Genomic DNA, 62,174 nt, shown 5'->3' with positions numbered 1-62,174 from the left:
TAGGGCTCAGGCTTTGGTGCCTACCGGCTGTTTCGCAAAATTTATTGCAGGCAGAAAGTGCTGCCCTTGAGCTACTTAATAATTTCATTGCCAATAATTGACAAGGGCAGACCGAGGGGGAGAAAGAAATTTTTTTAGGAGGAAGGCGGTTGCTTAATGGAGAATCTTGCTGTAGCGTGCAAGGCACTATTATGCCATTCCATATTAGTCAAATTCTTTTGTAGGGCGGCACATGTCAACCATGTGGCAGATGATCACGTTTACATGGACACATGTCTTAATCGATGATATATATATATATATATATATATATAACTCGACGGATTTCAGACTGCATCGAATAATGTGTTTGATACTTTGATCTTATACACAAGTCAACATAGATGAGATTTCAGCTTTAATATATATATATATATATTAATGCAATCAAAGCATAACCCTCTTTATCTCAGTAAGTATTCAATGGCACAGCTTACTTCTTTTCTCAATACTCTTTTATTTTATTGACCCGGAGTACATTCCGTCGTTGACAGTAAACCAGAGCCATGTAGAAGAGGTACACGTAAACGATATAGAAACATGTATACTTGTGCTAATATTCAACTACGAACGTGGTAAGTGCTGTTCATACAATTTGAATTGAGCCGGACAAGGACAAACATGAGAGGCCCGATTTCTTCTGCTGTGTTTTTAGTATAAGCTCTCCGTTTTGGCATTAATGAGAAGCGAAAAACGGCTGGTGCATGGCTTAGAGCCTTAGATGATGCACATCGTTTGGTTCGAAGAAAATATATAATTTCGTCAAATTGTCAATTCAACAGATGATGTTAATTATGTTTCTTTTAAATTAAAACATTTATACATTGCCAAAATATTCGTATGTGCTAAGGTCTTCCAAAGTTTTCACTGTGAAGATTTTAATTTTTTAAGGAAAAAAAACAAAAAATGTTTAGGTTAACATGAGATGTTCCCTCGAGGAGATGCTTTCCTTTCTGAAAATTAGCTATCGGCTATGTCCGAAAGGCGATTATCACCCTTTGAATCTGTCCATTGGCACATTGATTTTAACGCAAGAAACAGGAAACCATCAGCGTCAAGAGTTTCAAAGAATCCTAAAACTTGGAACAGAAGGTCTTAATCTCGTGGAGATGAGATCGACCTACCAACTCCGTGTTTATAAATCAAACGCTGCAATCAGCATTTGAAGCAGTAGAAAGGAACAAAATCTTATACATGTTTTGGTCTTTCTATTTGGGAGGATTGGGATCATACAAAATCCTAAGTATCCAAAATATCGTTCCCTGCCAACATGGTAGATCTGCATGAGACCGTCCATTCTGTGCACTTTTCGACGTGACGATCTTTGCCGGCCACTTTTCAGATGACTTGAGGAAATCCATCAATTTTTCGAATGAAAGCAATACAGTAGCTGTTCTTTGTAAGAGTACATAACTCGTGACTTTTCAGAAAACCCACTTCTACAAATTCAACGTCCACTCTTATTTGCAGCGGTAAAGAACCTCTCTTTCCCTTGCATCGCTTTCTGTTGGTCTTCTTCAGCCAAATGCTCAAGTATGCATGGAAGGTGGAAGTTGTTATCAACAGATTTGCTTAGTAGAGTTGATGTTGCATCGCATTTACTGATAAGGAATGAAAATCTACTTGCTCCTGGAAGATTCTATTTTAGATTAATGATTGATTTTTTTTATTCAACTTTTATAATTAAACAAGTTAAAAGCAAGGAGCATAAGATAGCTGGTCGAGTTGGGCATTATGTTTTTTAGCCAAAAATAAGTGGCAACACGGTGCTAGCTGAAACACATTGAACCTACATACACTTAATAATATTAACATTGCCCAAGAACTTTTGACACACATTGGACCTACATACACTTAATAATATTAACATTGCCCAAGAACTTTTTGTCATGCATATGATCATTGTTTATAAAACTTCATAGAGCATGATGCTTGGGCTCGACCACATAGGTCTGTGAGGACATTTTTGTATTTTTAAAAAAGGTTTTTTTTATCTTTTTCATTGTTTTCCTTATAAATATGTTTTTACTTTCTTTCTTTTTTTGGTATCTCTAATGCTCAGGGGCCAAATATTTAATCAGGTACCAAAACTTCATAGTGAAATTCACTTTGCCTCAAAATTCTTTTAAAGGAAACCATAATGAAGTTTGAATCTGTGACCAACCGCCAACTAAGGCCCTACCCACTTGTACAAACGCTTTGATTTTAACACTTGCACCACTATTTGCATTAATTTCTAATGAAAGGGCACGTTATTGTACTTTGCGATCTCAATAGTTAAATGCTTAGCAATTTGCAAATTAAGACAACTTTGAGTTGGATGATTTCAACTTAAAATAAATTAGATGCGCCCGACAATAAGTACATCTTGAAGAAAAAAAAATAAAAGCGATGCACTTAATTAAATATTTATTACCAACTAAGCATGTCCTTTACTGGATTTGATCACATTTGTTAGATAGGGTTGTTCGATAAGAACCGGCCAATTAAGTACGGTTTACAATTTGTTTCGTCTGTCATACTACAGCTTCTTTCCCACAAGAAGACTCCAATTTTCAATTTGAATGATCTGGATTTAGTGTGCTAAACATCACCATCTATGCCACTTTAAACTCTTGTGATATATACTATAACACGAGGTACACTGAGTTATCCAATTTTATATGGTTGCTAATTATTCCCAAATCTAGCTTATCATTTATATTTTTGGTTGTTTACAAATAAAATCTACCTATATGCATGCAGCTAAGGATAACAAGCCTGCATTGGCTGCTGAGTTGGAGGGTCCACATTGCCTGCAGCTCTACATGACTTAGTAATTAGTAGACTATCTCTTGGTTCATGATGAGTTGTTAGGTATTAAGAACAATGTGCTTGTTTCATGAATTTACTTCAAAATTGCGATAGATTTATGGGACAGTTGTTCAATCTACTTAACTGTCCATGAGTGTCCCACAAATCTGCCCTAATCTTGGAGCAGGTTCATGCAACACTAGGTCAAGTGTTTCATGAATTTATCTTAATCTGTAAGCATATTTACGAGACACACACATACTATTCTAGTTACCAAACGACCCCATAGCATAACACCTTCTCCAAGAAACTATTCTTGAGAACTAGACATGCTGGTTTAACCTTATGGTTACCTCAAGGGAGTAAAACTCTATTCAGCAGCAACTATAAGCCCTAAGACTACTCGAAATCCAGAGTCACATCATGCTCACCGTGCAATTCAAAGTTCAACATTCTCACTCTCAATTTGTCTCATTTAAGCTATTCGAGATAGAAATGGTGAATTCCACCTGGACTACCTTATTAAAGCTTATACTTGTGGGATCTGCAACCTCCCAAAAGACGACCGTGGTGACTGTAGGTATGTTCAGAAAACCTGCTCATTAATTTTGCAGATTAACTAAATATTCTGTTCGAAATCCAATAAAATTAGTCAGTACTAACTGGTTCTCCGATCTCTGCAACTTTATCGCATCTCCAGTCTGAATCTCAAATTGGGTAGTGGGGGGAAATGATAAACTATGGTTTATTCAATATCAACATCATGATGTAACCAACGACCACAATGAAGTCTACAAAGGTTCTAGGCCGCCTCCTCAGGCCACCTTTTTTTGGGGTTTCGTGATGTTTCCTTAAGCGGTAAAGCAAAAGCGAAGGCTGCATCATTGGCTCAAAATTGTTCTTGCCGATCTGAATTCCTCTCTTTCTCAGTTGGAATTGTGAAATGGTTCAATGGTTTGCCACTTCTTGCAATAGATGCTGGCGGCTTCTTTAATTGAAGACCAGAAAGCCAGATTCAAATCATGCTGTCTTTGAATGTCTCATGTGCCGTAAAATATAAACACAGACACTTTTGACGTTGGTTGGTTTTTTCTTTTCAGAAAAGAAATGGACATTACGTTGTAGTATTGTATGCAAACTTACAGACCAATTTGATAAAAATATTCATCTTTCTGTTGGCAATGATGCCAAGGATCCTTTCAATGACATCTTATCAGTCGATTCTCTAGAGGATGTCCAAACCATGTGGGAACAAGGGGTCGCTAACCTTTCATGTCTCCACACCAAGTACCAGAAGAGCAATTCATCTTCTAGATTGGACTTGATCTCATAAATCTCGTTCATGGGAAATATCCATAAGTCAGTCAATTTTTACAAGGTTTAGGAAAGGAACAGGGCTTTTTCTTAGGACGTCGGCATCAGCATATATATATAAGAGAAAAACAATCATCTTCTAGTATTACCTCTCACATTTTTTTCTTTGTTTTTCTTTCAACCAATTATATATGGCAGCTTGGTTAGATGATAACTAGAGTCATTCAGTCGTGTGTGTGATATCTCTGAAACTATGGAGATCTCACTTTTTTGTTCTGTATCGGCTTTTTCCGGTAACATGACAACAATGGCGATATTATTAGAACAGTCGTGACGTTATAAAGGGCCACGTTTAAATCAGTGCTGAAGAAATTTGTGACGTTCTAAAGTTTATAATATACGATAACCACTATTGGAATAATGTGCTGATGTGTCGAGCAGGGGTTGGTTGATGTTACCCCCAAAAAAAAAATTGGCACCCAACCATCTCTCCCATGGATTTTAGCTTCACATGTTGTATAGTAAATACTTTCTTTGCAAAAGGCGGTGGGAAAGATGAGAAATAGCCATATAGATCCGTCCGCTAGCGGTTTGTTTGGATCATTAGCTTTGATTTTAGCCATTAAGCACAAAGCTTAACAATAATGATGACAGCTACAACGGTTAAATGCATATTTATTGACCGCAACGGGCCTTGATTGTTTTTTGTTTTAAAGCATGAGCTGACAGTAAACGATGAAACCGCGGCATCTTCCAGCTTAGGGTTCTTATCAGTTGTCCGATACATGCACTATCTGTCGGGGGTAATATCAGTCTTTTTTTTAATATATAAACTATGTAATATAAAAAGCTATGTTGACTGATTTATTAGTTATCTGATCAAATTGATTGATATACATAGAATCATTTATGAGTTATTTGAACAACTTCATTGATTGTTTACAAGTTTGAGTTTTTCAAAACCAAAGTATAAATTATCATCATCTATCCTTTAAGAAAAATAAGAGCAATTTTACATGTATCACATTAAGAACTACCAAATAGTTTATATATTTACTCAGCACATAATTTATGAATTAAATAGCATATAACATTCATGGAACAGGTTTTTCAAAGAGGTTTATCATTTCATTTCCATGTAGATGAAAGCATAGTCAAGCTTTCTGGTCTCTCCCTTAAGTGGGCAGCCGGGCCTAGAGACTAGAGAGAGAGGTAGATTAATTTCTATATATATCATAATGGATTCTAGCGAAGTGCTTAGTCCTCACAATAAATCGCTGTTTACTTAGCAAGAAAAATGTTCCAGAGCAAAAGAACGTTCAAACTTGATCCTGTGCTGAAAAGCATTTGTCATGGATCTCAGATTAGGTAGTCAATGTGAAGTATATATGTAAGAAAATGATTTCACATGCGCCTAATTAATTAGTTCCAGACTTTGATGAGCACCAGCAGACCGATCATGGCCGGGGCCTAACCCGCGTCGTGGCAGAGAAACTTGACTTGGACCGAGAATGCATTGGCCCGGCCACTACATCACTTTTCTAGTGTTGACCACTTCACTAGTTTGACGGACAAAGCAAACGGAAGAAGAGACAGCAACCATGCACATATATATAATATATGGTCATCGAGAGGAATGTCCTAACCGTGACGCGATTCGTGCTCGGTTTTCTAGTTTTGTTCGGTAAAGTTTGAAACAGCATGTTCATCACCTTTACGGATATAATCAAAGATGCACGACAACTTCTGCTAACTGTCAAAGGAGAAGTAAAAATGATCCTTCTTTTGTAGTTGATCAAGGGGACTGCCTTCAACTCTCTCTCTCTCTCTCTCTCTCTCTCTCTCTCTCTTTGGAGGAGCACCTTAATAGATAAATAAATGTTTCCTTTTCTTTTAGTTTGAGCTTATTATAGATCCACTCACTATCTAGAAAAGAAATTTGGAGCAAGGTGCTTCATGGACTACCCTTGTCTATTTATGAAGACCAATGTTTACTATATGCATATGTAAAATTGTTTTTCAAGGGCCAGAGATACCCTTCAAAAAGAAGAGAGAGGAGAAAAAATGAGTCTTTTAAGTAAATCTTATGTTTTTTTTTAGGGCACATCTGACTCTTGGAAAAACAACTTAGCTTTTATGTTTGTAACTTAATTTTTACTATTTAATCTCATTAGAATAGATTACCTCAAAGTTTGGTATACCAGAGTATGATAGCTATCTGTTTTCCTATTGGAACTTGACCTTGCACTTCCATAAACAATTGGTATCACCCAATATATATATATATATATATATATATATATATATATATATATATATATATATATATATATATATATATATATATATATATATATATATATTATATATATATATATATATATATATATATATATATATATATATATATATATATATATATCATCATTATCAGCAGCATCAACATAATGTCAATAATGACAATATAATGATAATAGTGATGATGTTGTCCATGACCCTTTAATTCCTGTTACCCCGACCAACGTTTGCACAATAATCAATGTCCCATATCTTGCTACATTCCATTCCTATCATGTCTTATTGTCCCTTGGACCGGGTTTAGGAAACCCTGCCCTATAAATGCATGTCTCCCTTTATTTGCTCATGCACATGTATGGGTTACGTGTGCATGCATGTCTGTGTGCACCTCCACATCCGCCAATGGTTTCAAGGGGAGGTGCTCCCCCGCTACTATCCAGCCATGACCATGTATAATTTATGTAGCATATCCTGTGGTGGGATTAGGTTACTGATTTGATATACAAATAATTTTTATTCATCTCACAGCCATAGCTAGGTCCACTCATCACCCAGCTAGGCTGCTTTCTTTGACGCGATTTCTTTTGTTTTTCTGGTCTCCCATGGGGATGGATCCTGACTCTGGAAGATCTAAGCCGAGGATCTACATGACCTAGAAAAGCAACGCTATCCACTCATCATGTCAGTCTTTTCCTACCATGACTCACTACTGATCTCAACTTTGTTTGGGTTCTAACAAGTGTTATTAAAATCGAGCAGAATAAGAATTAGTTGATTGGAATGTTGATAAACAGATACTCAATCAGTCTGATTTGATAAAAAAGTATATGAACTCATGTTACTAGTCATGGTTGAATTAAATATGTCAACAATGAAGCTAGAGATTTGTAGTTGATGAGCAGAACCATTGAAAAATCAATGGCGGAGGTGCACCAACATGTAGATAAGTAAATGACTAAGCAAAATTTGTCATGGGACACTAATATATAAGTAAGTAATTTATATGGGTCTGTGTGGGCAGTCGCCCATACAAGGTCACATGTGCCTCTGTTGCTTCTATATGTTACTGCACTTTCATGACCGAATCATTCGTATCCCTACTTGGGATGACTACTCGGCTGTAATCTTGGACTGCTTCTCTAGCCTTTGAAGAGACGGTAGCTTGCCTAGAATGGTGGGCGTTTATGTGTGTAGGTGAGCATATATGCCTGTCTCCATTACTGCTGCCATGCCAGTGTTGGATCCACGTTCAAAAGTTATTGAGGGTGGGCAATCAACAACTATATATCTAAAATTTTTGCTGTTGAAGTTTCTTTGCTTGCTTCCTACTGCCTAGACATCAGTCACAAGTGTTTGCTGGTGCTGGTGTTGCGGCTGTTTAGTAGGGCTTTCACCAGCCTCCGTTTTGGGCATGGCTGCAGAAGGTGCCTTTATTTTTAGACCATTCTTTCTGTATGCGCACCTAATGTGTTGGACTTCGGGTCAACTCAAATTTGGTTATATATATGTGTGTGTGTGTGTGTGGAGAGAGAGGGAGAGGGAGACATGGTTTTCACACTTTTACGTTGTTGGTTACCCTCTGGATATGGTTATATCAGCCGATTATGTTGTGTAAGAAGTGCTGTTGAAGATCTTTAAAGAGTAATGTTTCAGAATGTGCCAAAACAACCAGATTTTTTGTTTTCCCTTTTCTCTGTTTAGATTCAACAGGTCGGCCCGAAATGACAGGCATCTTGTGTGTGTGTATATAGAAGGATCATTAGGTAATGCCTCTCCAAGTGTGCCTCTAAGTAACTTAAGTTGTTTTCATAATTTTAATCATATAAGTGAATCCAAATTATATTAATGAAAAGTCATGAAAACTTGACGTCAAAACTGAATTTAAGAGCCAAGCAAACTAAGATGGTTGAGTTTTAAGAATTTATAAAACCTTATCTATATATATGAAGTTCACTTGCTTCAATCTTATAAGTTTCAACATCTTGGATCCATCTACACAGTTAGATTTTTGAAATATATATACATATACAGGGATCTACACCCACTTGCAGAAACTTTATTTTTTCATAGATATTGGTCCCTTACAGATACGATCTCCCGATATATTTTTTTATAGAAAATAAGTTCTAAATCACGTAATCCTAGCCTTAAACTTGAAAAATCAATGATTAACAAACATGTAAAACTTGACTGCTTGACAAAAACGACATGATATAAAGCATCACTGCTTTCAAATAAATCATGCTAAATGTACTTATAAGGTTCTATTACAATAATATAACCTCTGGCTATGGTTTCACAGTCTCTCTCTTTGTCCTTCCCCGACAAAATCAACTGTAAGATGATCGATAGAGAAAAACCAGACGGTCTTTGCATTGAAAGGCTGCAAAATAATGAACTATGCCGTGATAATTAAAATTAGACTACATGGGCTTTGGCATTCTAGTTTAGTTTTTACTATGCCCTGCGGGTGATTAATTAAATCATGCCATAGTGATAAAAGCCACAAGGCTTTCACATTTTTCTTTAATTGTTCGTTAGGCCCTCCGGGTTTGATCTACAAGGTGCTTTTGTCAAGAAAAGAAAGAAAAACGTTTCGAGTTAGTAGATTGTATCGTGCAAGAATGGTACCAAGGTTCTTCAAATGAAGATTAATGTCTCACAAAGTACCAAAAATCTCAAGATTTGGTGTTCCTCCTTTTTCAGATTTAACAGACTGGACCAATGTGACATGCTGAACTCAAGACTATCTGCTAGATCCGTCTCACAAAGCATCATGAGTTTGGCATTTTCACAAATGGGGTACCTTGCATGAGACCGGTGTGTTGTGCGTGCACGCGCACACAAACACACACGCACACACATAAGTCCATTAGGCCCAAATGGGTCAGTTCACTTTTGGGCAGGCTATTTTTAAGTTGTAGGCAAAAGCTTCAGCCTGACCTGACCCACCAAAGGCCCTAATTATGAGTCCGCAAGGCGTAGAAGATGTAGACATGATGAGTTCTTAGTGTTGCCGACACTTTGAGCCTAATGTCCCAATAAAGGCTAATCTCATCTCACCCTCCTCTAGGCAAGGTCTTAATTTTTTTTAGTGTCATGTCAATGTGCCACTTCTAGTCCTTGCTTTGTCTACCTAAAGTCATCTTAGACTTGTGAGACACACAAAAAGCTCCTAAACTTGTTGCTTATTCAGAATTATTTGGTTCCATACAGCCTGTCAGCTCTTGTTTTTACTATTGTTTAAGAATTGTTCACTGTACTAATTTGTCTTACCACACCTAAATGATTGTAATCATTCAAAGCCTGGAAGAAACCAGATAACCAATCTGATCTGGTTGTCGCATGCTGTTGCTGTCCTTGTGAATGTTTCTCCTCTTGTATTTGGATTGACCTCAGCGATGCTAGAACAATTATCTCAGTTATAATGTTTTTGGGAATAAGAATTGGAATAGTGACCTTTGCAATGGATATTGGATCAGTAGGCCAATTTTTAAGATGATTGTAATTTTTTCAGCAAGATGGTGCAACACATTGAGAAATTGTTTCGCAGTAAAGAGACAGAGCTGAAACTGCATCTCTTCTGTGAAAACCACAGACATCATGAACTGGATGACATCTAAGTGCAAGGAAATTGTAATTTTTTCAGCAAGATGGTGCAACACATTGAGAAATTGTTTCGCAGTAAAGAGATAGAGCTGAAACTGCATCTCTTCTCTGAAAACCACAGACATCATGAACTGGATGACATCTAAGTGCAAGGAAAACACAGAGTAAAGAGTCAACAAACTAAAACATTCGTTAGCAACTGAGTGCGAGGAAATCAAAGAGAAAACAATCTGAAATCCAGAAAAGATCGTGTCATCAGTCTGTTACTGAAATTCTAAAATCAAATGCAGCACTTTCAAGTCTGTTACTGAAATTCTGAAACCACACGAAGGTGTTTTCTTGTCGTCAGATAAAGAAAATTACAGTCTTATTGGCATATGTCAAACCAACCATGGCTAGCCTTCTGGTAATTACACGGTACATTGGGCAGGATTAATCGCTTCTAGAAAAGTGAACCCATCAAATCACCGATAAAGCTAGCATTAATTTAAGGCAGCAGACGTTTTGTGGCTCGGGTGTTTAATCCTAGGCAAGTTAGTGATAGTGGATCTACATTCAAGGCCATGTTTTCTGTCTGCTCTTTTCCTCCCCATAGCATGTAGCTTGATTTTGTTGACCAGTTGTCAGGTCATGAGCTCTGGGACCAGGCTACCCCATGTAAGTATCATCCAGACCAGAGGCAGAGAGAGAAAGAAAGAGAGAAAGTGTGAATGCTACTTTGTATCTGTATCTAGGAGATGTTTCCTGACCAAGTAAATTCACTGCTGCACCCAATCTGGTGAGAATGACCTACACAGCCCTATGATGTCTTTCCCTGTCAGGACAATTTGTGAAGGATACCAAGTTGATTTTGAAAGCATAATCCTGAGAACAAACTATATGCCAAATGTACAATCACCGATATACGTAGGCCCACCCAATGGATTTCTTAGGGATGCATATTTGAATAGGACAATTTGTGACTGTTACCAAACTGATAAAGAACCATTTGGAATGCATGATGGGGATCTCCCTACATCGTTGAAGCTGGTTTTGCTTTCCAGTGGGCAGTTCTGGCCTCAGTATCTTGCCAAGATGCAGATCAGAATCTGAGTGGTTTAAAAAAAAAGAAAAATATTTCAGCCTTACAGCAGGACATGCTGCTTACACAGTCACACTAGACCTTCTTGCTCATGCTCAATTGCTGACGCCCTGGTTTTATATTCATTTAGCAGTCATATCACATCACAGCTGCAATACAATCTATGAGCAGACCCCTTGTGACTACCCAAAAGGATGAAAGAAGGAAACAGCGGTGTAGGGCGGTGCAAGTTGGCAATTGCAATGAATGGCTAACTTTGATAACCCATAAAGTCTAAGTAGAAGCTCACCATCCTACTGAATTAGCATTCTACAGACATCTTGTCTGCAATATCGTGGAGTAGGCTCGATGTTGTTTTGTTCTAGTGGGTAGGTGTGACAATGGCATCGTTGGGGCGATCTTTGTGTGGCTGATTCTAACCAGAGTCCCTGCACATCGAACGACTTCCACGTGACGACATTCTAGCCTGTAATTTTGATGAGGAGAATGCGCACTGTTTACTATTTCTCAGGATGAATCCTGAAATGCATAGGTCGTAACAATGTGAATTTAGCCCAGAACTTGGTTTCGTGTTTTCATTTTTTGTGCTTTTGAGCAGTTATTTCGTAATATATAGAATATATGAGTATATTTTATAATTCATATTTGGTAATGTGAAGTATTGTTTTTCACGCTAGATTTCAGTTGAAACAGAAGGCCATGCTATGTTGGTTTTACTGCTATACGTAAGGATTCCTATTAATGCCGGAAATTAAAACTTTGCTGAGTTTTATAATGTTAACCACAGAAGGTGAGTCCCAACAACCTCATTACCTCCATAATGTGCGGTCTTTCTGGTTATGTATAGCACTGTCAGATAATAAAAAGGATCGATCAACCGAACGGCATCCTCATTATGATTATTCTGTTAGTGATAGCTTCGACGTTCTCTGTTTCAGACCCAGTATTGTAATTTGACGGGGGAAGCTTTTGGGCTTAAATATCTCTTCCACAAATGGTTTACTGATATGATAGCCTTGAATATGCATCCCAATAATTTGTCGTTGATGAGTTCATAAAATGATACTTCAGAACTACATGAAAACTTAGACAATTTGTCTGCCATCTCTATAGCTCTTTCTTTGTAGTGCCATTAACTAAAGCGTTTCTACATTCACTTTCTTTTATCATGAGCTCACAATCTTTATAGAGAGTGTGTTGTGTTGGCGGAGCAAGATTTTTCCTTTTAAAGCCATTCATGTTTACAATTTGAGGAAAGGATAATGAGGTCCTTTCAAAATTCTCAGAGGGCCATGGGACTTTTTCGTATTTTTTTATGCATAAAAGCTCATCCACTTTATGGATTATTATTTATATTTATGATATTTGAAAATTTGGTCATAATCTAAAGTTCTATGGATTTTTTATATGTTAACATTTAACAATGACATATTATTTTCAGTGGCACTTTGGTTGTTACGTAAATAATTCATGTCCTTACATGCAATCTAACTCTTCCTTTTTCATCATCCACAAGCAAACGTTGAACATAAAATCTGAGACATCACATCCATTGCCCAAAAAACAAAAGGAAACGTAATGATCAGATGAATGGTTTGAGACCACATGTCTAATTGATTAACTCACTCAGACAGGTTGTCTGAGACAAGTCATCACAAGCTACCAAACACAACAACCTTCGGGTTGTATGCAGATAGTGTGTCTCGAAAATTGAGTTAGTCTGTTTGGCTAACTTTCTTGTTCGGTATGCGCCATGGCTATATAGATCCAATGGAATCGGGCATAATTCTGCATGGCTGCCAGAAGAGCAGTCACAGTTCAATGCCCATGACTGTCATGGTCAATCCTTGCCATTCCATGCCCTGAGGCGTGGAGTACCTGCAAGAATCAAGGAGCTGTAGATAAGAGACTACCGGCTACCGCTTCAGTCACCAGTTAAGTTTAAAGTTTTCCCCTAACTCGAAAAATCTGCTTAACCCCTGCTTGCTTGTAAGAGAGAGAAATGGAAAAAGGATTAAAACGTTGCATTCGGCTAGCAATTTCAGATGCACAATCAAGTCAAAAATTGATTGGTTTCTAAAATGCAACACGGAGAACCGGATCAAACTCAAAGTCGATGTGCACACGCAATACCAAGATAATTGAGAAGGTTTACCCGACCTTGGGCACCTTCATGCAGGTACCACAGCTCAGCCCAAAGCCACCAGCCAAACAGAGAGGAATTAAATAACACAACAATCTATCATCCTAAATGCTGCCTACCTGACTAAAAGGATTGGCTTCAAGGTTCTCAAGAACAAAAACTGACAAATCATTTTTTATGCCACTTGCCAACAATAGGTTATGGAGGACGACCAAACCACTTTGCTATGTTTCAAACAAGTGGGTGAACATATACAGGGATGCACCATCAACTTAAGGTGCCAGCACGAGCACAGCTAGAGAACAGATGATTAAAATGGGAAGTTTCGAAGAATGTTGAGGTCAAAACCCTGCATCAAGCCAAGACCTGCCCCATTGCACGGACTTCCCACAGCATTGTTCTCCTAGACATGTGGTCAGGGCTCATCCACGTTTAACCCCTGAAAGGCATGCCCATTAAAGGAAAAATGGCCAAGAGCCATAGCACCTCGTGCATGCCATAAACAGAGCATCACCAGTTTTAAGAACAAGTTATTCCTAGCTTTGACAGCAATGCATGCCTTGTGTGAGAACAATCAGAGTTTGACTTTTCTCTGACTCGGGAACTTGAAGTGTGCCACGGAAGTTTGACCATGCTCATCAATTACCAAAACGTATCCCGAAACATTTCCTCTACGCACCCTATACACCACAATAGTCAAAAGTTACACAAGATAATCGAGCCATTTGCAACATCACAAGTCCCCTCCATTTTTCAGATGGCAAGGTCAATAAGTGTCCGATGCATGACCATCCAACCATCCGAGGCCCGGCCTTGACACTTCCCCTTGAGGTTCCTCATAGTCTCTGGCGTCTCGAAGAGATGCCTCAAAATCAGTGGAATCAATTGCAGCCGGAAGGAAGCTGCTTAAATCATCTTTGGCTCCAAAACCACCAGCACGGACAAGATCATCAGAACTTAAGGCAGACTCCAAGCTTGGTTCATCTCCTTGACAAACATATTCATCCTCTCGTGGTTCTTCATATTCCTCAGAGTAGCCATGCGCAGCCTCAACATTTGTACAGTCAACAGAACCAGGAATGGCACATCCAATATCATCTGTTGCACCTAGGCCTCCAGCTCGGATGAGATCATCCATTGAAATGGGAGCTTCCATATTGATATCTCCACTTTTACAAATATTCGAACCCAAGCCAGTGCCAGATTCATCAACTTCAAGCTCTTCATAGCCCCTGGCATAGCACAAAGATTCTTCAAAATCTGTAAAGTCAACAGCAGCCGGAAATGCACTACCTATATCATCTGTTGCACCTAAACCTCCCGCTAGGATGAGATCATCCATCAATATGGGTGCTTCCATGTTGATATCCCCACCTTTGCAAGTATGAGCATTCAAGCCTTCATTAGCTTCCATGCCAAGCAAAGAGTTGCCTGATTCATCCCCATCAAGACGACCTACACCACTTTCATCATTTTACTGGAACAACCAAAACTACATCAAGGCATCAATTGAACACAAACAAATTTTCCATATAAAAGGGTCATAATCTTGCAGTCAAGCAAAGGGTATTCTCTGGTTGGTGCATGAGGACAGGAAAAACAGCATTGCATTCTCAAGATTTCTAAAGCTTATTTGGTTCCTCGTCAACAATAAGTATTAGTGTAATAAACAAGATATCTATAAACCTACGCAAATTCCTAGCCAACGCATGCATCAGTGAGAATAAAAAAATCGAAGCAGCAACACTGTCACTCCTTTGACTCCCATGTCTAGGACACCAAAGGCATAAAGGCGGATCACTGACCCAAGAACTAAGGACTGATCATCTGTTAAAAAATAAAAACGATAGGGTCAAAAACAATGAGCACAAGTCTCAATCCTTTTGCATTTTGGCATCTTCAAGATCAATAATGCATATAAGTTTCACCAGATGAGCTCTTACTATTCAACAGAACTATGCTGTGTGCTACCAATACTTAGGAATATGATTAGAAATTGACCAGAGAGAAGAAAATACAATCTACTCCACACATTAGTCTCATTAATATAAGCTTCAATTTTCTGTTTTCTTTGTGGTTTTCTGACTCTTTAAAGTCCAGGTATCTCATTCAGCCCCTATGCATGGCACTTGATGTTGATGGTTGAATTCCAGTTTTTGGGATCTTTTATCAGGAAGCACCAGCATAAAACTATAAGCATCTCAAATGGCTTGCATATTCCATAAATGCAGGAAATTGGAAGAATTTAAGCCATTATTGAGTTCTTAAAATTTGTATTGTTCAAAGTTTCAAACAGGCAATGGCAAACTACGATAATGATTTACAAGACTGTTGTACTTGGTGATCAACAATGTGGCAGCACCAGTATGCGAGATTCCTGCAGCAAGTCTGAATGGTGCACGCATGCAAGGTAGTATTGGTGCTCTCACCAAGCAAGTACCATGCTAATTGTCAACTTACAAACTTAATGAACCGCTAACTATTTCAACGCCTTATACTTTTAGCAAGCATGCACCATGTACATCACAAGCTCCAGGGTGCCAAACTCTCCAATGTTTCATTGATTGTATTCTAGGAATTACATCACCAATTTGTATATACTGGCCTTGACCCGACCAGCAAAGTAACCAACAACCATTGCCAACTGTTGCATAAATGCCACATAGAATGTTTGATCTTGATATCTGTGAAGTTCCTAAATAACACATAAAATAATTTATGCACATTACTGCAATGGAAAACCGCTGCCTATTGCATACATGCCTGTTTTTTTTTTTAATGAACCTTGATATATCTAGCAGATTTGGAATTTATTACATCAATAACATGAAACTTAAACGCGTAAGAGGACTTTCTGTGAAGAACAACCCATCACAACTTCATTTCTGAAAACATACATGCACCCAGTGGGAGAGAGGATGTCAAACACTATAACCTGTCAATAGTGTACTTAATATTTTTGTCGTATAATCAGTGCTTTTGGAGGCTGGATCTTTTTAGTATTTTTACGCATCAGAAATTTGCAATGCTCTTTCACAATAGACATCATCTGCCTTCATCAGTTTATTGTGATCAGGAAAGGTTTTGGGAGCCCTCAACACCAACTACTCATGTTTCATATATTCTAAGGCCATGGGTCATCTTATCCCTGTTTCTCCAAGATATCAAGTTTCTTCCATTCAATGTCCAGTAATGCCCCAAAGTCTAAAATAAATTTTCTGTCTTATATCTTATAAGCAACGACTATAAGCAAACATCTAGAGTAGCTTTAATCTCTTATAAGCAATGACTATACGTAGCACAGACAACATCCAAGTTATCTCACTTTTACACAAAAAATCATTAACTACAGAAAAATCAAACATCATCCTTTGTCTTGACAAAGAGACTGGTACATTGGCACAAGTACAACTATTTGTCTGGCTATATTCAATGAATATCACACTAAGTTTGTTAGAATATTGTTCACCCATATACAGCTATCTTGAACTGAACTAACCTATCCAGTTATCCCTTTTAATTGATAATTTGCATCTAGAAGGAAAGTAACATAAATTTCACTGAAAGTTCTCCTTAATGAAAATGTCATTCATAAAAACTTATAAGTGATTTAATGAAGGTCAATTTAGCAACAAAAGAAAATTTTACAACGGTTAATTCCACCGAATAGACTGTAGCCTCCAGTCACAGATCTCATGTTGTACCTCTCAATTGAACAATCAACTTTGCATTCAAGAATATAAACTCATTTTTTCAGTGTTGCACAGCTAAGAATGAAATACATCATTATATCCAAGACAAATCAAATGGGACACTTCATAACTTAATTTAGATTAGATGAAATGAGATAACTTCCCAGCTTTGTTTTTATTTATTTACTGATTTAGGCCTTTGTTATAGAAATCTACCTTTGCATGAGATCCTTAATTTTATGCACATCTCCTTTTTATTTTTGTAACTTTCTTAATCATGTCATGTTGGCAACTGCAGCAACTATAACACCTTATGGACTCAATCATAGTTCATGGACAACAGAATTGGTTGACATTGTCTTGAACATGTCCTAATGAGAAAATAATAAACATTATATTTCCATAAAGAACTGTTTGTATGATACAATGCAAAGAGCCTCTACACCAAGCAAGAAATATTCCATGACATTAATCTGAGCAATCTTTGTTTTTACAAACACATTATTGACTACATTCTATACCTTCCACCAGATAATGATATTTTAACAGCAAAAATTCTATGAAATAATCCATTTTATAAATTATACAATCATAAAACCAATTTTCTCCCATTTTAAAATTAACAAAGGGAGCTTACGAGGGAGCTCAAGATGAATAAATGAAGCTACTTTAAGCAGACCTAATTAGTGAGACAAGTTGAAAGCCCATACTGGTGTTATTCATTTTCTCAGACTGAAAAACTTCACTCTCCATAAGACTTCAGGGCCTGTAGGCTGTATGTCGGTCTCTAGTCTATTTACTGTGAAGACTCTTTTCACCCGTTAGATCTGCTTCATATCACCTACATTAGAATAATCACTATATAAAATTAATGAAAAAAACAAAATTCTAAACCAGTAGGGCAAGAGAAAAATGAACAAAGCCAGCCATCGATGCTCTAACAATCAAGTTGAAACCAACTACATGAATAAAATTAGAGGCACAACAACCACAACCACCTTACACCATGTTAATAAGGGATAATATATTTAACAACGTGAAAATGTTGCATAGCCCCAAAAAGAATAGAATAGCCGGTTGGGTGGCACTAACATGAAATTCTGTGTCTATCAGTCAGATTGATTCTAATAGGCACTATGTCTCTATGTTGTATAGAGTGGGCACACCGCACTAGACGATGTATATTGAGCTCACACCAAAGCAGCCCTGGACCCTATGGGAAAAGGAAAGAGAGAAGTGAGGTGCTTCAGCTCTCACCAAAGCAGTTGGATGCAACACTTCTCTCACTCACACAAACACGAAAATGTTGCAGGCAAATGAACACCAGTTCTATCCAGCATTTATAACTAATTGAAAAACTGTAGGAGGCATAGGATGTTCATTAAAGTTTGTAATAAATTTAATTTATATGTCTGATATTTGATTTTGATTGAGATAGATGGCGAGCATTTAACACTGTTCCTGGTATAAAAAGAGCATCCAGTGTAAAGGGGGCTAACACACACAAATTCCTTGCAACCGCAACTCCAATACCATTCAGTGCTTTCAAAAGCAAGGAAACAATAGAACAAAGGTAGCACAAGCAAATTTCTGAAAGGTCTGCATGGAGTTGCCCACTGCTACCAAGGCCTACAACTAAGAAGAAATAGAAAACATTTACAGTCTGCAACACAGAACAAATCTTCTGCCATTCCAACTTGAAAAACTACTAAAATACGCTTAACCGAAAAGTGAAAAAAGGTTGTTAACCCCAGATGGTTGTAGCAAATATGCTTTAAAAAATCAAAACCGGGTCCATATAAGAGACTAGAGAAAGAGACATTTCCAAATTTCTAAAAAAATGTAACTCAATGGGCGTTCCAACTTTAATCTAATCAACACATGGGTTACAATTTTCACCCTTCGTTGACAAGGTGGCATTTATACAGTAGCTTCTATAAGTAACAGTTTACATTCCATAGAGCCCGGCTCATCTGGCACGGTCAAGTTGTCAAGCTCACAATAACCTACAGGACATCATAACTCATAAACCAAGCGTAAGTGTTGCTTTATTCAATCTCAAAGCTGAACCCACATGCTGATTGGACGTTAGGATTTCATTATAGCTATAAATCAAGCCTAAAAGCTATGAAAATATTATCGTAAACTCACAATCTCAATAGCCAGACAACGTAAGTTGTTCTTGTGTTATGCAACTCATATAACACTATCATCGCTATACGCAGTTAAACAACAGTCAACCTTCTCAGTTACGATGACTATTGTTAGTATTATTGCTGTTAGTTCTAATACTTGTTCTTGTTCTTTCTGCTGCTGTTGAGGACAGGAAAAACCTACCAGTTTATAACAAAAAACAGGCAAGATTTTTTATCTCTTTCAAATTTGTCTCCTTTTGAACTTACAGGTATTACGAATTAGACAGAACAGACAAAAATTCACCCGAACAGCGGAAGAAAAGTACAACACAAGTTCTTTTTCCACCACTAGGACAGTAGACATGCTAATCCATTCTGATGCACGAGAAAGAAACTAAAACACCCATCCTTACGAGATATAAACAAAAGAAAAGGGGAAAACAAGGATTATGGCGAAGAATGTCCAAGAAACAACACAAAACAACCAATATCGTTATCTCACAGACATTGATGGGAGATGTTCACATTAATAGGTTTAACGACCGCCTAAACATCCGAGAATGGTGAAGACGCTCGGGAACAAAAATGTTGCGCCTGAAATATGACCCTTGAAGATTGTGCAAGGAAACATCCTCACCACGGAAGGCTTGAGGCGTCACCCAAAACCCATTTCACGACAAAAAAAAAACACGCAACCAAAACGACAACATATCAAACTACCGACACCAGCAGGCACGACCTATTAGCGATGCTATTTTCTGAACCCCGAAACTCACCCTTCATTTCCGCCATCTTCCCATTGATGAGAAGCAAAATCCGAATGTGATATGAGATTAACATCGATAACTTATCTCCGAAATAGCATTTCATGAAACCGGAAACATTGAAGAAGGGAAGAACGATGAGAGAGAGAGAGAGAACCTGATGTTTCTCCCCACCCGCGAGCGCCAGTTCCCTTTCTCGGGCGGCATGTTGGTCTGGCCCATTGACTAGAACCGTGGATTTCTCTAAATATCTGGATAAGATGACGCTGACAAAAATAAACTTTAAAAAAGAAAGGCAAGCTGAGAAGCGCCTTCTTTCATAATTGAACCATATTAAAACAAAATCAGCTTTCTCCATCTTATCCATTTTGTGTGCGTTGGCGCCCGATATTTTATTTTGCTTCTTTTCTGTTTTCAGCAAATACCGGATCTAAACTGCCCATATCCGACCAAATCATTTTTACATTGTAAGTGTGTCAAATGACATCACGGGGTGTTTGACATATTGACGAAACTTTAGAATTACGGGGTGTTTGATAGATCGAGAATAATGAAACTTTAGAATCATGTTAAGAACTTATAATTATTAAACAAACGACGTATTTTGTTTCTAAAATTTAAAAACTGAAATCTATAATTTTGATTTCATTTCAGTTTGAGAAGGAATTACGATTCTGGATTTTTTTTTTTTTTTGTTGAATCAAAATTCAAGTGATCAAACACCCTTAATTGTTCTTGAAGACGTGCCATCGTTGCATAAAAAGGAACGTGTCCCCTCTGCACCTCTCCTTTGCATTTCTATACAAAGTCGAGACATCCCTTGTTTGCATTTCTATACAAAGCCAGGCAAATCAAGTGGGCTCATGGTCAATCAATACCAGAAATAGTGATAGATCGAATTCCAATATTATATATGACCAACTTACTTGGGAAAACATTAGATATAGAAAAAAAAAATTAACGTCCCATGAGATTTTGATCCAGAATTATGTTTAATGTATTTAGAATTAATAAATGAATCTAATGAGATTTGGACTTGGTTTCAGTTTTAAGCAAATAATCAATTAGCTTGCCATTTAAATTCAGTTTTAAATAAATATTCAATAGCCATACGTTTTGAAAGTTCGTTCCTAGTATATTATAGCACAGTCCACATTTGATTGTGTATTTAAAAGGTGGTTTCAAATGTAAATTTAAAAGTCAGATTTGAACCAAATCCGGATTGTGAGTTTAGAAATCAAATCTGAACATGGTATGGATTTTTTTCGTTCGTATCCAAATCTAAATATTCGAACATTTGATCGATGGAGAGTACATTTGATCCATCGTATCAAAATTGAACATGGCATGCGTCTCACTGACTGTTGGTCCGACTTTCCAAGTTCATATGTAAGGACCCAACCCACACCGGACTTGTGGGCTTGAGCCATTGTTTTGAGGGATGCTAATAATCTCCTTAACAGTTTTGGTTCCGCCTAATTAACAACAACAACAACCTTTATAAGCTATTGAAAATAACTCACAGATTTTAACATGAAACTAAACTTATCAAAATATCTCTCCCTCTCAATATTATCAGGGTTTTTTAGTTGATGGCAGATACCAGACTACTTGGGTAAGGGATGAAAACCATACCTTTTAAATTTATGTGAAAAAGTGTCTTAAACAAAATGTTAATTTTGTTATCCCTTTTAATGTGCTTATAAACACTAATTTAATGTAAATAATGTTTTATTTTAAGTAATTTTGTAAAGAATTTGATCTTCCTACTATCAAAATTTTGATGTTATAAGAGCCGTTCCTTTTTTTATTATTAAAAAACATTATTTAAGCATGAAAATAACTAGCTTAATATATGTTTATCACCAAATCACTCATATGATCAGATACATAAGCTTCGATTGCAAAACAATACTTTAATAATTAAATTTAATTTGTCTAGTTTTTGTCTTGCATTAAGTGGTCTGGTTCTCTCTCTCTCTCTCTCTCTCTCTCTCTCTCTCTATCTATATATATATATATATATATATATAGCAAATTCCTAAAGTTTTTATTTGAACTCGAAGCTTAAGAATTTCGGATATCTACCTCAACACATTACATTCTTGCCAATTCGTGGGACCGAGAGGTCGAGAACCGAGAGAAATGCAGCAACTGACGCAGAAAGGAACACGTAGTCCAGGACCTCCATCGTTCGCGGGGACACAAGGGTGACGCAGTTCTCCGCCAACCAAGAACGAGAAGCGTACGCTCCATTGACTACCAGAAAATCAAGTCCTTTCTTGTGCCGTGCCATTTGTCTTACACACTGTCAACTACGACAAAGGCGAGAGTGATGGGGAGTCAATATGAGCCGACATTTACACGTGGCAAATGAAACCAGTGAGCTTGATTCCAAGGAGTGATGTATAATAAGTAACTCTTTAGTGGCATTGGGTTTAGCGAAGGGGAGAAAAGGCATTATAATGGGTTTAGGCCGTGGAGTGGGTTGGGAAGGGGACGGAGGGAAAGGGTGAGGGACGATGGTGGGCTTGAGGCTCCGCTCCTTCACCGCTACAGCCGCTGCTCCGGCGGCGAGGAAGCTGGGGTTGAGGTTGATCACCACGACGTGTCGGGCGGTCGTTGTGCCGAGGTTTGGGGGCCCGGATGTCCTCGAGCTTCGGCCGGACGTCGAGATTCCTGATCTGAAGCCCCATGACGTGCTGGTGCGGACGCGCTGTGCTTCTGTGAACCCTCTCGACACTCGTGTGTGTATATTAACCCTCTTTTTCCATTTCTTTTGTGTTTTTACATGGCAGTTTACTGCGTGGTGTCAATGGTTGCTGATGAAGTGGATTTGTCGATGATTCTTGTATTGCATGATGATTTTGGCTATTGTTGGTTGGTGGTGGTTCATTCTGGTGATTTTGTTCTCTCTCTTGCGAATTCTTGATCTACTATGAACTGCAGTGGATGGTGCGTTGGAATTAACTTTTTTATAATGGGCTCGGAGCATCATTTATGTGTGGACTACAAGTGGATGTCTGCATGCGTTTGTGGTTTCTAGAAAACCGTTAACTGAGGAAAACATAATGTGCGTTGTTGTTTTTCTCCTGACAAATGGAAATACGAACGATTTGTTTGTAGCAATCTGTGAACATGCACACTCGACGGCATGTATCCATTGCCTTTGTCAAATAGAATTGATGTCTTATACAACGATTTGCGAGCACCGTCAAGTGGTACTTTGAACTTGGAGCGAGCATGAAGAAATGAAATTAATGGGCATGAAATTAACTATTAAGTATGCTATCGAATAAAATTCACAAAAAACCCCCAAAGGAATACATGACATTCATTTTATTTATGTGGAATACATGACTTTTATGATATCCTTCAAAATGTTACTCTGTTAGTCTGTTTTTTGCTTGTATTTTTAACTAATTTTCATGTTTCATAACATAGAGAATCTGCTTATGTCACAACATCTAGGTGAAAATGGCTAGTTAGCACAATATTTGGCACTAGGTTCGAGCCTTCCAGCAAACTCATGTGATGTTTATATTTAGGTTAGTTCACACTTGATTTCTCATAAATCCCAAAAAATTCAAGCAATGGATGTTTGTTTACTTTAAATTGGAAATCCAAGAGGATATATTTGGTATGGTTGTTTGGGCAATTCATATATGCTAGATAAAAAAATTTTGAGGAAACAATTATGCTCATATAATATATATATATACATACATACATATATATATGTATACATACATATATATATATATATATATATATATATATATATATATATATATATATATATATATATATATATATGTATGTATGTATGTATGTATACATATATATATGTATGTATGTATATATATATATATTATATGAGCATAATTGTTTCCTCAAAATATTTGAACTATATGGGGATGATAGCGAATGTCCTTAAATAATTATGTGGTTAAATATTCAAAGTTTGGTATTTGATTTAAAGACTATCATTATCCAACTTGGCCAACAATGAAACAATGGATTCTTTGTATTCACAGTTTGTCTGCCTGAATCAAACTCTAGACCACAAACATAGTTTTCTTAGGTATGTTGCATCCTTGCTAGCAGAAGGTGTTCTGGGCACTTTTTTCTTTTGTTTATGTGTTCTACAATCAAGCACCCCCTTAGGTTTCTTCTTTGAGAATTAGTCACAAGGTGGCAATCCCTCGTAGCTTAGTTACCTGGTATTGAATGCATAAGTCATAATTAAAAACACACTTTGCTTTCTAATGTCATTACATCTTCTTTGTTTAGTTACTGTGCCAGTTGATTTATTGTGGATGGACGAGTGCTCATTTCCAGATTTTCTATCAGAATAATATTGTTAACTGAAACTATTAGTTGCATGTTTTGTCCACTACCTGGTACACCTTGTTTGAGTCTATAGCAAGCCAAGAAAAATTGCATGCCATTGTATGAATCATTCTTGAGTAACTTTAGGTTTTCACTGTCAAATAGTTTATTGTTGAATAGTGTACATTTCATTTATTTGTTCATTTTCAAATTCATCAGATGAGATCTGGTTATGGTCGTTCTATCTTTGGACCACTATTACCTCTTATTTTGGGTCGTGATATTAGCGGTGAAGTTGCAGCTGTTGGAGCTTCTGTCAGTTCACTTAGTGTTGGGCAAGAAGTCTTTGGCGCATTGCATCCAACTGCTATTAGGGGTACATACACTGACTATGCAATTCTTTCAGAAGATGAGCTTACTGGGAAACCACCTTCACTAACACATGTGGTTAGTGAACTTTTGATTGCTTATCCAATTTAAATTTCACTTGTTTGGCAAATTTGTCTTCCACATAGATGGTTGGCTTATGAGTTTGTAGCTGAGATGTTCTTCTTCATGACATGATGTTTCTGTTAATATTGGTTATACATATAATCTAAAATATTCATGCTCATACAAATACAGCCCTCCTGATGCATCCATGCATGTAATGGATTTGTATGGTGCAGATACAGTAGGAAGAAGTATTTTGTTTGACATATACCTGTTCATGCTAAGGAAAATGGCTTTTTGCATGAAAAATAAAAGCCATAGGAAGAAGAAAACAGATTGCCAAGTATAGGAATAAAGGTTGTGTCATATGTGATTTTGCTCTGTGTTAAAGCCTGTGATGGACCACTTGGCATGAGCATGGATCATTTTCTCCCTTCCTTTGCCAGTGGTCCCATGAATGATTGAATTGGCAATTTGGCATAGAATTGGCCTTTGGTGGCTCTAGAGAATATTATTGCTGAAGCCTTTCTTTTTAATGTGTTCCATATTATCCAGTCCTGTTCATGTGAACTATGTAGAGAAAAATAGAACTGGGTATGAGATCTTCGACAATTCGTCAAACATGGAAATGACATGCTGTTGGAGATGCAAATAAATGAGGCAACATGAACTCATTGCCCATGGATTAATACTGCTACTATTCTGCCATCCTTACCTGTTTTTTTATACTTTATAGTTATTAAATCATATGTTAAACGCTTATTCATGTGCAATCATTATAATGGAGGAGACATGGCTGTTTTGGGTACAATTCTAGGTTCATGCAGAGAAATTGATTACATAATTTCACCATTTATACAAAATGGTTCTTTCAATTTTTTAATATATAGCTAGGTAGAGCTTGTCAACGTCTCTTCTAACTTAAGAATTAGTTTTGTCTTTCCCGTTCTTAGGGGCTTAATTGTAATTTAATTGAAATGTCCTTCCTGGATTTGTTCTATGCAAGACTATGCCTGTTTCTTTATAACTCTCTTTCACTTGCATATGATTGTTATATTGCATCTCTGAAACTGTAGGAAGCAAGTGCAATCCCCTTTGCTGCATTGACTGCATGGAGAGCTTTGCATAGTACTGCTCGGGTTGCCAATGGGTATGCTTGTCCTATATTTTTTGTTGGAACTGACACTATCTTATTATATCCACAACTGAAGACCTATGGCAGTGGTCTCGATTTTTTTTCCTGTAATATTTCATCATATGCTCTAGCTGCCTTGCATTTTTTTTCTGGCATTTTCCTCTTCACAATTTGGTTGTAACATTCTTTTGCTCCCTTTCCTGTTTTATTCCTATGCTTTTCTCTTTTTTGTTTGCTGAGGTTATTTATTGATGAACTGGTCATCTATTCCTGGTCATTATCTTGGAAGCTTGAGAAATTGCATCTAATTCAAAATAGCGGAGGCTTTTACATTTAATTTTGGCTTTCGGTTGTTCATATCTAGTAAAGATCTTTAGTAAAAAGAGGAAACACACAGCTGGTGAACATGTTAAATAGTTCTTTATCTGATAGTATGTCCTATTTTGCAGGCAAAGGTTGTTAGTTATAGGCGGAGGAGGAACAGTTGGACTAGCTGCAATTCAGCTGGCAGTGGACAAGGGCTGCATTGTGTCAACTACATGTGGAAGTGAGAGTGTTAGTCGACTTCAGGCTGCTGGTGTTGAACAGGCAGTTGACTACAAGGCAGAGGTAGTAAAAGCTCCTATTATCATGTTATGACTTCCATCAAATGTATGCTCACCAGATGCTACCATATCTTGAGGTTGTTATGTTGCCAAGTGATCTAATATAGCAGCATATCTGCGCTAAGTTAACAAGTTTTAGGTATGCTCTGGATGTCATTGTGTTTCAGTTTTTTCATATGACGCTCGTGACAAAAGACTTGCTTCTTGCAGTTTATTATCCAGTTTCGAGCAATTTCTTGCTCTGGTTGGAATTAGAGAATTTACTGTTAGTGTGGTTCCTTGGTATAAAATATGGACCTGGACTTTTAACAGTGATATGGTACAAGGTTTTTAATTGACTTGTGACTCATTGCATGAACTCGGTGATTCAGCCTGGTTTCATTTCATCTTTTGTGTGAAGTATATTTATATGGCTCTTAGCACTTATCAACTAGCTAGTTTGTCTCAGATACCTAAACACACACATATATGCAAAGATGCCCCAACCCTTCCTGTGCGCCGCCACCCCCTGAACCCCCACCCAAAAAAAGAAAAATATAAAATCCAAAAAGCGGGAATCCTGTAAATTTCTGGCTCCAACACTGTGCCTTGACTAGCCTGTATCTGACTTCCAATTTTCTCATCTTGGTATAAAATGCAAATGTTAGTAATGTATTACGGTAGTTACATTATTAAGTGTTGTATAATATAGAGAAAATTGATAAAATATATATAATTTCAGTATCGTTACATTGTTTGTTGTAATATGCATGCTTAACACTTAAGAGTACATGGATGACTCAATTAAACCAATTTGTAACTTGGCTGACTTGGCCAAAACTCGGATGACTCTGCCTGATCATTCCATGACTTGGCCGTGTCTTGTACTTCCTGGTTTTCCATTTTCTTGGATGAGGTTAAGGACTGAGTGAACTAGGTTGACTCAGCCAAGTATGTAAACACTAACATATTGTACCTGTGCTGAGGAAAGCCCATGAAACTTCTAATAGGCATTTATCCATTGGGATTTACTGTATTCAATTGGCAGGATGTTGAATTTGCACTTAAGGGACCATTTGATGCTGTTCTAGACACTATTGGGGTTCAGGAAACAGAAAGAATAGGTATTAATCTGCTAAAGAAAGGTGGACACTATATGACACTGCAGGTACATATTTGTTGTAATTCCTTTGTTTTTGTCTTGACATTTGTGATCATATTCCCTTAATTTTGTTTCACAGGGGGAAACGGCTGCCTTGGCAGACAAGTATGGATTGGCGGTTGGGATTCCTATTGCTACTGCAATATTACTAAAGAAACAACTCCACTATCGATATTCCCCCGGGATAGGTAAGACATTTTCTAAAACAACAGCCTTTGATCTTCCAGAAGTGTTCTGCTCTGCTGGATGCATTTGAATAGAACAGAAACTGTTCATCTTTCAGTCTAAACAACTTCTGCACTATGTGCAGTTTATATTTCATGACACTGCATTCTTTAACTCTCAGTGTTTCTATATGGATAAATTATGCTTACTGTTTACATATGACTCCCAAATTTTCAATTAGAAAGAAAGTGAAGGCACCAGCCTGAATGGTAAGAGGTAAAACAAGTGAGGTAGCACTGGCTGCCTCATCAGCAATACACAATATATTACTTTATTTGTAATTAGTCATTACCACTATGAAACTATTGTGAACCAAAAAAAAGGCTCGCTTATGTCATTGCGTTTTTCTTTTCCTTCATTTGTCTTCTCTACCTTTTGAGATGTTTTATGTTGCATCGATCTCCAGTTCCAACTTTTATCCTCTCAACTTTATATATATATATGGACTCCTCCCCTGGCTTGGGTCCACCAATTTTAGGGTGGAGAGAATGGCTGTGGAGAGGGACTAAAAATGTGGATAGTGAAAGAAGTAGATGAGACTTGAGAGACTGAGAGAGAAAAGAAACGGTTAAAAAATCAGTAACGATGCATGACTAGTTGAATCCATTTCTTATAGGATTTATGGATTTTCTTGTTAAATGTTTGTGGACATTCTACTGATTTTTCAGATCTGACTTTATGGGTGAGCTTGGATGGCCCAAATACCTGAACAAGTCGTCATGTGTTGGCAGTTGGTACCCATAATTGTCAAACCACTGGTCGCATTGGTCATGCTGAATAATCTTCAGTATCGAATAAAGTGAGTTCAAATGCATGAGTGACCAACAAAAATTAAAATTAGGAGTTTAAAACATGTTAAAATGGTAATACCCAAAGGCAAAAGTAACCACATATATACACGTGTGCAGACTTGCATATAAAATTTGAGGCAGATATTTTGTAGGCACTTGCATAACATGAAAATATTAGTGCAGGATGGTGCAATTGCATTTATGGTTTTCCTTTAGAAAAACCGTAACTGGGGTAATTAAGGCCTTGGAGCTGAAAGCTGTTGAGGGTCTATATATGATGGAAATGCTGGATCCTTCGAAACTCAATGCCTCGTTAATAAATAATAAGCATTCAAATTTTCAAGATGAATTCATATGTTCAAATCACACACTGTTTCGAACACTGTGCTCATATCAATTTGTTGGAGTGTTTAGTCACCATTTCCAACATTGTATGCTCATGATCTGCAGAGTATTCTTGGACTTATATGAGAGCAGATTCTGAAGGCCTCCAGGAAATACGTAGGCTTGCTGAGGCTGGTAATTTGAAGATCCCTGTGCAGAAGACATTTCCACTTGCACAAGCAAGAGAGGCTCATCTAGCTAAAGACAAGAGGCTTATTCTTGGTAAGGTTGTCCTGGAGGTGGACTGATGAAAATGGTGAATGGGCTCCCTCTCTCTGTCTCCCACACACACACACGGTATAGCTAGGCGTCAAATTGTATATTCATATGTATATCCAAATAAACATTTTTGTTCGGTTTTCTGTGGACACCGCTCCTCAAGTGCAACTAAACGATTGTATTTGTAGTTGTTTGCTCTCATTAGTCTCTTGCCACATTCTTTTAGTCTGTTCTCTGACACTATGGAAATGTCCATCCATGGTACTTGTCAGTTTTTTTAGCATGTTGGAGTTACTGGCCGCCTCTTCTGCAGTGCAAGATGAACTTTGATCTCTCTCTCTCTCTCTCACTTGCCTGTAAGGACAGATGCCTTTTTCTACAGGGCAAGATAAACATTGAAGTAATCGAGTGTGGCATTAAAAGGGCTCCTGGTTCTGGGCCATGCGAACTTGTGCGACCGAAGAATGTGGAAAATTTATGCAGAATGGGTTCAACACAATTTCCCAGTGCACTTTCTACTTGCTCTGGTGATGCATTTGAAAGACAAGGTTCTTAATTCTATTTATTGAATGTGGTATGACTTACTGATATGCTAGGAGGTATCTTCTTATTCACGGTTCACGAAGGTGCACGCTTAAGACCTCCAGTCTGCTGTAAATGTCAATTTCAGTTTCGCATCGAGAAAAGAATGCTCACGTTATGGATGACACGCACGCAGTAGGTGAAGTTGAAGTTTGGAATTGATTTTAGGTTTTTTTATTAATAAATTGTTCAATTCAATGATACATCAGGCAGATGTAGGCTTATTTGGCTTCTTAATGGCTGATTTTTTTTTTTTTAAAAGGGTGACATCAGCCTTCATACTACATCATCGACCCATCGCCCCATATCATGCGTATCTGCGGACGCACTAATATCCGTGAAAATGTCGTCAATTCGTTATATTATATTACGTTGTCAAGAAGTCTGAACCAAGCTCAGGATGATAAAGGGTCTGAGGTTAAACCTGAGGATTTTGAGGTAGAACAAAAGCTGAGGCAACCGAAGGACTTCCAGTTTCTCGTTTCCGTTGTCTGTGCCAGCCTAACGATGAATTTTTTCATATATGCAACTAATAATACTCAAATATCAAGAACACCAAATGTTTTCAAGTTTATTCAACGGCACAATTTATCGTCTTCCGAACCGGAGTCCAGCGAAATGCCACTAAACGTGAACATCTAAGTGCGTCTGTTGTCTGATTTCCCTCCATTTCAAAAATATATACTTGAATTACGTGTATCTAAAGTCCGGTTCTTTCCTTTCCTTAGTATGGAAATTGGAAAGTGTACGTGGGAACCTCAGAAAGCGAAGATGTCGAATAGGTTATCTCTGTATATTTATCCCCTTATGACGTTTTAAGATAAATATGAATTTCTAAGATGGCAAAGTTGTGGGCGATTCGTATCGTTTTATGTCGTTACTACTGCGTGCAAATATGAAAAGGAAGGCGATGGGAATGGGATGCCTAGTTGGATATCGACGTTCTTCATTGTGCCATGCTAAGAGTAACGAGATTCGTGTCATTGTCTCAGTGGGATTGCACAACGTCATCTGACCCATGATCACTCCTGCGGGTCCTCATACCAGAAGGGGAGGGCTGACTGGCTGGCGGCTGCACGGCCAGTAGGGTGAGAGACAAGAAACGGCTGACTTGGGGATCAAGGCGCGGAAGGAGAGCGACCGGTTCTTTCATTTCGATCCCCTCTCGTTAGAATTCATTTGAAACCGAGGATATGAAAAAATCGAACCCATCAATCTGATATCATCTGCGGTTTCCTGCCTCCCTTCCCCACCTCTCCCTCCCGTCTTCCTCCGCCGTTCTTTGATTCCGCCATATTACTATGATTCTCCCTCTGGCTAAACTTGGGACACTAGCATTGAGGACCCTCGCCAAGCCCATCGCTAGCAAGCTCAAGAAGGAGGCGGGCCGGCATCCGAGGTTCCGGCATTTCATCATCAGCATCGCCCAGGTTCGGTAGATCCTGTTTTGCAGTGTCTTCCTTTCTCATACGTCTGTGGGATTTTTAGGGTCTTGGTAGGGGTTGTGGTGACTCCCGGCACCTTGTATTATATTGTGGAGTTAGATGAATACCCATCGGTTTGTTTCTTTGGGGAATGGAACGATAACAAGCGGAAAGTCTCCTGATGGTAGTGCGGTTTATATTCCTGGGAAGAATAATGGATTCTGTTGTGGAATCTTGAGGCTGCCGTTAGTAGAAGTCGTAATTGGATCCCCGCCACAGAAGATTTGACAGATTTTGTTCTTCCTTTGTGTTGCTTATAGTTGATTAGAGATACCATAGGACTTGTTCTCGTAGTAGGTTCATTTTCTGATTTGGAAAGGAAGCCACAAACTTCGGGGAGAAGCTTCCTCTTACACCTACATAATGATTATGGAAGTTGATCATTAATAAGAGGGAGTCAGGGACAAGCTAGATTGATCTCCTAGGTTGGCACATTAATCACCTATTCACTTCTAGCATTTTTTTTCTGGAGCTTAAGATGAAACTGATCTTGTTTCATTTGCTCTTTTGAAAAACCCGATATTATTGAAGTTCTGAATATCTGAGTGAAGAAATGCCATTATAGTATCTTCCTTTGGGGATGGTAGCATCGTAAAATTTCTTGTGGATTAGGTAGTCTTTACTAGATCCCATAAGCCACCTGCTCGTTTCTACTTTTGAATGCTAGTATTCGTTCCTGGCTTATTCAAAGCATTTTTCGTTGTGTCATCTAGACATCTTGGATTCTTAGTAATCATCTAGAGAAAAAAAGAGACGAGGAACAAAAAGAAACGCAGATACCTTTTGTTAGATTGTCTGTTTTGGGTCATGATTGATACTAAGATTGGTAGGCTTTTGGTATGTATGTTGGTTCAGCTCGTTTTTGCTGAATGCAGCCAGTTAATGTGATCGCGTGACAAGCTTTTCTTTAAATGCGACAAAAACAGGCTAATCACAGATTTTCAACAAATATGCAAAGGCGCCTGTATGGGCATGCGACTAATGTTGAGATCCGTCCTCTCAACGAAGAGAAAGCTGTTCAAGCTGCGGCAGATCTTCTTGGTGAATTTTTTGTGTTCTCGGTAAGTCTGTGTGTGTGTTTGTGTGTACGGAAGTTGCCTGTTTAGCAACTTGACTGGTATTCAAATGCATGTTAAAGATACACTTTTGGCAACTTGATTGGTATTTGAATGTGCGTGAAAGATAACAGGCTTCATCCGTAACAATGGAAGAGGTACTTGATGCTATGAATAGTGTATATGGTTCCACTAGGTAGTGGTCAGAAGCACATATACGGACTGTACACCTGCCAATTTTTCATGTAATGTTGTTTTCGAGATTAATTTTGTATAAGTATTGTGTTTGTTCTCAGTTCCAAAGTCTGTGAAGTAATGGAACATTTCTTGGAAAATTAAAAAGAAAATTTTGATCAGATTTGTATTTACAGATTTTTCACATGTCATCTAAATCAAGGGTTTTTTGGTTTCTTATATCGCAAGTATCCTATATTTCTTCTCCTTTCCAATATACCATGACACTTGAATGGGAGATCCCAGTACAAAAAATGTTCCTGGATCATAAGGTATAATATGATTCTACGAATGCTGAACTTTAGTATGAAACTTTTTAGATCTTGATTGAATTCTGACTGAAATAATTATCAGGCTTGCTTGCTAAATTATGTATGGGCAATCCCAGAACATGGTCATAATGCTAACTAGAACAATATTATAGCATGTCATTTATTGTTATTCTGTTAACTGCTAGATTGCATCAACTAGGTAGCAGGTGTCGTAGTGGTTTTTGAGGTGCAAAGAAGTTCTAGATCTGAGGCTAGAAAAGAAGAACTACGGAAGGCAGAACTTGCAGTAAGTGTTTGACTTAAGCTTCATATTTCTCTTATTCATGCTATTATCATATTTATTTGAATCTCCCTTAAACATGTCTACCGTGTTTTTAATTAATCAACTAGTCTTCATGTACTTTTGATATGCTTTGCCAATCTAACGAAAATTTTAGAGGGTGCATTGTCTATTGTCGGAAACAACATAATACCATTTCTATGGGCCTAGTTATTTTGCATGTTACTGTTTTGACCAAACATCTTTCCCATGAAAACCTGTTGGTCGTCCATCCCATCTAATTTCTAACTTGATACGCTCTAGAACTTTGTTCAGTAATCTCGTACTCATGCTTTGTTGTTTCCTTATTTAGTACCTCCAAAAAAGCCACCTTTGCAAGTTCATGAAACAAACCTGTTTGGGCTAATGTTTCAAAGATCAGCTAGGCAGAACTGATTTACCTAGTTCTCAATGATATGTGTTCAGTATCTTTTGCCAGCATGTGCATGGCAGAGTTGGTAAGGCCATGACTTCTGACAGCTTTGAAACATTTCCTAGTCAGTTCACTTGATGGAATATGTCTTCAATTTGCCCATGGCTGCTTTTAACCTCTTATGCATTCATAATTGGCGCTTCAAAGTTTTCACCTGCATCTCAGCCATGTACTCAGTATTGTCATATGAAATTTATGGTTTTCGATGATTCAGAAGAATCAAAGCTGATACTGCATGCCACTGATAGAGGCACCTAGAGGCCGAGTGATTGGAAAGTGAACCTTGGGAATCTGAGAAAATGCACAGCAAGAAAAAAGTGAGAATGATGTCAAGAATCTGATGTCTGAACTAGTAATCTAGAGTTAACCTTTAGATTTCACTACTTGATCTTTTTTCCTGAGGAGTAGTCTATACCTTGAATTGATCTGAGATCATTATCATGAATACCGTTTTCAATAATTTCTCAGAAGTTTTTTTTTCTTATTAAAGTTTTGCTTGTCTTGGGAAAATCTCTGGTGCTCAAAGAATAAAGAAATATATAAATACTGAAAAAATATCACTATTTTTATGAGTTTTTTTACTAGTTTTCTTATAAAAGACATTGACAAATATTCAGAATTAGTTTTTAGGATTTTAAAAGAAATGAAAAATTTGAAAAAGGAATTCGTTAGAAAAAGTGGAAATTATCGGATATCATAATGACATTATTACAATGCTTTTGTTGGTGACATATTGAAAATATCACAATACTTCCGAACAAAAATTTTTCTTTTTTTGGCAATGAAAATTATTGGCATCTGTGAATATTTCTAAGTTTTAGTTTGAACTAGCAGATCAGAACTTTCAGGGTGACCATGTACGAGGTAAGTTTTGGAAATTTGTCCTGGTAGCCACATGCCTATGCCAAAAATAACTGACAAGGACATGCTATTTACAGCCAGGCCTGGTTTTTCCCAGATGCTCTGGAGAAATTAGCGGTCACTTGTTATAAGGAACTTTTATTTGAGTCACAAAGAGTATATTTATGTGGATGTTGTAGAATTTTTGAAACTTTAACTTATAAAGTACTTCTCTTGTTATATTCCAGATTAAAAATACTTACTATGGTTATGTTACTAACTTGCTATGTCTTTTAACTACTGCTTTTAGTTTTAGGCGTTGCATTGCTTGTTGATGAGGGTGATCTTATTTTGATAAATCTAATGTTAAAATTGATTTAAACATGAAATTTGCTGATAAGTTGGTCCAGTGACCCAGACGTTCACAGAAAATATGAATTTTCTGAAGATGTAATTTACTCTGCAAAAGGAACTACTATTGTTGGCTGTTCGTGAAATCAGCATGCTGTTTGGTTGAATGGCTAAAATTTTTGGCTGGAAACTCAAACTTGAGACTGAATTGGCCTTGTGTCATATATGTGACATATGTTGGTAGGTTTTCCATTTGATTTCCCATGGACCAGTCTGTGACAGGAAAACATGGTAAAGATGGTATCAATTTTTACATTGCTATAGTTCATAGCTGTTCAGTGGAGCTTTCTATAAAAGTACACAGTATAACCTTCATTTCTCATAGGAAATATCATTTTTCTTTACAAAAGGAATAACTAATGTCTTTTTTCTAGGCTATGAAAGAGAAAGAAGATGATTTAGCTAGAGAGATAGAACTTCTTAAGCAAAAGATCAATGAGCTGGAGCAACTTGCCCATGGAAAAGGGCTTTCAGGCATTTGGAAATTCAGACATTCACAGCCAGCAGAGCAGGACCAACCTACTGCTGCTGCATGACCTCTATTTGTGAATGCTCCACATTGACGGTTCACTGTTTAGGCCTGTTTTCATAAATTGTAACCACTTACCCTCTAAATGATCATCATTCATCTCTGTAAAATGCAATTAGCTGAAGCAAATAAAGATTTTTGTGCTTGGATTTGTTGGACCTGGCTGTTTTTCTTATTCTTAAAAAAAAGTTTTCTGATTTGCTGCATGAATAAACAAGGATGACTTTATCAACAGCAGTAATCTGAAAAATGACATATGAGTGTAGGCTGATGTATTATATTCGCATGTTGCTGATGTTAGGGGAGCAGTTTGGCTGTTGGGCGTTTGTTAAACTGACCTAACTGATCAAAAAGTGTTTCTACTTGCCTTTCCCTAGTTCCTTTTGCTTCACTGTTTATATTGGAAGTTTCATACAGAGAAATTCCTGCTTAAAAACAGCACTATGCGCCAGTCATGATAGTGGCAGTTGCCGAGAATGGATTTTTTTTTTTTTTTTTTTTGCTGCAAGTGAGCTGGGGTGGACCCCTTTAATTATTAAAGCAGAGAAGGAATATAATAAAGAATGAAAGAATAAAAAATTACCTTGCAAAGCAAGGTGAAACCAAGAGAACAAACAAGAGCTAAACATCCAGCTCCACATGGGAACCCAACAAAGCAATACCCCCAGAGGATAGGAGTTCATCTGAAATAACCAGATGGTTAAGTCTGCCCCTAATACAAGAAAACCTGTTACCATGGAGGTTAACACTCGGTAATCCTTCAGCAACAGCCTCAGATATGAATGCAGACTATGTTCAAGAAGATGAAGCTCCCCCAAGATATAATCATCTTGAGCAGCCTTTCCAAATTTGTAAACAATTCGGTTATTATGCTACACTACAAGGCTGCAAAGCCCACTTATGACTGAAGAGACAATTTCAATAGCCAACCTGTCCTTGGTTTAACCAACCAAGTAGGAGAGAAAATCTTAGTTTTGAGCCACAATTTTAAGACAATAAGCATCTGAGCAGGCCATTCAACATTCAGGAAAGCTTTAAAACATGTTTGCCGCACTTTACGTTTAATTTGTGAATCAGATCTAACACATCCTCTGAAAAAAACATGATTGTGAATCATCCAGATTGTTCAAATGATTATGTTGAAACAGACCATCCAGCACCATTTCCATTCCTTGTAGCAGAATTTTCTCCTTTTGCACCCAAAAAAAAAAAGCTCCCAACATCGTCTTTGGGTAGATGTGGCATTCCAAACCAGGATGAAACATAAATCCATGCATTCCTTGATGTAGGACAAGCAAATACCAAGTGTCCCTGATCCTCTGTCGCTGATTTGCACATCTGGCACTGAGATGCAAGGGAAGGGAAGTAAAGGGGTTTTTCAGCATTAATTTGCACACCTGCTATGGTTTTGAAATCAGTCAGCACCTCCCAAATCTAAACTTTTCCTAGCATTCTTGAAGGATAATAGCAAATTATCAGCATGCATGCTTGTCAACGGACCCTTTATACCTCTTCTCAAAGAGGGGGCTTCTATTTTATGACTAAGAACGCCATACTCCAGCCTTCTATAAAAGATCTCCGTTATAACAAGGAAGAGATAGGGTGATAATGGATCACCTTGACGTAACCCTCTTTCACTATCAAAATAATTCCCTTCTTTTTCATTGATGAGCAGAGCATAGGATGCTGTGTAGACTAGTTCAAGAAAGGCCGAATTGACTCTATAGTAAGCCCAAATGGATGATGTACCTGTTTTAATTTGAGCTTGATAACATGGCTTTATGTTATTTTCATCTTTTGATGCGTTGGGGCAGTTTAGTTCTTAAAGACATATCCCTTCTTCCCCCTCCTCTTCGCCCTCACCCTTCTTTGTCTTCTTTTCCTCCTTTTTAATACCGACTTTGCTGCATTTGATAGAGTCGCCGGCCTTTCTATCTGTTTCTATATAAAAACGTTCCATTGTTGTAAATATTGGTTTTCCCATTATCAGGCCTTATTTGCGACAACAAATGAAGATTTAAATTTCATTTTTTGTTATCGTGTTATTAACAATCTGACCATATGGGGCTGGATTTTTCTCGCTTGGGTATGCCGAAGTTGCGTTTTTACACTCGACAGACGATTATAAAAAGCAATTTCTACAGACATCCGTCCTGTTTTAACCTAAATGTATGTTATTCTTTACTTTGTTTCTTATTCTTTGTGACATTTTTGGATTTGCCTCTCACAGAAACGCAGGACGAATGTGCCCACAAACCAGAGATGAATTTGAAAAAGATTATTCATGCTTCGTGCATTATGAGATCCAAACAGGGTTTGTTAGAAAATGTTCCCAACATTTTTTTAATTTTTTTTTGAAATTTATAATATATAAGACTTTCTTATGATATGTCCAAATATGTAAAACCAAGCGTTGGCATTGGGCCGGCCTGATAAGGAGTCGGGCTCAGTCTGACCCGACACCTGAAACCTAGGCTTGGGCCCGGCTCGACACCACCTAAAACCCGAGTTCAGCCCAATTAAATTAAAAAATAATATTTTTAATATAAATAATAATCATAATAAAATATTATAATTATATATAAAAATTAATAGAACATGTATTAAAAAATTTTATAGGGTCGAACCGGGCTCAGTCGGACCCACCTGAATGGGCTAGCCCGAAAACTTATCGGGCCGACCCGGTTTCTTTTTTTCGGGCTTAAACCTGGGCTAGAGTGGAGCCAAATAACAGGTACTCCTTCTATACCCAACATCCATATCTTTCCAATATTTAAAAAAAAAAACCAGAATTTTGACTTGAAAACATGTAACCAATTGCATCCAACGTCATTCCACTTTAAAAGAATCTCTACCTTTTTCCTTTGCACTTTGGCACATTTTAGCTGAGTGGATGTCATTGTAGAATATGATTCTTTTGTTGAAAAGGGGGAAGATCAAGTTATAGCAGAATTGCTTAAAGAGATTGACGGATTCAGCCTTATATTCGTCGATATTTTAATAAAATATAAATCGATAATATATATATATATATATATATATATATATATATATAGTTTTTAAAGTTAGACTCAAATTGCAAGATAAAACGAAACTCTTTATATTAAGTTGGATTATATTCGTTGCATTAACTCAATTTGAAACTCTAAATAGGAATGTCAACATATTGGATTCCAATCAATGCCTACATATTCAGATTTAAACTCGAATTTAAATAAAAATAAAAAAACTTTATATCACATCCAAATATGATTTTTTTAAATTCATAATTCGAATCTAATCATATCCAAATTTTTTATATTGACATCGAATAAGAATCCAACTTTTAAATATTCAACCCCATCCAAAGCACGTTATGATATACTAAGAATGAATGTTCAAAATGTATGGATATTGACTATAAGATATTTATTTAAAACTGAATCTAAATCCAACCAAATCTTTATTTAAAATGGAAAATGAATCCAAACGCATGCCATTTTTAAATTTGAGTCACTTTCAATTTCTTAATCGAATGGTAATTTTTTTTTTCATAATAACTTTTTTTATAAATATTTTGGTCAGATATGCAATCTAGATGGGATCAATTGACACCCACAGCCTGATCATTTGCTAAACATTAATGAGTTTCGAGTTTCGGATCCGTTGATCCAGAATTGCTGATAATATATTTTTTCCGAGGGGCGGAGGCCGGGGGTGGCATTGCCGCGAATAGATGAAGTCAAAAGGGTTTCGCCGTCAATAAGGGCGGGAGACCGCGCGCTTTCCCGATCCCGAGGACGGCAGGTCGAAGAAGGTACTTTCTGGGAGAGGAAGATAAATAAAGCAAACCCTCCCGCCCTGTACCTCTCCCTCTCCCTCCCTCCCTCCCTCTCTCTGGACGGGGAAAGAGTGACAGAAAGTGAGGCCAAAGAAGGACTTGAGATTTGGAAGCCCCAGCCTCTACCTCGCCCCCCTTTGTTTCTTGTCTCTCTCTCATCGTCCTCTGACAGAGTCTTCTGATTATTGCACCGGAGAGGGAGCGAGAAAGAAAGAATGGGTAGGGGGAAGTTCAAAGGGAAGCCCACCGGACGCAGGCATTTCTCTACCCCGGAGGAGATGCGTGAGTTCTCTCTCTTCGTCTTTTCTGAATTTTGTTCTCTTTTATCACATGCTGCTATGGCGGGGATTTGGCCCACGTACCAAGATGAGCGGGATAAGGTTATTAGGTGAGATAGTGAGATATCTTCGTCCGGGTTACTTTGAATGAGTGGATGCGTGTCCGGATATATCACGCCTTTGCTTACTGGAGAACCTGTATGTGTGGTCTTTGAAAGGAGAGATCACTGAGATTCATGTGCGATCTAAAGGAAGTGATCGCTGCAGTAGCTTGAACGATTGGTATAGGCAGCATGCCACTCCAGTAGCTCGATCGATTACCATAGGTGGTTTGTCATTGTAATTCGGAAACTTTGGGTCGATTGCGGTGGCGATCAATTGATTTCAGCAATCTTGTTGGCTTTTGATATCTAGGGTTTCTGATTAGTAGTAAACAATGATAATTCTCTCGTTCCTTTGACGTGCGTTTACTTGCTTCAATGTGTAGACGAACTGGTTTCTTCTTGTTATTGCTGTTCAAGTTAGTGTTTGCCTTGTTCTTGTTCTTATACTTGCGGATCTTCCTTTAGTTGTGGTGTTCAAGAGTTGCGTAATGTTGAGGATTTGTCCAGTTTCCTAGGAAAAAGTGAATGGAATATGCTTTGTTCTAGCTCCGATTTGTTCAGCTCCATGTTTCGTTAATGAAGCAGTACAATTTCCTGAAGTAGACGATGGTTTCGTGGCAATCCCTTTTATTTTTTGCTTCAGACACATTTCAGGATATTTGTCTGTTCTGCACGTGGTGAGAGTTTATGTACAACTTTTTAGCAAGCAAAACATTCACATAGAGCTACTTAGGAAAGTTTCATAAGAAGCCTTGTGATATACATCTTACTTTTGTAAACTCAGTAAGCAAGATGTGACAGAAGATATAATATGAACGTTGTAGACATAAAATCTGAATAGCTTGTATGACTTCGAGAGTATTAAGTTTTACCATATCACAATTTGAATTGCTTATGGATGAAAAATAAAGTTGATATCAAGGTGCTGATTTAGATGGCAAGGAACTTCTTTGCGTAGAGGAGGTTTCAGAGCTTGAACTTGTGCTTGATAAAGCTGATCAATTGGGACCTTCCAGCACTTAGGTGACTGTGGTTTGTGCTTCAGTCTTCTAGGTTTGGAAGAAAAGAATTCAGTCATCATTAGAACATGAGATTCAGTGTCCTAGTGAATTTCCTCATTAGAGTTCATCTTCTCAAGCTTGATCAGAGGTTTGGTATCACCTCCATGTTGTTTGTCATCTTACTAATTCTTGTTCTGTGGTCTACTGGGCTTCTAATTTCTTGTGTTTGTGATTTATAAATAGGACCACTGGTCAAATGAGTTTTTGTTTTACAATCGCCTCTTGAAAGGATCATTGTAATTTATGTGCAATCAATTCAATTATGGATATATTGGTAGGTGGATGCTCTCGAATGCTTGTCTTTCTTGTGATTTTGATGCTGCCTTGTCTTTAGACCTTTGTGAACGAGTTTTGTTTTCTCGAGAAGGAGGTCTGAAGTAGGGGAGACAAATTCTTAGTCGTGCGTGATAAAAGCATTAACAAAGAGAGGATGCAAACCAAAACTCCACCACTTTCATCAGCAGAAGCCTTATTTCTTTTGCTTAATTGGAGCATGTTGAACGCCTAAGTGACTAAGTCATGCCCCAAAATAAGGGAATGCTGATTGACACACTAGTCTTTTCACTGAACTGCACATTAGAACCATCTATTTCATTCTATCCATTTTTTCCTTTTTGGTATGATTAAAATTGATCCTCAAGAAAGGCTTCCTAGCATTATCAGTAACACTTGACTTGCACAACAGCACTGTTAAAACATTGACTTATGGATTATCTGATTTGTTCTTGCCTTGTGTTTTTGTGCTTTTGCTTCTCTGGTGGAGCATCCCTTCTCTGTGTTCCGGCCATCTTGTGGTATGAATTATTAAACTAATGACTAATGAGTTTTGTGATGCTTCTGAATGTATGAAGATTTCACATGCATGTAATTGAAGATGTCCTTGTAGGTGATATAAATATATGCGTTATTGCCTTCACAAATGTACGTATTTTAATTTATTCCAACTGTTTCTTTATTCTTCTTTCTTATTTACCTTTAACATTGGTTTATTTTATCTGGCTTAGTTTATGTTAAGGTTGATTTTGATATGGAATCTACAAATTTGATCGCCTGATATTTTTTAATATTTTCCAAAATTCAGTTGCTGGTTCCTCTGCACGGCCACGTACTTTTAGACGGGTATGGAATCTATAGTCTCAATGCACCATCATTTGCAAATGATTATTGATTTTTCTCGTCACATTAGTATTATGTCTAGTCATTTCAATGACTTTGAGTTATTTTAAGTTTCAAATTCTAAGTCGATATGAAGCATGTGCTGGTCTTGTGGCCATTTTCCCATTTGTAGAGTGACCAGGTACATACTGTTCTTACTATATGTGATCTTATTTTAAACTTCATGAAGATGCCTCTAAATTTTATGAATGATTTTCAAAATGTGGTTGCTGTTGATCAGAGATTGAAGTGAAAATATCGTGTCTAAAGTAAAATTTTCATTATGGCACCATTGTGAATCTTTTTTCCTTTTTTTCTGTCCTAATACTCAGTTGGACAGAAACCTCTTGCCTGCATAACTTTATCATTCCTCATAGGTGCATCAACTACAGAAGTGCTATTAGCTTTGCAATTACTGCCAATAAAACAATATTATTAGCAGCAAATGTATAACAGGAAAATTCATTGGTGGTGTTCTGGAATTTATATTTTACTTTGGCATTAGGCTGCTTACAGGCATTTTTCAGTTTTCAGTTCTCCAAAGGACTAGGCGTTGAAAATATCTAATGAAGTAATTGGTAAATCTCTTCCTGTTCTTGTTTACTAAAAGTAATAACCACTTTTGTTTCTCAGGATGAGGAAGAAGAATCTGAAGAGGAAGAAGAAAGTTCGGAAGGAGAAGTTGAAGAAACGGTAGAGATCTTTAGTCTGCTCTGGGATTCAATTTATCTATGTCAGCTGTTGTCTCTAATAGTATCATATAATTTCCCTTGTTTTGACTTGTTGATGTTTGTTTTTCTTTATTTGCAGAAAAAGAAAGGGACACAAGGCGTTATTGAGATTGAAAATCCTAACCTAGTTAAGCCTAAAACTTTGAAAGCAAGAGATGCTGATGTAAGTTATGCTTCTTTTTATTGTTCATACTTTTTCAGTCCATTCTTTTTAATTAATTGTCAAGGATGTTTCTGAATGTTGTGTCTAAGTTGGGGACTTCAATTAAATGGCATGTCATTATCATGTTTAATCTCCTACATTTATAGCAGGAAAAAAACAAACACATGATCAGAAAAAACTCAAGCAAGGGTAAAAACATAACTATATGTAACAGCTTGGTATCCTTCACTACTTTGTTTGCAACAGCTTCCTGCCTAGGTGTAGGGAAAATATACACCAGTTACTGATACCTGGCCTGATCTTTTATTTGAGAGTCTCTCTCTCTGCACCAGCAACAAGTACACATACAAATGAATGCCATCAGGACTGCAGCCTTGCAGGCTTCACAAACCTGCAAAAATATGCTTGATCCTGCAAAACAAATTGAATAAAACTTCATAAATGCTTACTGCTACAAATTTGCTAGCATGATAAGAAGTAACAATTCCATGGCCCTTGAAGAACCAAATTAAAATGTGGATCAGTAATTTTGAAGGGCTGAAGTAAGATTCATTTTTTAAAGGCGAGGTTCATTCAAACTTGTGAACAAATTTTTCTGTTTCTGGAGGGAAGCTTTGTATTACCAGCAGTATATATGCAATGTGAGCTGGAAGTTTTAGAGGTTTGGGATTGTTGATCAATGATCAACAAGTGGAGGCTTGATATCATTATTTAATTTATTTCACAAAAATTTCTAGATGGAAAAGTAAATCAGTGATGAATCTAATCAATGGATCCAGTGTCGGTTGAAACTTGAAACTAATTAATAAAGAACAAATAACTGTGATCATATTTCTCTTGCAGATCTGGTATTGTTTGAGATGTCTCCATGTTTATATGTGTGTCGTGGACATCTGTGTGTATGTGTTTCCATGCACTGTCTCTGCATGTGTATTGATAACTTACTTGGCTAGCATCATGTGTATTGGGGACCTTATAGTGACCTCCAATAAAATTAAATTCATGCATACCTTTGATCAGCAGGATGTTGTTTAAAAGGAAATCATCTGTATTTATATATATATTTTTCTTTTTAGGTAAACTGCTATAACTACCTGTTGTATGTGTTTGCATATTGACATGATTGGCCTTTTTCTCTCACTGCATTATTATTTTTTGTGAATTTAAGAAACGTTAGTTTTACTAGCATTTGTGCTTCTCTTGAGGATTTTTTTTTTGGGTTGCTCTTACTATACTAAGTGGCCTTTATTTACCATCTATGTTCAAACTAATGAAATGAAGTTTCTTTTATTTTCCTTTCATGTGATGGTTTATTGTCTGCTTTGAAAATTTTGTTTCTGACCTTTTGTCTATCTTGCAGTTGGAGCAAACAACCGAGCTTTCAAGGCGTGAGAGGTGACCTTATAATTCTTCATGCATTTGATTGTTTTTATTATTTTCAAATGGACAAGCTTTACGAGTTACCAAAGGCCTTCCTTTCCCCTTCCCCTCCCAAAACAAAAAAGTCAACCAAGTACCAGGAAATAGAAATGATGTTGGACTTATCTCTCTGGGAATTTGAGAGTGGATTTAACCTAAATGTGGACCTACCTAAACTTTATCTGGAGATGGTTCCTTTCTTGCTTATGTTGGTAACATAGATGTGAAACTGGTTTGATATTTTTGGGCCCCAATAATTTGTTGTAACTGGATGTCGATATTTTTCCCCTGCAACAATGAAGTGTTTGTAACAACAACTCATTTGTATCAGTTTATTATGCAACACTAAACAAACCTTTGGATAACGACCTTCATCATATGCTATTCTGTTACATGTGTGGCCCTGTTTATTAGACATTCAAAGATGATTGTCTGTCAATGCCTGTGCTACTCTTGTGCAAGATATATATATTGTTTTCTTATAGTGCATAGTTATTGGTATTTTCTGTGACGTTTTACATCTCACGCTCTTTTGAACATTTTTGTTGTTATTCAGGGAAGAGATAGAGAAACAAAAGGCTCATGAACGTTATATGAGATTGCAGGAACAAGGGAAAACAGAGCAAGCTAGAAAAGATTTAGGTAAGGTTTTCTGAATGATTATCTTTGTTTTGTTTTCCAGTTAAAAATATTATGACCAAAATAATCAAAATAGATTATTTGATTGGGTTTTTTGATATTCATCCTTAGCTTTGAACAACTGCCCACCCATCCTACCTTATAGTGGTTGACTACTCCATACCTTTTAATGTAACCATTTCAAATTGGTTCTTGAGGTTAAATTTGTTAATGGAAATGGGTTTTTATTTTCATACTTAAAGTGATGTATGTCCTTGAAAAAAAAGAGAGAGATTACTTGGTGTGTCCTGGCATGCGAGTATTTTTTATTCTAGAAAAAACAAAATTACTGTGCTGACAATACAACCATGTTACCATGGTAACCTACTAAGCATTGTTAAAACTGAAAAATTAAAAATGGGAACGTCATGAAGGGATTTGTCATTTAGACAAGGATGTATTTGTCCGTTGGCTATAAGTTCAGGGTGAGTAGGGAACAACCGTACTTAATTCTTTTTTATGTCTGGAAAGAATAGCTCATGTTGATGGGCTTTCTTCTTCATGCACTAATTTGCAGATCTATGTTTGTTTTTTTTTTTTTAAAAAAATTAGTGCATGTTAATTTTAATATTGATGACACTAGTAATGATTTATGTGGAAGATGTAGTGTTCTATATTTTATGTGGCGTTGTCTTTGTGATTTTCAGAACGACTGCAGTTGATCCGACAACAAAGGGCAGAAGCTGCAAAAAAGCGGGAAGAAGAAAAAGCTGGTATATCTATTGTTCATTTCTAGTTATTATATGACCAAGCTAGAAGTGTCTGTCTCTCGCAGCTAATTTTTTGATTTTACTGCAGCCAAAGAGTTGAGGAAGACCCAGGCTCGCAAATGATAAGAATTGCGAAATAGATGCATCAGATATAAGAAATTCAAGTATTTTAATTGTAAAAGGGTAAATTAGTGCATTATAAGTGCCATAGCAGATATTTATTCAACTGAGAGCAACCTCTATTTTATGTCTGAATATGAGCAGGGGAGATCCTGCTTCCTTTTCTTTAATGCTGCAGGTGTCTCTTCTGTTGGATCGTCTTTGCATGTTGCTGTCATGCTTGTCTTAATTATTTTAAAATAAGCTGCTAACTTATCACCGTAAGTGGATGATAGTCATGCTAAACCGAATCGGGTGCCTTTCTTTTTAGCCCAAAGAAATCTGGGTCATCATACGTCTCCAAGTGGTGCGAACTAATGCTTCACCAATTTTCGTCGCTCTTAACAAACTTCGGAAGTATCTATTCATTTTGCGTTGTTGACACCGTTGAGGTATTTTATGTTGAATCAGGCAATAACTTTCATATTACTTTATTCATGAATCTTTTGACTTCAGTCTAAGGATGGATCGTTGTTGCTGGGAGATTGTCCGTGTCACGTATGCTTGAATGTGTTTGAATATGCATATTCAGAGACAAGTTGAGGCTGGGTAGATTCGTGCCTTTTGTATCACGTGACGCACGAACTGTTAAAATTTTGACCTGCAACTTGAAGACGTGAGAGAAGGGAGAGATTTGTACGAATTCAACAAGTGACATTGGACAGCATGAGAAAATCTTGGCTGAAATATATCACAAGACAAACTATAGTTGGTCTTGTAAGGTTTCAAGCCAGAAAATATGACCAGCCTTTCTTATCTGCTAGAAATCTGAACCAACAGTACCGGTATCTAGAGAAAAGCCTAGCTTCGTGTTTTGTGGCGATTTTGTTGTGTCGTTACTGCGGGAAAAGCAACCTTCTCTGTGATACTTTGTGTGTGCGTGGGTGCATGCGTGATAACGTGTAACCAAGAGTGCATGGAGATTTTAGATGATAAATTGATGGCACTTATTTTTCAATACTGCATATACTTCCCCACGTTACCATTCGTCTCGCAAGTTGAGGTTGGATTGTTAAAACCAGTGGCGAGGCGGCGAATGTGCAGCTTTCACTGTTGCAAAGTGAGCATGAGCATGTCTATTCCATGTGTCTCTATCACACACGCTCTCTATTGTAGACAGGAAAAATACTTAGATCCAAACTTTTGGTTAAGAACTTTTTTTCTTCTAAATATCACTTGAAAACCAATAATGACATCTCCTCTTGAGCTTCTTATATTGCCTATGATCAAGCCTGGCAAGTGTCAAGAGTTGAACAAACCGAGTTTGCGTTCACGCTTTTATCAATAATGTAGCTTGGTCAAGCTCGATGTCGAAGAAACAACGACAGATGGCCTAGATGGGCCCTCCTTCAATGTCAAATAGGCGTCCTTGAATTTGAGCTCTTTTGTCTACTAACAAAGGAATACTTCGACAAATTGCTTAGTAGTTAATACTTCAATAAGTTGCTGTTAAATATCAATCCTAAAATCTAACATGTTTAAAATCTACCGATTGTCCGGCTTGCTTATACATGTTAACCCGAGAGCAAACTCGTTTCTTCATGTTCAACTTGCTGCGATAATTTTACCTGTAGGAACGCGCACTCGACAAAGCCAACAAACCAAGCCATGTAAAGCTCTGTTTGTTTTCCAGCACTGCCTACAATGTTGAAGAAGTCGGAAAACCCTTCAAATGGGTTTCTGACGGTCGTATGCGATGCCTAATTGAGATCATGTTCCATTTGTGCTGTGTTTGAGAACTTCCGAAAGGCCAATGCTTCTATGACATCAAACTCATTTGCAGAACATTCTCCAGGAAATGGATTCTGCCAAACACTTCCTATTATTAGGGCATCTTAATACGTGTGCTGCAGAGGATCAAAAGCTTAGACGGATCTGAGCAGCTTTTTGGGTGGCGTTCGAAAGATTCCTATCAATCTTGCTTGATTTCTGGTTTGTATGATAATGCAGGCATGTGAACATAATTTGCCACAAATATCTGGTCATTTTTCTTAAGATAAGGAAGCTGTGCATAAGATTGCGACTAGATTATGCCCATAAAGATACATCCTGGGTATTGAACTCTTGACCTTAGTTTTAACCCCTTGGTTGCTGTCGTCATATTCTGGAATATTTCAACTTGTTTGAATTTTTTATTGGTCAATAGAGAAAGAAGAAGTCATTGAGTTCAATATGACCTGTTCTGTATTTACATACTGCAAAAAAAAAAGATGGTTGACAAACTTTTATCATGATCCTTCTTTATGTGTTGGGCCTTCTTTATGTGTTGGGCAATTAGTAAGTGTATTTCATCCATCCAAGAGAGCCGAAGCCCTTACCTTTTTCGTCTACCTAACATAGCGGCACTGCTTTATCCCCCTTTACATGACTTCACTCATGTTTCAAAAATGTTGGTAATTGACACGTCTATAGAGACAAATATGAGATAGAACACTTTCTTAACAAAAGGAGCAAAACATCTGCCCCTTAAATAAAAAGGGAGGATTGCATTGACGCATCAATAGAGACTATCTCCGCCATACGAAATAAAATATTTTTGTGGAAGCATAAGAAAGCATTTCCATGCATGAGAGGAGGCTAAGTCTCTTTCGTAAGAAAAGCCATCCCTTTCAGATCGAAAGTTATTATTTTCATGAGGCCCACGGACTTCTTCCTCAGAAGCTGTTTGCTTTTTGAGGAGTAAGTCCACTTCAAATGAAAAGGGGATGAAGAAAGATGCTCCGAATTACGTTGCACTCCAAGAAATTGTAGTTCAAGGCAGCCATCGGATCCAGCTAAGTCGGCCACTGATTGGATCCACCTCGGCCAATTTAGCCCGATTCAGAAGGCACACTAAATCAAACCCATGTTCATTCATGTGCGTAGTTGCATTTTTTTTTTATTAGGTCGAGTTTGATTCCCCACAATTAAAACCCACGAAACTGTGTATTTCAGCATCCACCCCCAACTTGGATCTCAAGTCTACGCTATCGTGTGAAAAAAAATAAAAACTAGCATTTAAGATCCGAGGGGGGACAGAGGTGGTCAGACCTCAAAACTGTGATCTCTCTGCGGATCTGAAATTAAAAAAAAAGACCTTAATGTCTTAAGTTGTTTCTAACAAATTAAGCTTTGTTGATCTGAGTGGCTGATTTGAAGAATTAGATCTGCAATGATAAACACAAACTTTAAACCGTTTCTTGAACTACCAAAGATTTGAGTCATAACCACAAATTTGATTTTGTAGATTGTGATCAGAACGAGTGATTTAATATGAATTGCTTCATGGATTACAGGTTTAGATGCAGAAGTTATGTTTCTTACACTACAAAAAAAATTCAGACGATCGTCATAAACTATGGGTAGTGTGCAAGTCCCAAGGAACTTCAGAATCATTCCAATTTTATCGGATGCATACGAGGAAACTGCGGTGTCGACATATTAAGATATTTATGTCATCTGTAGAAAGTAAACGTGGATAAGGATGGGGACGGATTCGAACGCTTCATCACCGTCGCTGTTAGCCTGCCCAGTCAAAAAGATAGGATCTTCCGTCTTTGGACAGGCCGTTGAAAACGTGCAACGGCTGCTTTCGTTACTCCTTCACGTTACCGCCATCACCCCGCGACAACCTACCGTCGTCATCGTCGTTCTCCATTTTAAGCGACTACCATCATCTGAGAGTCACCAACCAGAGAGAGAGAGAGAGAGAGAGAGAGATGGCGTCGTCCAAAGAGCAGCTTGCCCGGAGAACCCAAATTCTCAGCGGTCACCTCCTTGCCGAAAAATCAAGTACCCAGATGCGGGCCTTGCCGTGCCTGTCATTCTCCCCGCCTGAGGCGTCGGAGAGGTTCGATTTCAACGTCCACGACTTGAGGCGGTTGCTGGACGGCCACAACCTCGAGGATCGCGACTACCTCTTCGAACTCATGAAGGGCAGCGAGCTCTTCAATCCCAGGAGGTTGGGGTCGCGGCTTTTCGTCTCCCCCGACTACAACCATTCGATGGAGGAGCAGAGGGAGGAGACCATGAGGAGGGTCGCCTTCCTGTCAGAACGCGGAGTCTTCGATGGGTGGCTCACCGGTTCCGGCCCCGAGAGCGCGCTGAAGTCGATGGCTCAGCAGGAGTGCATAGCGATTTTCGATCATTCACTCGCGATCAAGCTCGGGGTTCATTTTTTCCTCTGGTAAGAAATCAATGGGCCGATCCTTTCTTTTTTGGTTTAACTCATGCTCTGGTATTTCTTGTGTATGTTCGAGATCGAATTTTTGAGCTATTATGCTTGTGAGTTTCGGCTCATTGTGGAGCTTGGAGCTTTCCTCTCTTGGAGTGTGGACAGTGGTATCCTTTTTTTTTCCTCCCCACTACGGGGACGACGGGGATGGATATTTAATGTTTTGAAGATTTCTACTTTTCCCTTGACAAGCTTAAATACAGGTTACTGAGTTTTCATGAGAAAATGTTTTCAAAGCGTTGACTTCTGAAATCAGCAACACGCTTTGCGGAAGTTCTGCTTATTATGTTATTATTCAGCATTAGTAGGGAAATTTGAGCTTGAAGAGCATAATTCTTGAAGGATATGAAGTTTGCTGTCTGGTTATGAATAATAAAGAGAACCGGTATCAGAGTAGGTCTAGATGGTTTCTAGAGTTCAGAAATGCGTATTTGGAGGGAAACTTTCATGTCCAGTCTTCTTTTTCTATTCTGTTCAGATGCAAAACTGGTTCCCGTCGGATTGGTTTCAGCATCATTTTGCTCCTACCACTGTTATTCAAGTTTTCTCAGGTTGGCCACATCCAAGACTGATCAATGCCAAGAAGTCCGCTCTGTTGCAGTACAATAGCCTTTACAGAAAAAATTTGACCCAACTGTTGGGCATAAGTGGTCAGTGCGATAAATACATAATTGTTCGTTGTTTATGTCTTTGCAATCAAGTAATGATCAATCAATCTTGAATGGTTTAGGTCTTCAACGGTTAAAAACTGCTACATAAACAGTCAAGGAGGAGCTCTAGAAGTGTCACTAAATCCTAGTTCACCAGAGTATGCATGTTTAGACTACCAATAGCATATATGAAAAAGTAAAATTTCATAGGTTATGTCACTGCCTATGTGAATCAAAGTTAGAGCTACGGTGTTTGGTGAAACTGATGTCATATATAGCTGTTAATTGTTCTGCAACCGTAATGTCAATTTGTTAAATTGGGCATCAAGGATAAACTTGGGATAGCAAATGCAACGATTAGGTCATCGCAAGGAAGTCCAAGGGAACTTAGTGCTATGCATATTTATGATTTGTCTATGAACTGCTAATTTAATTCCCCTTATTTGATGGTTATGATTTATGAATTATATTACCTCTTTTGAGATCTTACTTGAAATGAATTAAAGCAAAGTTACTAGGTGCGTGCTTATGAAATGCACTTTAGAAGCAACGAGGTAGGCTATTCAAGAGTGCCTAGGGAACACGATTTTAAAAGAGGAACTTTCCTTCCCCTTCCAAAGGTAGTGTGGTTCTCATATAAAGGAGGCACACTTCCATTTTTCAAGAAACACACACTTCCTAGAATTTGTTTTGTTTCCTTTCTCCCTTCTTCGCTTCCTTTTTTAGCTTCCAGTTCACTTCATGAACCACTTTCTACTTGCTTCCTGTTTCACTTCTGGTTTGTTACCCACTTCAAGCTTTTTGAAAAGTTTTAAAGGCCTCACTTCCTTTTTTGCTTCCAGTTCACTTCATGAACCACTTTTCTACTTGCTTCCTTGTTTCACTTCTTGTTTGTTACCCACTTCATGCTTCTTGAAAAGTTTCAAAGCATAAGGTGCTGTAAATGTAGCTCCTTCCGCAAACCCTGCAACTGACATGCATTTTTTCTTTTGTTGCTGCTGATCAGATAGGATGCTGTTCATAAATAATTTCTTCATGAATAAATATTATATTTATGTACAGAAGCTTAGAATAATCTTCGTTGGCTTCCGTAACAGGGGTAATGCAATAAAGTATCTGGGAACCAGACGTCATCACGAGAAGTGGTTAAAAGACACTGAAAACTATAGAGTGAAGGGTTGTTTTGCAATGACTGAGCTGGGCCATGGAAGCAATGTAATCTGGGAGTATTACCATAGCTTGTACTAGTATGTGATGCTGTTCTTTTCCCATTATTTTGACATGCCTTGTTGCAATCATTTTGCTTAGGTACGGGGAATCGAAACTGTCACCATCTATGACCCAAATACAGGTGAATTTATTATAAACACACCCTGTGAATCAGCTCAGAAATATTGGATTGGAGGGGCTGCTAATGTAAGAAACAGAAAGTTTTCATTTTTTACATTGAGATCTTGTCTCACCAGCTTAGAACAGTTTCTGATCTCATCTATTTAGTGCCTTCAAGTTGAATGCTTATTTTCCACCTCACTTTTTATTTTTGCAGCATGCAACACATGCAATAGTTTTTTCACAACTTTATATAAATGGGAGTAACCAAGGTGTCCATGCATTCGTCGCACAAATAAGAGATTCAGAGGGAAATGTGTGCCCCAATGTTCGTATTGCTGACTGTGGTCATAAGATTGGCCTGAATGGAGTAGATAATGGTCGAATATGGTAACTTTCTCAAGGGCATATTTAATTGTCTTTCAACCTGTCTTCTTTTAATTTCTCCAGAATTCATATTTATATAAGTACTTTTTTTATTGGCTCCCAATCGCCTCAGGTTTGACAATGTTCGTGTACCTCGTGAGAACTTACTAAATTCTGTTGCTGACGTATCTCCAGATGGACATTATCAAAGTGCAATAAGTGATCCAGATCAGGTGGAAATAAATTCTCAGATTAACTAGTGCAGTTCGTCCTGTAGTTTGATATAATCTTTGAACCTGCAAGTTGTTAATGGGTGTTCTTCAATTCATAAATAAATTTAATCTCCATTTGGTTGTTACGCTATTTTTTCTGTGCTTTATGAAAAATGTTACATTTTTCTTTTAACAGAGGTTTGCAGCATTCTTGGCCCCACTAACCTCTGGCCGTGTAAATATTTCTGCCAGTGCAATTTACCAGTCAAAGGTATTTTGGTTTCTTGCAAGAACTGGTTTTCAAATGCAATTCTCTTCTTAATGTCTTCCTTGTCCAGCGCAAAAATTTGTATTTAATATAACTTAAATTTATCTTTCCTTCCAACATTTCAGATTGCACTGGCAATTGCAGTAAGATATTCACTGACTAGACGAGCCTTTTCTGTTTCTTCAACTGGGCCTGAAACCTTGTTGCTTGATTACCCATCTCACCAGCGCCGCCTCCTGCCACTCCTAGCAAAAACGTAAGCTACTTCAGGTTTTTTAATATTTAAATTATTGTACTTAGATGACACAAAAATATGCTTTTCAGTGAAAGGCACCATTATTTATCGCTGGATCAGAAAAGACAATGTATGCCATGTTTGAAAGTCTACATAGCTATACCTTAACATGGTTATTAGGGGTGCATGGTGCTCGGTTAGTTGGATTTTGTATTTGAACACCAATTTCATTTTGCATGCTGTCCAGTCAACTTATAGTCCATGCACCATACTGGATGTGTTTAATGCTAATATATGTACTTTTTTGTTGTTACTTGTTAGTTTATTATAGCATTGACATATTCTAGATATTCTGATGTTTTAATTCATGAAGGCAGCCTATGACTTCTAGTCATTGATATGTCTAGCTTCATAGGGACTTCGCTGCATTGCCGTTGTTAATGCTTTTCTCCAATACCTTTTTGTTCTTTCAGTCCTCCATAGTTTTCTTCTTCTGTCTGTGGCTGCTCTTTGGAACATTGTACTGGGCTGCTCAATGCTGAGATGGTGAGAGAGACAATAAGATGCAGTTCCTCAATTCAGAGGAAATGAGCAGCTGAAAAGTCACTTGGGGGCAGCAATTTGTGGAAGACATTATTTTTTTTACTAGGGTCCAGCTAGCTTTAAATCCCTCAAAATAGCCATGAGCCAACTTCTAAAAAGGGCCCATTTGTGATTCTGAGATATATTTACATTCTGGTGGTTCCAAGTGTTTCTGGAGTCCATGCTGGAGTCTGTTCTATCAATTGCGGTGTCCCTTGTCACTTCTCTACTCTTGGATTTTAGCATCTATATTGATGATAACAATGATTATACTGCGCATTATAGGTAATACATGTGGATGCTCTGTACATGAATTATGACAGGTACAGTTGAACTTTAGTGTTTGTGGTGATCACGAGGGTACAGTAGGTACTTGGTTTTCATGAGTTCTTTTCTGCCTATGAAAGATCGCCATACTGTTGTCTTGGTGCTGGTATTGTCAGTAGTATTATAACATTGACTTCCAGTCTTCCCCTGGGCGGTCTGTTGGTGGGTGCGTGTGTGTAACATATTATGAGGCACATGGGAGGCAAAAGAAAAAAATATCTTTCACTGTTATGATCTCAAATAAGGAAACAAACTACTTCTTGACACGGAGTTATGATTTCTTGGCCTACATCATACTATTATCTTCCATTTGATAATTCTTGTTATAAGGCTAACATGTGTTGGACAATGCTTCTTCATAGTGTTGGGTAAAGCCAAGTATCAAGTGGATTAGTATCTGAGCTAAACTAGCTCTGCTTGATGTTGTATTCTAATAGAGTTGCACGTTACTTCAAATTGCTTCCAGCCATGGTAATGGATCTTCAGAGGTTGAAAGCCAAGTGATAATTACTTGAGCTTGAACATGAAAAATAATGGTGGTGCGATGAGACCTAGTTTTTGCTATCCTCCAGTTTATATTCTTCATTTTTATTCCATGCTTTTTGTTTGTGTATCTGAATGTCTATCTCTGTCTGAAGAACTGGTCTTTATCCTTTCCCAATTGCTTTTAGTGTGTTCATGGTGCACACTAGCAATCGTTCCTTCGTCTTCATTCACTTAAACTGGTTCTGAACGCCGTAACATACAAAGCACAATTTTCATGAATATTTCTAAATATCTGCAGATATGCTATGAGTTGTTCAGCAAATGATTTGAAGAGAATTTATGTGAATAGAACGTCTCAGGACACAAAGGCAGTTCATGTTTATTCTAGTGCATTTAAGGCCATATTCACTTGGCATAACATGCGAACCCTTCAGGTAAGAAGATAATATAGATACTAATTTGTTTTCTTGCTCTTTTGATTGACTGTTAATATTTCTCCATCAGGAATGCCGTGAAGCCTGTGGTGGACAAGGATTGAAGACAGAAAACCGCATTGGCCATTTGATAGGGGAACATGATGTTCAGTCCACATTTGAGGGGGATAACAAGGTGCTTTTGCAACAGGTACAGCGTCCAAATTCACCGTTTTAAACCCCCGCTGAACAACTTTGGGTGCTTTACAGTTTCCTTGTTGCTAACTTGCCATTGACATATTTGGTGATAGGTGAGCAAGGCACTTTTGGCTGAGTATGCAACGAGTCGGAAAAAGAACCAGCCAATCAAGGTTCTCGGTCTGGAGCACATGAATAGTCCCCGACCTGTAATCCCAGAGATTCTTACCTCAGCAATTCTGAGAAGCAGCCAGTTTCAGGTATCACAATCACTTGTTTATGTTAGTTCCCTCATATCTTCAACATACCATATCATGTAATCCACTTTAAATGCATCAGACCCAAATGTTTTGCCTGAGGGAGCGTGATCTATTGAACCAATTTGCTCTGGAAATATCTGAGCATGTAGCGCAAGGGAAAAGCAAGGAGCATGCTTTCATCCTGGTACGAATGGGACATTAATCGCTGTTTATTTTGCTGGTTCAATGCTGTTAGTGAATCTGCCTTTTTTTTCTTGTTTAGAGCTACCAACTTTCAGAAGATTTAGCATGTGCATTCTCCGAAAGGGCTATATTTCAGTCATTTTTGAAGGCAGAGCTGGAATCATCTATGGGCCCTATAAAGGTTAGTATCCGTATCCGTGTATTTGCGCAGTTTCCCCACACGCATGTGTGCTGCTATTACTGGCACCACCATTCCTACTCTATATACTTAATTACTTACACTTGAACAAGTAGGATCTTTGTTAGAATATGTTGTTGTGGGAACCGGGTCCATATCTGGACCCGGTTCTATGGGGCGCGGGTACCGAGGCGAGCTCGGTACCCTAGGCGGCTTCTCCTCTCTCCCTCTATATATTGTCCTTATGTGTAAGTGTTGAATTATGTGGAATAACATTTTCTCTCTCCTAGGGTTGCGGTTGTGCACCTAGGTTAGAGCTTCTCCGTGGTTTTTCACCTCTCTTTGAGGTTTTCCACGTATATTGTGTGTTCCTTCTCTTTCTCTCCATCTTGGTGTGTGTTTCTACATGGTATCAGAGCCAACGCGTGAGAGATCGTTGGTGTGATCGTCGTGTTTCCGCCGGTTTTTTGCCGCTGCTGTCTTCTCCGTTTTTTCTCTGCCGCTGCTGCGCCGTCGCTCACTGCTGCGCCGCCGCCGTCCAGCGCTGCCAGCTGCGCCGCCACCGTCCAGCGGCGCCGCCATCGTCCGGCGCGGTTGTTCTCTGCTGCGTTGCCGTTGTCCATCACTGCCGTTGCCCACTTCAGCGCCGCCGTCGTCCCGCGCCACCGCTGCCCATCACCGTCGCCGTCCATCGTTCCCAGCGTCGCCCAGGAACGTCGCCGCCTGCCTTCCGTAGCCGCTGCCTCATTCCCGTCGCCTCTACCTAGTTCTCGCCGTTGTGCCTCTTGTTGCTGTGTGCGTGTTTGTGATGGCAGACGCGATGGGGACTCAAAAAGATGCTGTTCTTGACGCGGGCAGCGCTTCCAAGACTGAGAACGTGCCGATCCAGGTCACCTCCATCCGTCTGACCAAGGACAATTACCTATCTTGGTCTGCCGCTCTCGAGATTGGGATTACTAGCCGTGGGCGTCTCTCTTACATCACTGGCGACAAACCTGCGCCCATCAAATCTGATCCTCATTGGGCAACGTGGGCGTTGGAGGACAGCCAAGTGAAGGTCTGGATTATCAGCTCCGTGTCCTCCGATATCCAGCCCCTCATTCTGCGGAAGCCGACCTCTTTTGATATGTGGACTGTGCTTGCGAAGATGTATGGTCGCAAGAAGAGACATCTGCGTACCTATCAGATTAAACGCAGTATTTACTCCCTGACACAGGGTGATTTGTCTGTTGCTGCCTTCTATGCTGCCCTGAAGACCAAATGGGAGGAGCTAGATTATCATGTGACTGATGAGTGGAAGTGCGGTTCAGATCATTCCCTCTACTGGGAAAAGGAATGGATGGACCGTACGTTTTTGTTTCTGGGAGGCCTGCGGGATGAATTTGAGTCTATTCGTAGCCAAATTCTTAATGGTGATGAAATTCCGGGGATAGAGGAAGTATATGCCCGAGTTGAGTCTGAAGAACAACGTCGCCAGGTGATGCATCTTGACACCGGTCATGGCCCTTCTGCCTTTGTCAACCGTGCCTCTGGGACTGGGCAGCGTCCTGCCCGGCATTGCACTCATTGCAACAAGTTGGGGCATTCGGTGGATTTCTGTTGGGATCTTCATCCCGAGAAGAGACTGGTCAGAGGTCGTCCTCCCTCTGGCAAGCGTAGCCCTTCTGTGTCTGATTCCAGTCAGAGCAATTCTTCTAGTGGTGCAAAGTCCAAGCTGTCCCCTGCTCAACTCAAGGAGCTACAGGCGTACATCAGCCGCCTATCTACTACCCCTGAGGAGTCCTCCACGTCTGAAGGGGCTCAGCTAGCCCAAGCCCTCGTTGCCTCGACTGATCAAGGTAACCCTTCTCTTGGTGATTGGATTGTTGATAGTGGAGCCACTCACCACATGACAGGGGACTCTAAACTCTTTCAAGAATATCAACTTTCCTCTGGCAAGCAACGCGTGTCTATGGAAATGGTATAGCTGAACGTAAAAATCGTCACCTTTTGAATGTTACCCGGGCCATTATGTTCCAACGCCATGTTCCGAAGCGGTATTGGGGTGATGCACTTCTCACTAGTGCACACCTCATTAACCGTATGCCTACTAGGGTGTTGGATGGTCAGTCTCCTTATTCTACCCTGTGGCCCACTCAGAATCCGTGGCCTCTTACTCCTCGTGTCTTTGGGTGCAGTTGTTTTGTGCATAATCATAGCCCTACTCTCAAAAAGCTTGATCCCCGGTCTATTAAAGGAGTGTTCTTGGGGTACTCTTCCACTCAGAAGGGGTACAAATGTGTGGATCCCACTACTTCCAAAGTGTATGTTTCGAGGGATGTCACATTTCATGAACATGAGTCGTATTTTCCGGTGAATCCTCTTCAGGGGGAGTGTATTGGGCACAAAGGGGAAGAGTATTCCTCTAATCAGCTGATTCAGTTTATGGAGTTTTTGGACTACAAGGTTAGTCCTAGTGTGATTGACACGGTCACGGTCAGTAATGAGAATGGCAGTTATATGGAAGGGGTCACGGTGGATGCTCAGCCCACTGTTGCCAGGGATCACTTGTTTGGCCAGGTTTATGTCAGAAAGGAGAAAGCTACAGTGGAAGATGTTGGTGATGAGGATAGAACCAATCCCAATCCCGTGATCTCCCTGGATGACCCAAGTCCATCGAATGGAGAGCTCCCCATTGCTTTGCGCAAAGGCACCAGGTCATGTACTTCTCACCCTATTCAGAGATTTGTTTCTTATGCTAAGCTCAGTACAAATTACAAATGTTTTATCACAACCTTATCCAAAGTTGTTATTCCCAGGTCGGTGGATGATGCTAAGGATGATCCCAAGTGGTTACATGCTATGACGGAGGAGATGGGTGCGTTAGCCAAGAACAAAACATGGGAAGTGGTTGATATCCCTAAAGGGACACACTTAGTTGGCTCTAAGTGGGTGTACAACGTGAAGTATAAACCTGATGGCACTGTAGATCGATATAAAGCTCGTCTGGTTGCAAAGGGGTTCAGCCAGAAGTATGGGATTGACTATCTTGAGACCTTTGCCCCTGTTGCAAAGTTGAAGACCGTGAGGGTTATTCTTGCTCTTGCTGTGCACAGGAAGTGGCGCATGGACCAGCTTGATGTTAAAAATGCATTCTTGAACGGCCATCTGGAGGAAGAAGTCTATATGAGCATGCCTCCCGGGTATGTTCAAGAGGGAAAATGTTGTCACCTCAAGAAAGCTTTGTATGGCTTGAAGCAGTCGCCGAGAGCTTGGTTTGAGAGACTAAGGATCGTCATGAAGTCTACTGGGTACAAGCAAGGAAATGGAGATCATACCCTATTCATAAAGCAGAGAGATGGTCTGGTGAGTCTTCTCCTTGTCTACGTTGATGATATGATTGTCACTGGCAGTGATGAGGAAGAAAACAAGAAGATGAAGGAGAGATTAGCTAAAGAATTCGACCTCAAGGATCTGGGTAAACTGAGATACTTTCTGGGGATAGAGATTGCTCGATCAGAGACAGGGCTGGTTATGAATCAAAGGAAGTACACTCTTGACTTACTAAAGGAGACAGGTAAACTTGGTTGTCGGCCCTATCTTACTCCTATGGAATCGGGGACTAAGATAAGTATCAAGACAGGCACTATTCTGGATGAGGAAGGAAAAGGGCGATATCAGAGGTTAGTAGGTAAGCTTATCTATCTTACTCTTACTCGCCCTGATATCACGTATGCGGTAAATGTGCTAAGTCAATTTATGCATGCTCCCACGGATTGTCACTGGAAGAGTGCAGAAAGAGTGTTGGGATATCTAAAGAATGACCCAGGAAAAGGACTGCTGTATACTCGACAAGACAAACTTACTATTGAGGGCTACTCAGATGCAGATTGGGCAGGTTGCACTGACACAAGGAGGTCCACTACAGGGTATTGTATTTTTCTTGGAGGTAACCTAGTTGTTTGGAGAAGCAAGAGGCAAGAAGTGTGTTCGAGGTCTAGTGCTGAGGCTGAGTACAGGGCTGTTGCAATGGGAGTTACAGAGATGCTGTGGCTGAAGATCCTTTTGACTGATATTGATGTGGAACTGGAAGATAAAATGAAGATGTACTGTGACAACAAGTCTGCGATTAATCTTGCCAATAATCCAGTTCTACATGACAGGACCAAACATGTGGAGATTGACCGTCACTTTATCCGGGAACGCATTGACTCAAAGGAGCTGATTCTGCCATATATGAAGTCTGAAGATCAAGTTGCAGACGTCCTAACTAAAGGGCTTTGTACTTCTTCATTCGAAAAAAATGTTAGCAAGCTCGGCATGTTTGACATGTATGCCAAGCTTGAGGAGGAGTGTTAGAATATGTTGTTGTGGGAACCGGGTCCATATCTGGACCCGGTTCTATGGGGCGCGGGTACCGAGGCGAGCTCGGTACCCTAGGCGGCTTCTCCTCTCTCCCTCTATATATTGTCCTTATGTGTAAGTGTTGAATTATGTGGAATAACATTTTCTCTCTCCTAGGGTTGCGGTTGTGCACCTAGGTTAGAGCTTCTCCGTGGTTTTTCACCTCTCTTTGAGGTTTTCCACGTATATTGTGTGTTCCTTCTCTTTCTCTCCATCTTGGTGTGTGTTTCTACAATCTTCATGACCAGAAGCCTAGAAGTTGACATGAAAATAATGTTTCTTCAATGTGCAAATAGGATTTATAGGCTAGAAATATCTGGACCCATCATTTTTTGTCTCTCGTAAATCTTTTTGTATAACTCAGTAAAACTTGTCTTCCATGTTTCATTCCAATTTTATCCGATGTCTCCAAACAGCCACATGCCAAGCATAGACCTCCAAATTCGGCAGTTTCTCTTGACGTATAACCTCAAGGGTGGATGTGTCATGATTAAGTAAAAGGGAAGGATGAAGTTGAGCAAATTGAAAGGAAGGATGAGTTTGCCAAATGGTTAATAAATTTTGAAAACGTCGAATATAAGAAGAAGTAACCTCGTTGACATTGTGATCTTTCATCAACTTACTATTCTTTGAAAACTACTTATTTAACAAAAGCACAATAAACTAAACGAGAGCATTACTGTATCTTCCTTCTATAGCAAGCATTATATAGGTGTAATGGGACTAACTCTTCTCTCTCTCTCTCTCTCTCTCTCTCTCTCTCTCCCCCACACCCACCCCCGCCACCGTGTGTGTGTGGAGTGCGGTTGACAGAATGTTCTGGGGTTGCTGCGGACAATGTATGCATTAGTCAGCATGGAAGAGGGCTCGTCATTCCTTCGCTATGGCTTCCTGTCAGTGACCAATGCAGCTGCTGTCCGGAGAGAAGTGGCCAAACTCTGCAGTGATCTCCGGCCTCATGCACTTTCCTTAGTCAGTTCGTTTGGAATTCCTGATGCTTATCTCAGTCCATTGGCCTTTGACTGGATTGAAGCTAATTCTTGGTCTTCTGTTCTCTCAGCCAGCAAAATATAGTGAGCAGTGACGGCGTTCCCTTTTCAGTTAAATAATACCCATGTCGATCAAACATAATAATGGTCTTCCTGTTTCTTCAGTCTCAATAATGCTGTAAAATCTTGTTACTTAGATTATATTCATGTACATGAAATTCATTTTATATCCCCATGAGCTGCTTGTGAGCAAAGCATAAACACGGACCCACACGCAGAAACTGAAGATGTTTGTTCCCTGCATCATGGCTGAAGACGTTGATAAGCTGGTAATTGCTTTTATTAAGTGGCATGAAGATGCTGCAAACACTTAAAGAATTTATTAGTGAATAAACTTCCGTAATAATTGATTCGAACCAAACTTCCGGTTGGTGCAACGGCAGGTTGTCAGAAACGCCTAACTTTTCGACTTTGAACGGTGTAGTTTTCGATGGTTAATTGAAGGATTTCTACATTCAGGAAGGGTGACGGTGGTAGAGAGATAGTCACTAATAAGCCTTGCCCCTGCTATTACCTCTGTTAAAGCAGAATTCGTAGTGTTTGATAGCTTCGGATCTAAGCCTGATTTTAGGTTCAAATCGAAGGATTTTAAAATCAGGTTTCTTAAAATCACTGTTTGAGAGCCTCAAGAGTTCTCGACTCTCTCTCTCCTTGACCGCCTATGTTTCTCTCTCTCTCTCTCTCTCTCTCTCTTCTCCGGTGGTGGAACAGAGGGTGTGTCCACGCCCCCTGTTTATCAGTGGTGCGAGCCAAGAGGTTGTGTCCACGCCCCCTGTTTATCAGTGGTGCGAGCCAAGAGGTTGTGTCCACGCCCCCCTTATCAGTGGTGCGAGCCACAGGGGGCGTCGATGCCACTGGCAAACAGGACACCGATGAACAGAGGGCGTCAACGCCCTGTTTTTCCGATGGAAATCGAGAGGGGTTTCCACTTTAGAGAGAGAAAGGGACAGAGGAAGAACATGGTCGACCAGCATTCTTTGCCAGATGAGAGAAAAACTGCAAAGGATCACGGGGGTTCGGTCGAGGGCCATGCAGAGAACCTCTCGGCACAGCCTCTCTCGCGGATCTGAGATTTACGCTAGAAGTCGGATATCCGATCTGTCCAATCTTTAATCTGCAGATTTCACTCTTTTCGGGGATCTGAAATCTACGGACTAGAGACCCATTGTTCATTATACCTCGGTCCTCCTCTCTTGGGGAGGTCTGACCTTAGATCTCAGATCCAGGGTAAACAAACGTGGCCTGTAGGGTCCTTTTACAACACAAAAAAAGC

At 38.8% G+C, this 62,174-nt stretch overlaps 5 protein-coding genes across 11 annotated transcripts; 4 read left to right on the top strand and 1 right to left on the bottom strand.

Moving 5' to 3' along the window:
- Window positions 1-13,253: 13,253 nt before the first annotated feature.
- Window positions 13,254-20,167, bottom strand: LOC116256784 (uncharacterized). Of its 7 annotated transcripts, none has more exons than XM_031633271.2 (3): window positions 20,026-20,167; window positions 17,680-17,810; window positions 13,254-14,732 (listed from the first exon to the last, which is right to left on the bottom strand). In XM_031633271.2, the coding sequence occupies exons 2-3, from the start codon at window positions 17,720-17,722 to the stop codon at window positions 14,044-14,046; spliced, it is 732 nt and encodes a 243-aa protein (XP_031489131.1). In that variant the 5' UTR covers window positions 17,723-17,810; window positions 20,026-20,167; the 3' UTR covers window positions 13,254-14,043. The 7 variants fall into 7 exon arrangements, with proteins under 7 accessions (XP_031489131.1, XP_031489145.1, XP_031489139.1 ...); XM_031633285.2 differs by having other exon boundaries at window positions 17,680-17,796; window positions 20,026-20,115; XM_031633279.2 differs by lacking the exon at window positions 20,026-20,167 and adding an exon at window positions 19,881-20,019.
- A 2,171-nt stretch (window positions 20,168-22,338) lies between these two features.
- On the top strand, window positions 22,339-29,536 carry LOC116245967 (uncharacterized). Its single transcript, XM_031617614.2, has 7 exons — window positions 22,339-22,615; window positions 24,420-24,647; window positions 25,709-25,782; window positions 26,217-26,376; window positions 27,400-27,519; window positions 27,593-27,701; window positions 28,980-29,536. Exons 1-7 carry the CDS (start codon window positions 22,391-22,393, stop codon window positions 29,159-29,161), a joined length of 1,098 nt encoding a protein of 365 aa, XP_031473474.1. The 5' UTR covers window positions 22,339-22,390; the 3' UTR covers window positions 29,162-29,536.
- A 1,092-nt stretch (window positions 29,537-30,628) lies between these two features.
- On the top strand, window positions 30,629-35,449 carry LOC116246499 (OPA3-like protein). The gene is made up of 4 exons (XM_031618407.2): window positions 30,629-31,144; window positions 32,125-32,259; window positions 32,959-33,045; window positions 35,137-35,449. Exons 1-4 carry the CDS (start codon window positions 31,016-31,018, stop codon window positions 35,296-35,298), a joined length of 513 nt encoding a protein of 170 aa, XP_031474267.1. The 5' UTR covers window positions 30,629-31,015; the 3' UTR covers window positions 35,299-35,449.
- Window positions 35,450-39,024: 3,575 nt separating this feature from the next.
- Window positions 39,025-45,736, top strand: LOC116265778 (uncharacterized). The gene is made up of 8 exons (XM_031646689.2): window positions 39,025-39,393; window positions 41,636-41,673; window positions 42,343-42,402; window positions 42,520-42,603; window positions 43,964-43,998; window positions 44,579-44,664; window positions 45,348-45,413; window positions 45,499-45,736. Exons 1-8 carry the CDS (start codon window positions 39,327-39,329, stop codon window positions 45,531-45,533), a joined length of 471 nt encoding a protein of 156 aa, XP_031502549.1. The 5' UTR covers window positions 39,025-39,326; the 3' UTR covers window positions 45,534-45,736.
- Window positions 45,737-49,108: 3,372 nt separating this feature from the next.
- On the top strand, window positions 49,109-61,074 carry LOC116259252 (acyl-coenzyme A oxidase 3, peroxisomal). Its single transcript, XM_031636979.2, has 13 exons — window positions 49,109-49,734; window positions 51,530-51,647; window positions 51,741-51,848; window positions 51,979-52,151; window positions 52,261-52,360; window positions 52,536-52,610; window positions 52,733-52,863; window positions 54,536-54,671; window positions 54,742-54,861; window positions 54,962-55,108; window positions 55,188-55,292; window positions 55,371-55,472; window positions 60,666-61,074. Exons 1-13 carry the CDS (start codon window positions 49,268-49,270, stop codon window positions 60,924-60,926), a joined length of 2,043 nt encoding a protein of 680 aa, XP_031492839.1. The 5' UTR covers window positions 49,109-49,267; the 3' UTR covers window positions 60,927-61,074.
- Window positions 61,075-62,174: the final 1,100 nt, after the last annotated feature.

This window comes from Nymphaea colorata, chromosome 1 (genome assembly GCF_008831285.2).
Source record: "Nymphaea colorata isolate Beijing-Zhang1983 chromosome 1, ASM883128v2, whole genome shotgun sequence".
In the NCBI taxonomy this organism is placed as follows: domain Eukaryota; kingdom Viridiplantae; phylum Streptophyta; class Magnoliopsida; order Nymphaeales; family Nymphaeaceae; genus Nymphaea; species Nymphaea colorata.
The sequence above is the reverse complement of the archived record's forward strand: the minus strand, read 5'-3'. Positions and strand labels throughout refer to the sequence as shown.

Coding starts and splice junctions, on each gene's coding strand:
- LOC116265778 (XM_031646689.2), top strand. CDS start 39,327: ATGGGTAGGGGGAAGTTCAAAGGGAAGCCCACCGGACGCAGGCATTTC. Junction 39,394..41,635: donor CTCTACCCCGGAGGAGATGC/GTGAGTTCTCTC, acceptor TCCAAAATTCAG/TTGCTGGTTCCTCTGCACGG. Junction 41,674..42,342: donor GGCCACGTACTTTTAGACGG/GTATGGAATCTA, acceptor TTTGTTTCTCAG/GATGAGGAAGAAGAATCTGA.
- LOC116245967 (XM_031617614.2), top strand. CDS start 22,391: ATGGTGGGCTTGAGGCTCCGCTCCTTCACCGCTACAGCCGCTGCTCCG. Junction 25,783..26,216: donor ACTGCTCGGGTTGCCAATGG/GTATGCTTGTCC, acceptor CCTATTTTGCAG/GCAAAGGTTGTTAGTTATAG. Junction 27,702..28,979: donor TCGATATTCCCCCGGGATAG/GTAAGACATTTT, acceptor CATGATCTGCAG/AGTATTCTTGGACTTATATG.
- LOC116246499 (XM_031618407.2), top strand. CDS start 31,016: ATGATTCTCCCTCTGGCTAAACTTGGGACACTAGCATTGAGGACCCTC. Junction 32,260..32,958: donor GTGAATTTTTTGTGTTCTCG/GTAAGTCTGTGT, acceptor TGCATCAACTAG/GTAGCAGGTGTCGTAGTGGT. Junction 33,046..35,136: donor TACGGAAGGCAGAACTTGCA/GTAAGTGTTTGA, acceptor TCTTTTTTCTAG/GCTATGAAAGAGAAAGAAGA.
- LOC116259252 (XM_031636979.2), top strand. CDS start 49,268: ATGGCGTCGTCCAAAGAGCAGCTTGCCCGGAGAACCCAAATTCTCAGC. Junction 52,361..52,535: donor CAATAAGTGATCCAGATCAG/GTGGAAATAAAT, acceptor TTCTTTTAACAG/AGGTTTGCAGCATTCTTGGC. Junction 54,672..54,741: donor ATAACATGCGAACCCTTCAG/GTAAGAAGATAA, acceptor TTTCTCCATCAG/GAATGCCGTGAAGCCTGTGG.
- LOC116256784 (XM_031633271.2), bottom strand. CDS start 17,722: ATGGAGAGTGAAGTTTTTCAGTCTGAGAAAATGAATAACACCA. Junction 14,733..17,679: donor TGAGAAAATGAATAACACCA/GTATGGGCTTTC, acceptor AAAGTGGTGTAG/GTCGTCTTGATGGGGATGAA.